Below are 71,148 nucleotides of genomic sequence, written 5' to 3'. Positions count from 1 at the left end.
ATTAATACACAAGTTGTATTTAAAATACCAAAATATGGAACTATAACAAATATCATTATACTGCTTTCTCTGGGGTATAAGCAGAAACAGTTGAGAGAAGCACAACACTCTGAAACAGGCAGATTCTTGAGGTCAGACAGCAAGAACAGAATTGCTAGCTCAACAGTCCATGCTACATAACTCCCCTTGGTGCAACTCATGGATCAGGAGACATAAATTTTAATTTTGGTGCCAATACCTTCCTGCTCAATTTAGTGACAAGAAAGCCCAGGTTATGTGCTATTGTGTTTAACAAGTCTGGCATGTGTGCATAAATATTGCTTGCTCAGATTACATCTGTTTGGTTTTCACAGAATTTTGATTTCTTTGGCAAGGACTAGAAGGTGGAGGGCGAAGAAAGGAAGTATACAAAATTTAGGGGTGAAGAGGAATATCTGTACAAAAGCAGAGGGAAAAGAAATAGTGAAAAGTAGGAAAGCTCAGGATGCAACTACCCCAAATAGATTGACACTTGTTTCTAAACCTTTCAAACCAAGAAGTATTGGCAGCCTTGGGTGTTCTCAGTATTTTTGTAGTCTTTTCCAACATTGCCTGCAGCATCCACAATACACTCCACAAATCATTTTCAGAGTCAGAAACCTACTTGTCTTCGCTGACGAAGGTTTTGGACTCGCCAAGAGCCGCTAGTATAAGTCCCAGCAATAGAACCTTTACTTGTTCTGTTGAAATGTACAATAAATAAAGTAGGGATTATGAATTTTGATAGAATCTTAAACCAAGGCAAGCTTGTGTTTACATCAGAGCTTCTTGCCCATTCTTTCCCCTTTCTTTGCAGCTTATTCCAAAGTTGCTCTTTGTACATTTACAATTCACAGGTGCAGACATCATAACAGAAGTACCATCAAGGCATAGCATGACCACTAGCTGGGATGAATTCAAGGACATCAAGCGAGTGAAAGAAGTCCCAGCCTACCATTTCAAGAAGCAAGTGTGCAAAATTTTTAAAAAAATCCTTAGCAGAGGATTATGAGTAGAGACATATCTTGACCTGGGAGCTTCACACCTCTTTTTTGTACTAGTTTCCAAACTAAATGGAGCTCTAGTTACTAATGCGATTTCCACAGAATCCACATGTGCAGTCTGCTAAATGCAACAATCACAAATCCACTGTCTCTCTACCACCACTACCCGCCTAGAAGAGCATGTTCAATTTGTTTTGTTTTTAAACAGCACCAAGAATAAATGTTTTGTTGATATGCCAGGTGCCTGAAATGTTTTTAAAATATGCACAAAACAGGAGTTAGTGGAAGAGAAGGGGGCAAAGCTCTGTTGAATTCAGAACCAGGCGCAAAGGTCAAGAGAGAAGCGAAGATGGGGAGAAACAGAACTTGTCCTAGAACAGAAAAAACAGAACTGACTCCTTTATGGTGGCATACTTATACACGCAAAGAGTGCATTTGAATCTGACACCCTTCCTTTTACAAATACATAATGCAATCAATCCCTTTCTCCAGTCATGTAGCCAAGAGGCTAAAGAATCTGTTAACCTGAAAGCTGCCATTTTTACACTTCTGAAAAGCTGTCAGGTTCTTTGCTCCTCAACATCAGCTATATACATTTCTAGATCTTATAGGTAATTTTCTAGATTCTACAACTCAGGAACAGGCTACTGCCAGTTCGAAGACTTATAGTGAGTATGCTTTAGTTGGCACACAGAGAACATGTGTGAGAGGGCTTTGAATGCATTTTCTCTACCAGCTTTTGAGAACGCACCAGCGGTGATTCACTATGTTGGCTCTGAAGACAATTCTTTTACCTGCAACTGCTTCTGAATGGCAACGCAGAAGGTACAGCTTCTCCTTCCCAATCAAAAGAAATCAGCTTGTGAATGGAGGCCCGGAGCAGTCAGAGCTTCATTACAGAGCAGGGGTAGTCAACCTGTGGTCCTCCAGATGTTCGTGGACTACAGTTCCCATGAGCCCCTGCCAACATTTGCTGGCAGGGGCTCATGGGAATTGTAGTTCATGAACATCTGGAGGACCATAGGTTGACTACCCCTGTAATATAGCTCAGGGACTAAGCTTCCAGTGATACTTTCTAAACTTCCAGTAGACAGCACTGTGAAACTGAACTTTCCCAGGTCACACTGACCACCACAGACTCCTTAGCCTTTATACCACTTTCTGCTCACCTTCTTAAGTATTTCTAAATATGCCAAAGGAGGGAAAGAAAAAATAAAAGTGTAGTACCAGCAGCAGCAGAAACCTGCCCCAACAGTGTATAGACAGGAATAATGTATGTAGGCCAACTCTTAACACTGCATCTTAGGATATACTTCCATATTCATTAAGCAGAAGTGGCACATTCAATCCCTACTTTTGTTGTTAACAGTGGGCATGATCTTTCAAGAGATCCAGGATCATCAAGGAAGCAAACTCTGGGAACTGGGACACAAATGAATGCAGTACAGTCTGCCAGCTGTCATCAAGCAGTTTTGATAACACCTTAGAAGAGCAGAATGACCTCAGGCTTCAATGACCTGGGAAGCCAATTTAGTGATAAGCAGACCCTTCAGAATGTCCATAGGAAATGCCCAGCAAAATCTCTGCACTCAACCCAGGAAAAGCAAGCACCAAAAAAATGCTCACAGGACACCCACACAGCAAAGTTGGCCATTGGCACCACCACATCACAGCGCCACACAAAACCGCAGAGCACAGACAACACAATGGGAGCACAAAATAAGCAGGTGAGGAGTTCAAGAATAAGTCACTTTTGGTACAATTGCAAAAAGATATCAAACAGGACTAGCCCCCTCATGTTATTTATAAATAAAAGTCTGATAACTCTTTATAAAAACCAGCCTCAGAGCCACAAAAGCTTAGTGAGAAACATTGAAAATTTACTTTTTCTTTTTCCAACTAGCAATGCCTCCAAGAACATGACAATCAAATATTCTCACCATGTCAGGTGAAAAAGGAGACTGTCAAATACAAGTTTTGTCCAATTTTAGGTTTGAAAACTTAAGATGGTTTCATAATTCTTAAAATGAATGTTTCTCTCTTAAATAAAGGGCTATTTAAACCACATAAACTGGTTGTGTAAACCATCACACTAGAGACACTTGATACTCTTCAAACACACAAAACAACTAGTGATTTTGGTCTTGATCAGTGCAACACATTAGGCACAAAACTGGCCTGTAGTCACCATGGTACAGCCTGATAGTCGTTAATACAGTGCTCATTCCTGTCTTCTTTCACTTCTCTGCAGCACAGATACCAGGAAATTGCAGTTTTGTTGCTTCCCTCCCTTTTCAGAAACAGTTCCAAGGAATCCCACCTTTAAACACAAGAGGTGCAACTAGATGTTAATATAAAAATGGTTACACAAACTATCCCCATTACAGTCACTGATACCAAGCAATTTACAAGCAGCAGATTGGACAGTTGACACACAACCCTGGAAGAATAGTATAAATCAGAAGATAACGACAGCAGGTCTTCTAACTTTCTATGACCTCTGCCCTTCCCCGTTTTGGGTTATTCCACCCCAAGAATCTACTCTATGCTGCTGAGAATCCCTTTGACTAGGATATTGAGGTCCTCCAGTTTCTGTTCCCAGAATACCCTGGGAGGAAGGTTCTGCTCACACAGAAGGGTTGCATCACCATCAGTCACATCAACCAGAACAAAGCTAAAAACAAAGGGACTGCAGTGACAAGCAGGCCAGCATGTGCCTGTGTGGCTGGGCCATCTGGGTGAGGGTTGTGCTTTGGGGATTCCGGATGAGCTTTGTGCCTATCTGCCCTGCACACACAAGCCCAGGCGGTGCTCGTTTCACTAAGACCGGGCGTCCGTTTTAGATTTCACTATTGTGATGACGCTGGTGGTTGCAACCTTGCCAGGCACAAGGGGCCCCATGCTTGAAGCAAGTGGTCCCCGTGCAGGGGTGACAGGGCTCCGGGCCACGGTCCGGGCGAAGTTCTGCAGTGCTTCATACTTGGAGCGCAGGGCATCAAGTTCCATTTTCATGCTAGCATTCTCTGAAGCTAGCTTTTCCACCTCCTGCTGAAGTTCCGCCTTCTGCTTCTCTAGCTCCTCTTTCTGTGTTACCCTCTTGACACGGCAACTGGCAGCATAGCCTCTGTTCTTCAGGGTCCGCCGACGTTGCTTGAGCTGGATTATTTCCTCCTTCGACAAGCCTCGCAGATGCTGGTTGAGCTCCCGCACGGACATGGTCACCAGCTCTTCATCTGTCAAGCTGGTCCCATTCTCGCCTGGCTCCCTCTTCACCTGCAAGAACAGTAGGAAGCACACATATCATTGGAGCTCAGTGAATGCACATTTACAACTAAGCCCTGTTTTTGCCATTACCTTCAAGGCTTTGTTTCCTTTGTTCGGGGTCGTCATAACACGCAAGCCTTCGCAGTCAGATTCTGTAAGGAACAGAATGCAATATCAGGAGTTACTGCCAGATTCGAAGTTCTAAAACACTCATTCACAGATACTTACTTATCTGGCCCATCAACATGGCAGAGAAAGCGGGCAGGACTCTGTTGGAACTAGCTCCCATGTGCTCTATCCAACATAAGCCCAACCAAGAGACTTACAAGAGCTCCTGACCACCTCTGTCCTTGTCAGTCCCACAGCTCCCTATAAAACTTAAGAGACAAATAGCATGGGAGGGCAGGAGGGGAGGATTAAGAACCTGGGAGGAGCCACAGCAGGATGAAGCTACATGTAAAAATAGCCTGGCAGCCAGGGTCCTGTACGGCTATGCTGAGCGAGTCATGCTGACTCAGCATACTAGCAAGCCTTGCTAACAGAACACGCCGTGGAGTACAACCCAGAAGGAAAAAAGCAACAGCCTACGTCCCTTTCCATACTGTAGTCCTATTTTACATGGTTTGTCTGAACTACACAGACTTCAGAAACATGTGGGGGTATCTCTCATCCCCCTAAAAGCACCATACAATAGAATCTAGTACATTTACGTTATCCTACCCTGTCTATGCTGTTACTCTGGAAGGTTGAGCAACCAGGGTAGGGAGAAAAAGAGCATATAATGTTGGAGAACACACCAAAACCAAGAGAATTTCTTGGGTTCATACAGTACAAGTTTCTCCACTGAGAAAAGTATGGTAATCTCAATTTCTTTTTCATCGCCTGTCACTATCACATTAACAGGAAACATAAAAATAAGCATAAGCAAATTACCAATAAGAAACAAAAGGTCTGGCTAGATTTCCAATCATTAGAACATTGCTTCTCCCTGTTCAGTTGTTCTAACCTCCTCTTGTTTCAAGCCAACAAAAAAATTGGATTCATAAACCCATCTACCAATTTTTTTAATGTAGTGCTATAAAAGTCAAGTACATTTGTGCAAAGTCACTCCATTAGCTTCCCACTGTATTCATGTCACATTATTCTAAACTTCTAGAACATGTGGCATCACTAGGGAAATCTGAGCCAACTGTAGACTCTTTTTGGTTTAAGGTTCTCAAATATTCTCAGTTATGGTTTCATAAATAAGTGTGGAAATGTAAGTTTATACTTAAGGATCAGGAATCAGAAAACCAATTAAAAACAAATTGGCTATGCTTGCACATTTCATAATTTCAACGTTCATTGTATAAGTCTATGGGGCATAACATTTTGCATTACAACACTACAATTCACAAGGAACAACCTCTCTGGGACAATAAGCACATATGTGAGCAAAAATTTTTCCTGCTGAGAACAAGCTATAATCTTTGTTAATGGACTATCATCTCTAAAACACTGGAACCACTTTTTTCTAGTTTCAAACTAGCAAGGAAGAAGTAGCATCACAAGCATACAAAAAGAAACACATTCACCAGACAAAACACACCAGACAGTATGTTATGTACTGAAACATCAGGCTGTATCTAGAAATAAGCAGTAAACAGGCCTTGTGTTTCCCATGGCTAACTTGAATAACAAAAAACTGCCACTCTTGTCCCACAACCAAAAAAAAAGCAAAATCCATTCCTAAAATCTAAGCCTCAAACTGCCTGCAAGGCTAATAATTTTCTTTTAAAAATCTGGGATTCCAAGCAAGACATGAATTGCATTTTGTGAGCCACACATATTCTAAAATACCCCCCCTTCCACCGCACACACTATAGGCATTAGTAAGTACTCTACCTTCTGCTTCTCCTCTGGAACAACTCAGAAACTGCAGTTATTCCCTAGGCAAGAAGAAAATCTGCTGTTGTGACCTGGGCAGTATTGGGGATAGTGGAGCCTCTATGTGCCTTCAGACAGTGGCTATCTTTACATCCACCTCCCATCCAGCACATCAGCACTTACATGGCATAATAAATGCATCTCCCCCACAGTCCATGTTCTTGTTTGTTAAATGCATAAAACATCAGTTCACATTTATAGCAGAGAATTAAGACAAGCTAGTGTCAGCAAAAGCCAAGAAATGGTCCCCCAGCAGCACCCCCAGAAGGGATGGCTTCAGCGCTTTCCAAGATCACTAATAGGCAAGCAACAACTCAGTTATTCCTAGAGCACTAAAAACTGCTGACAAGCAAAGTGCTTATGCCCAAAGGACATGGCTGTGGTCACTGATTAAAGGCTTACCTTACCGTAACACTACAGGTCTCTACTGTCTTACTAAGGGGAGCCACCAACTTATTTTGGGTCTTTGGAACAGATGAGAACATTCTAACCAATTACTGCTCTTAAAGTGAAACACATTTAGTTCATTGTCGCTCTTCTGTCTGTAATATGGATGGATGGCAGTCTTGGAAGTCACTGTTCTAGAAATGTGTGAATGAAAACTATCATTGTGATACTCTTAGAGGCTAGGGCAACAGCAGCCCTATGATTCTCTCCAAACATTTATTACTTTATTTATTTATTAGAAGATTGTTATACTGCCCCTCAGTAGGTTGAGAGGTCTCCCTCTCATGTTATTTTAAATATTATTAACAATGGTTAAATTAATGCTGGAGTATACATGAATAACAAGACCTTTTGCTTTAATTTCACCTGACCTTTCTCTACCTAAAACACATACACAACCAAGACTGTTTCTGCACTAGGGATAAGCATTGCATTCGTTTCCACACTGAAATTCCCCTTTCCCAATGCAGACCTCATATGCCCCCCGTACTAGCCCTGCAGCAAGAGAATCCTCCGAAATCCAGTTTTCACTTTTTGAACTGCTGGCTAACGGGGTCTAAATCGGGGCTGGCCAGTGTGGAAACACAGACATTGAGGCTTTTCCAGCGGGTCCAAACTTGTCCCATCCCCCCGGTTGCGTCACTTCTCTCGTCATCTCTCCCTTTTAAAGCTGGTTGTGTTACAATGCAAGTCTAGCATAACAAAATTGTGCATGTGTGTTTTATATTGATGTTCCAGCTGGCCAGCAAGGCTTGTCTTTAGAACATCCCACCCTCCAAGGCTCCAGACAGCGAACGTAGTGGGCGTGTTCTAAAGTCATGCCTCCCCATCAGCAAGACAGATCGCCGGGGAGGGTCACCAGCATTGCCTCCTCTTCGCAATTCCGAGCCTTGGCTAGGCTACAAGGAGGTGTGTGGCAGCAGGGAATTATTTTTGTTATATAACTAAATCGTATAATGAAATAGTCCTCCGCCCCACCCGCCACCAGCATGCTGTACAGGAGAGCCTGAGGGGCAGTCTGGAGGCTTCTCTGGATCGCCACAGAGGCTTGACTGCATAATGCCCCCCCTGCCACCATTCAGAGCCTGCAAGCCACGAAGAAGAGGAATGTGGCGGCAGGGGGGAACAATTCCCTTATACTGGAATTGCATTATAAACTGTTTGTGATTGATAAAAAACATACCAGAATGATTTCAGACTTGTAAGGGAACAAAGGCAACAAAATGGCGCTGGCAGATGATTGGGTATTTCCATCACATGATGAAAACGAAGCTCTTCCGCCAGGTCTACGGTTGAGGCTGCCATGGCACATCGACTGCTCTCCCCCGGGCTTCTTCTTGAACATCACTGACCTCCTTCTCGTCCGCCCCCCCTTTTAGCAATGGGGGTAGGAAGGGGATTTTATTATTGCGCCGCGATGTTGTGATGGTTTTTAGTCTTTTAATGGGAGTTTTATTGGGGTTTTAAGACACTGTAACCCGCCACGAGCCATTTGGGAGTGGCGGGAAATAAATAGAAATAATAATAATAATAATAGTATGGACATGTAAAAAAAAGGCTGCTGGATAATTTCCTCTTCCTGTCCCTTTGCTTCAGTGCAGAAACAAATGGGGGCTCAATCTGGGGGCAAAAAGAGGGGGAAAGGGGACAAAGGTCCCAATACAGAACTATAAAACAGTCTGGGAAGGGAGCCTGAAGTTTAAAAACAGGAATCATCCCAACATGACAGCTGGGTGAGTCCTCAGTGCGGAAACGGTCCATGTGCCTACATGGAGCAGAGATGCAAATCAATTATTAACTGCCTTTCCCTCACAGGACAATCAACACATTGAAGTTTTCAGGCCAACTCCTCTTCCTATAGTAGGTTTTCCTGCAACATATTAATCTTGGGCCACTTGCAAGCACTCACACAAGAGAGATCTGAAAGTTTCTGAAAAAAATTAACTATATCACAAAAGGTCAACCTTATCCATGAATCCAGCACACAAAAAACAATCTCTTAAAATTTCACATAGTATATGTGATGTTCCATAGTAATCAGAGGGACCATGCTAACATCAGAAGACAATTACGGTTCCCATCTCCTGGTTGGGAAATACCTGGAGATTTCAGGGGTGGAGCTGGGGTTTTGTGAGGGGAAGGATCTCTGTAGGGTAGCGATCCTCAACCTATGGGATGCGGACCACATGTGACCCGTCAACTAATTGGAGGTGGGCCGTGAAGGACACCTCCCCCCCTGGCCCTTTACTTCATCCCCCCTGGTCCTTTACAACACACTTCGGGTGTTATTGTCTCCAATCACTCCCAGATGGGACTATCTCGTTGCAGAAAAACAAGCTCAGGGTTCCCATTGATTTGTCATTGTCATGAGTTAAAATTTCCATGAAAATAAAATGTTCCTTATGTTCATTGTTGTGGCATGTCTGTATCTTATTTTTAAGGGATGTTTAAACATTACCATAGCGATCAGAGAGCAGTGGTTGAGAGTAGAGGAGTAAACTAACCCCCCCCTGGCCTCAGTAAAATTGTCAAGTGTTGAGTGGTCCCCGGTGATAAAAAGGTTGGGGAACACTGCTGTAGGGTACAATGTCATACAGACCACCCTCCAAAGTAGACATGTTCTCCAAGTTAACAAATGTCCATCATCTGGAGATCATTTGTAATTCCAGATCTTCAAGATCATCTGGAGGTTGCCAACCCGATGGATAATATCTATGTTTCATATCTAGCCTTCTTGACATGGATCTTCACAGGAATCTAACAACAAGGATCCAACACAATCTCAGTTAAAAGCTTAATGTGCACAGTTATTTGTTAACACTGAGAAAGAGAGGACATGGTACAAAAAGCATGCTTCAGTATGTCCTGGAGTATGCTTCAGTGCTCCTTGTCCCTTCTCACCACTTGGGAAATAAACTGGGGATGATTACTAAGGATGAAAGATGAGACAACACTATAAGCTTGATGTCTCAGAGTGTGAAGTTATCTGAACCCTCCCTAATATGCTAAGGGTTAACAATCTTTATTTGCCTTAACAAATATGGAACATTTAATGTACCATGAAAGTACGCTATAAAGATTACATAAAACAACAAAAACAGCAATTCTATGCATGCTTAGTAGGAGAAAGCGTCATTTGTAGTAGCTGTTACTCCAAAGTAAAAATAGAAACTAGGAGAAAACTTAGTAACAAAACTGCACTTTTTGTCCTCAGGATTCATAAACTGGAATAGCACCAGGCCTCTCTACAGTCCTGACTTACTGATCACAGAATCATGGACTTAGTAACAGCCTACAAAGAGGACAACCAGAGAAAACTGGCATTCAGACAGAGACAAACTTGGTCTAACTCCCCAGACTGCTGATTTCTCAGCTTTTTGACAGCTTCCCGAAGAAAGATCACACTGGAAAGTGCCAAGTGCGACGGCTGCAAAGGGAAAAAGTGCAGTCTCAACACATTTTGCTAGGACTCAAAAGTCCTGCACTCAGCACAAGCACCGCCAATTCTTTGCTCACAACAGCACTGACAGCACAGCGCATGATTCAACCCAGGCCCCATTCTCAACATTCTTGATTCACAGAGCTGTGCCATCAAACTAGTGTAAACACGGTGACGTCACTCATTCCAGCATCAAAATCAGTCTTGAGACAGCTCCATCACTGGGAGGCCCAGCTGTAAAGAATGAGAAAGACCCACAGCTTGCAGTGGGAGGTTTTCCAGCAAGTGTAGCACAAAGCAGTTCCAGTCCTCTGTACCTCTCTCCTTACCCATGGTTCTAGAAACTGCCCCTCATTGGTTTACAGACACTCATCTACATTTAGTGTCTCAACAGTCTTTCTATACATAATTGGATTCCTTTGGTAGAGAACTTAACCTGGCCGAGGGATTTGACAAAGGCTGTTTAGCCAGTAAAGGCCCCAGCAACAAGTAGTCACACCAAAGAATTTTACTTCCTCAAAACAATAATGGCTGGCCCCTTGCAGAGATTCCCCAATAAGCTTATATTCAAAGTATGTCTACACTGCTTTTATTATGAATGCACCTTTTACTCAGCAGAACTGAGGAGAGATAGACAAATCAAGATTCTGAACTGACCCAACACATCCTTATAACTATCTTCATATCATGTAAAACTGGCTTCCCATTGTCCACAAGCCTGAACAGTTATTGCAAAAATCAATTCACCTAGTGAAGCATACACTGTTCATGTTGCAGAGTCCAAGACATCTAACTGGGAAGCAAGATAACTGCATCCACTGCCTGGTACTATAAGACCAAGAGGTAACCAATTCCCAGGGCCACACCTCATCTGTGGGTATCACACTGTTTCTCATATCTGAAGGTACCTAGTTGCAAGGGGGGATTTTTTTAAAATGGAAGGAAAAACAAAACAGTACCATTGTAAAAAAAAATAGAGATTAGGATACTATGCATGTGTGTTAGGGTGTGAACTAACATTTCACAGATCAAAGAGGATTTTCTGTTTTTTTAACCAACTAAACTGCTTTAGTATCCCAAGCAAAAGTCCATGCTAGTTTTGGCGTCAAAATATATTAGACCTAAGCAAGTTATCATTACACAGAGACCGTATCAACCTTCATCAAGGCAGGCTTTTGAGCATCTAAGTCTCACTAATTAGATTTCCCATCTCTTAGCAGCTAAACCACTATCAGACTGGTGGAGGGCAAGCCGCCCTCCAGACATTTTACTGTAGATGACAGCATGCTTCTGCTAGCTTTGCTGTGGGCACTTCCTACTAAGGACTCAGCAGAGGACAGCCCGCACTTGTTGCTTATACGTGCTCCGCTGCTCAAATCAACAGAGAGTTTCATAAGGCACATCAAACAGATTTGCATCTCTGTGCCCTTCATTGTGACAGCATGCTAACCTCCTTCACAGAGCCCTTGAGAATGTCAAATGCATAGACATGAACAGAACAAGCAATTTCCATGGAGCTGTTCTACTGAGACAATAAAGAAAACTAAAACAGAAGGCCTGCAGGTACACAGGAGAATATACAGCCAAAGCTCATGCACCCACTGCAAGCAAACAAACTCCACACACACGCCGAAAAAAACTTTGTAAGGCTCTTTCAAAGTTTTGACAAGCATCCCTTCCCCCGAACACTTCTATCCTCTCTTGCTGCTCATAGAGATATGCTTTGTGACGTATGCTTGCAAAACTGCACTTGTCAAAGGATCATAAATGCAGAGAAGAGGAAGAGAAACTCTAATGAATGCTATTCTCTTTTGTCTCCTGCAACCTGCACCCTTCTCACTGTCCAAAGATGAGTCAGCAAATCATCGGCCACAGATCATTTTCTGAACTGGCTGTTTTACCAGATTCCACCAGCCCCTTGGAATACCCCCACTTTACTTTGTGCAGCATATACCTAGTGGTGACCTCATGTTGATGAGTCAGCAGTGTCTAGGTTCTGCACAGCAAACACTGCGTGAAGAGAAGCAATGAGATGCTCAGATCCCAACATCCTGCATTTGCTTCCCCCCCAACCCCAACCCCTACCCCACATACACCCTAGTCCTTCCTCCCTGCCCCAGACACCTGATGAGTCAGCATGGCCAGCCCTTTAACATTCCCAGACATGGCTGCACACCTCAGGAGACACACACAGAGACACGACTGGCCAGGGGCCAACTGCTACCCCTCCAAAGGCAAACGGGGGACACATCTGTTTTAGGACACGCAAAAATAAGTGGGGAGGGACCCACGTACTCTGTCAAACTTATTACTTTAAAGGAGTCCAAAAACCTCAGGGGAGGTGAAGGAAACGCCGCGTGGAACAAGGTCGCCCACCCACAGCAAATACTCGAGAAAAACAGGGAAACCCACCTGCAGACAGGGTGCAATCAAATCCGTGGTCAGAGAGAGAGAGAGAGAGCGCAAGGAAGCGCCGCCAGACGAAAGACGGGAGCCCGCGCACCTCGACCCACCTAGTCCACAACGCGCCCGCCAGAAAATCTTAAGGAGAAAAAGCGCGGGGGGAGGGGGGGCTGGCCACTCTACCAGCAACACACCCCACCCGAGCACCTCGAAGCCAGAGTCGCTTTTCCAAGAATAAATACGGCAGAGGGGGAAACATTCCACTCCATAGTCCCCCACAATGACCGGGGGGATCAGACGCCTCCCTATTCTCCCTCAGACCCCCCCCCCGCCATGCCCCCTCCCAGCATTATTAATTCCTCCTCATCTCGCTTCTTTCTCTGCCGCCTTCCCTCGTAGAGGGGGGGGGGCGCTAGAACCCCTCGGCCACCCCACGCCAAGGGGAGGGGGCAACCTCAGGCGCTCGCGCAATCGCTCACCCTCCGCGCGGTGCCGCCGGGGGGGGCCGGGGCGGGGAGGGGGAAGAGCGCCACGCACGGAGGGACCGAGAGTCCGGGGTCCGCCGCCGCCGCCGCTCACGGAAACGTCACGTGATGTTTGGGTCACGTGCCTCCATTCATGAAGCCGCTCGGTGCAACCGCCCCAAGCCTTAAAGGGGAGCTCTGGCCTCACGGAGGGCTGTTTTTAAAGTCAATAAATGTCGGCGGGGAAATAAGAGGGAGTAGGGGCTGGCGAGGCGAGCGGGCGCGGGAGTTCCAGGGCTAGGCTGGTGCTTGCCACATCGCTGTTGAAATGCCTTTCCTCCGCTTCGGAACCAAGCTGTGGCCGAGCGACAGAAATCAGATAAAGGCGAGAGATCCCTCCAGCCCAAGAGAGACTCATCAGGCGTGGTCGGCAGGGGGGGCAATGAGGTGCTACTAAGGGCTTCAGGTGGTAGGATGTGCTGCACCACTTCAGACTACAGGGACCAGCTGTTTATGTTCCTTACCATAAAACAGACAAACAAGATCTGGAGCTGAGCAGAAAACTAGCACTGCAGGTTCTGCACCCCACCCCGGCATTTCGCTTGCTGTGCTGTTTTGTTCGTTGCTTCGTTTCTAGTATGTGTTTGAAGTGGGGCAGCGTTCAGAAATTAGATTCTCCACTTGCAGCTCCAGCTGGCAGCATCTATTCTGCCTCCATGTTCATTCTCCTGTGATGCAGGATACCTGAGGCAGCGATTTTGCTGACATTATAGAGGTCTAATAATGGTCTCTGCATAGGAGTCCTCCTGGGAACACTAGTTAAGCACACCTTACAAATATAAAATGTATACTAAAATAATATAATATGTGAAGAAACAATACCCATTTCAGGAGCAAGTGAATGCTCCACAGACAAGCAACTCATTCCAAGGCAGAAGTTACTGCTACTGAGTGGCCCAGGGGCAAGAAACCCACATTTCTGGTCTTCCCATTCTAAAACTCCAAAGAGTTCTCAGGGCTCATCTATACCAACTACCAAACCCCTTTGCTTCCCTAGGTTCCCCACATGCCCTCATGCTTGTGGTCACAGCTACCATGCCCTTTCCCAAATAGGGATGCCAGTCCCCAGGAAGGACCTGGAGATCCCTTGGTTTCACAGCTCATCTTCAGGTGACAGAGATCAGTTCCCATGGAGAAAATGTGTTGTTGTTTTTTTGGAGGGTGAACTCTATAGCATTGAACTCCATTGAAGTCCCTCCCTGCCCCAAATCCCACTCTCTCCCAGCTCCACCCCAAAGTCTCCAGGTATTTCCCAATCCTTATTCTCTGGTGCTGCAGTGTTGAGTAGTGTGTGCAGCTGTGAGTGCTGTTGCCATGACCACCATTGCTATGACCATGGCCCTTCCCCTGGCAGCACAGGGTATAGTTGCCAAAATCCAGGTGGGGGCTGCAGACGCCAGATGACAGTTCCTTTGGAGAAAATGGCTGCTTAGAAGGGTGGTACAATGGCATTGTACCCTGATGAAGCCCCTGCCCAGGCTGCACCCCAAAGTCTCCAGGCCTTTCCCTTCCCATACCTGACTACTCTTATATGGGCAGCACGTGCACCTGGGATCATGAGTGATACAGCACCCACAAGCAGACAGGGGAAGGATGTTAATGTGGGCATCAAGAAATGCATGGGGGGGGGGGAATTAGCGTAATTGCCAGAAGCCCTAGGGGCCCTGGTAACTGCCCCACCTCAGAGTATGCTGAGCCCAAGTCTTTTTGTCATTAAGAAATATGCCATACAAACAGTCAGTGCTCAGAATACTTTCTTAAACACCTTTGTAGAATGACTGGCAGTTCTTTCCATGCTAATTAAATACCTTAGGGTAGCGATCCCCAACCTGTGGGCCGCAGACCACATGTGGTCCTTCGACTAATTAGAGGTGGGCCCCGAAGAACGCCTTCTCCCCCCCCCCCGGCCCTTTACTTCATCCCCACCAGCCCTTTACTTCATCCCCACCAGCCCTTTACAACACACTTCATTGTTGTGGCGTGTCTGTATCTTATTTTGAAGGGATGTTTAAACATTACCATAGCGATCAGAGAGCGCTAGGGCAGTGGTTGAGAGTAAAACTACCCCCCCCTCCCCGGGCCTCAGTAAAAGGCGTTGAGTGGTCCCTGGTGAGTGGTCCCCGGTGTTGAGTGGTCCCCGGTGATAAAAAGGTTGGGGACCACTGCCTTAGGGCACAGTACCTATTCAATGACTTCACCACAAGGAGCAAGCCTGAGCCAGCAGTTTCAGAACTGATTTGATATAGCCAGTCAGTCTTGCTTACTAGAAAGCCTTCCAAACCATTCTGCCAATCACTGTTTTCCCCTCCAGCAGCACTGGCCTGAACAGATTATTCACCCAGCAATTGTGCAACTAATCTCTCTTATCAGAACCCTCTAGTTCCAGTCTCCCTCCTACTGCCTAAATCATCATCATCTTGGAGTTGGAAGACAATTTTGTATAAAGGTGCTTACTGCCTTTCAATGCATCCTTAGACTTTCTCGCTCTTTGACCCAGAATCCCGAGGCAGAGACCCAAGTCTCAAAATACTCTCAGACTTGATGGTTTTATAGAAAATTCTGGGCTTTTCTTCCTGGGACGAGTTCTTTTTAAAAATGGAGAACCCCCTGGAGCAACAAATAGGCGGACATACACTGCGGCTATGCCCCTATGAATAAATCTATTTTTTTTTAATTCAATGGTCACCAGAAGTTTATATGTCAATTAGCAATGCTGGGAGGGGATTGGTTGGAGTCAGGGGCAGTCGGGCCAAAGCGAAACAAGACTAAATCAACTTGCTCTCCTTGCGTTTCCAGCAGCGAGTGAGGAGTGCAAGACGTGTAAAAGGAGCCCTGAAACATTAGGAATGGCTTGAGAGTTGTGGAGTGCCAGTGAGTCGCGATTATTTCTCACACTTTGCCATACAGGAGATTTCATGCAATAATGGCCAGTGTGCAGAAAAGCCCTCTGAATTGCCAGGATTAGATTATTACCATTTTTTTCTAGAAGTATGTTGTGCCCTTTATCAACAAGCTCAGAATTAACAGGGGAACTCAGAGAATAGAAGCTCTGATGGCTGTTGGCTTCTTGGTGTTACAACTAGAAATCCATTGTCTGCTGCAGCTATCACTTGGAACCTGCTAGCTATCCAAAGATTGGCACAGGTAATTGTTGGATCACAGGCTAATTAGGCTGCTTACCTCTTACATGGGAGGCTTACAGTGCTTGAGGAGCAGAGGATGATAAGCCTTAAGATTTCTCACCACCTTTTATCTTCCTGAGCAGCCAGACCCATACTTCAGAACATGTTTTTAATGCCCACTATGCAGTCCCCCTTCCCCCTTAGGAATTCTTCCCCTCCGCACACTTGGAGTCTTTGCTGTGTCTACACTTTCTAAAAACTGTGGAAATTGCAGGGAGCAGCGAGGTCTGGGCTGAAAATGCTGATGCAGGGAAGCAGATCTTACAGCTGTTTCTTGCTTAGGTGCTTGGGATAAGAATGCTGCAGCATGCTCCCAGCACAGAGCAGCACTGCAGAAACTACTGTGGCATAGGAGAAACAGGTCCCCCCAGGCCCCCTTTCTTTCTGTGGAATTTCCTGCCTTGGGTGTCACAAACTGGATAAGCCGTAACCAGGCATGAAAACTTGGTTTTAGCAGGGGTCACTGGTGTGAATGTGCTTCACTCCCTTGGAAGTACAGTTACTCCTGAAATTGGAAGCTTGTTTGTGTGAAGAGTCTCCCTGCATAATTCAGCTGATTTTGATAGCCATTTTCAGATAGTAACTTGGCTGATGGCACCAGCAAAGCCCATTTTATTCAGGATTAGTATGGCTGAAAATTATCTGAAACAAATTAAAGCTATTTCAGTGGACAATCATAGAATCATAGAATCATAGAGTTGGAAGGGGCCATACAGGCCATCTAGTCCAACCCCCTGCTCAACGCAGGATTAGTCCTAAGCATCCTAAAGCAGTGGTCCCCAACCTGCGGGCCTATATCGTTGTACTTGAAGTTTAAAACCATTACTGCGTGTCCTCTCCTCTGCAGCCAACAGAAACAGCATCCTGCCCTCCTCCAAGTGACAACCTTTCAAATACTTAAAGAGGGCTATCATGTCCCCTCTCAACCTCCTTTTCTCCAGGCTGAACATTCCCAAGTACCTCAACCTATCTTCATAGGGCTTGGTCCCTTGGCCCCAGATCATCTTCGTCGCTTTCCTCTGTACCCTTTCAATTTTATCGATGTCCTTCTTGAAGTGAGGCCTCCAGAATTGCACACAGTACTCCAGGTGTGGTCTGACCAGTGCCGTATACAATAGGACTATGACATCTTGTGATTTTGATGTGATGCCTCTGTTGATACAGCCCAAAATGGCATTTGCCGTTTTTACCGCTGCATCACACTGCCTGCTCATGTTTAGTTTACAATCCACAAGTACCCCAAGGTCTTGTTCACACACAGTGCTACCTAGAAGCGTATCCCCCATCCAGTAGGCATGCTTTTCATTTTTCTGACCCAGATGCAGAACTTTACACTTATCTTTATTAAATTGCATCTTGTTCTCATTTGCCCATTTTTCCATTGTGTTCAGATCTCGTTGAACTCTGTCTCTATCTTCCGAAGTATTTGCCAGTCCTCCCAATTTGGTGTCATCTGCAAACTTGATGAGTAGTCCCTCCACCCCCTCATCTAGATCATTAATAAATATGTTAAAAAGTACCGGGCCGAGCACCGAACCCTGAGGTACCCCGCTACTCACCTCTCTCCAGTCTGATGAAACACCATTGACAACAACTCTTTGAGTGCGGTTCTCTAACCAATTCCCTATCCACCTAACGATCTGAAAATCCAGATTGCAGTCCTTCAACGTATCCATCAGAACATCATGGGGAACCTTGTCAAAAGCTTTACTAAAATCCAAGTAAATGACATTGAATTTCCCCGATCCAGCAAACCTGTTAGGGAAAGTTGGTCAAAAAAGGAAACTAGGTTGGTCTGGCAGGACCTGTTGGAGACAAATCCATGCTGACTTCCTTGGATCACCAAATTGTCCTCCAGATGTTTGCAGATCGCTCCCTTTAATATCTGCTCCATTATCTTCCCCACAACAGAGGTCAGACTCACTGGGCTGAAGTTTCCCAGGTTATCCTTCCTCCCTTTTTTGAAGATCGGAATAATGTTTGCTCTTTTCCAGTCCTCCGGGACATCTCCAGTCCTTAAAGAGGTTCCGAAGATGATGGACAAGGGCTGTGCAAGTTCTCTGGAAAGTTCTTTGAGTACTCTCGGGTGCATTTCATCTGGACCAGGGGATTTGAACTCATCCAGTGCAGCTAAATGCCTCTTGACAACCTCTCTATCCATGTTAACCTGCCACCCAGACACTATCTTTTGGCTACAGCCATCTCTAGATGTGCCTAAACACTTTGACCTGTGGGGAAAAACAGATGTCAAATAGGCACTAAGCCTTTCTGCTTTCTCTGCATCTTTCGTTAGAGTTTGTCCATCCGCACCCAACAGCGGGCCTATTGCCTCCTTTACTTTACGTTTGCTCCTCACGTAACTGAAAAATCTTTTCTTGTTACAATGGGCTTCCCTGGCCAATCTTAGCTCACTCTCTGCTTTGGCCTTTCTGATGATTGATCTACAGTGCCTAGTAACCTGTAGGTACTCTTCTTTAGAGCTCTGTCCTTCCCTCCATTTCCTGAATGTAAAGAGCCTGATGTAAAGAGCCTGATATGGTTTCTGAAGTGTACCTCTGACTCTGCTTGACAAAGACAGATTGGGAACAATTGCTATGTAGTTCTTCATATAACTGGGCACTAAACCATACATTGCTATGGAAAGGGAAGACTCCCCCCCCCAAGTGTAGCAGAATTTTCATTTTCCTTACTACCATTAGGTTGTATATGGTTATGTTATGGCACAGTGAAGGTGCTTCATTGTAGGATATGTGCTGTACTAAAGTGTAGTGAGCATAGTGAGTGTCTGTAGTTGTGGAGGAGGTTGTGGTACTTGTGTGACAGCATTTGTATTTTGTTGATACATTCACCCTCCCTGAAGTTGCCCTCCCCAGTATTGGAGGGGATGTTTAGGGAAAATCCTTATTTGCAGAGGCTTTGTTCCTGTTCACCGGGTGAAGTTGAATTAATGGAGCATATATTTTTCAACATTCCTTTTATGGGAAGATTCGTATGGAAATTATTAGCTCATGGTCAGATAGATTCCTCAGTCAATCAAATAGAGTTAAAGCTTGAGTACCTTCTGTCTGACAGGAGCTATCAGATGACACAGCAAGTAGCCTGATTTTGTGCCCAGGTCTGCAAGCTTTAGAAATTGTACACAATAGCTGAGGCTGGAAATTTTTAAATTTACACACACACACACACACACAAATACTAAATTGTAAAGGCAAGTCTGATTAACCAGTTTTGTCTTATTCTGTTCCTTTTAAATGTTTTTGTATGCTTTCAATTATGGAATGTTGTATTTATACTGGTTGAGGACCCTAACTATAAACTGACTGACACCCTCCCTGAAGAGTTAAAATATTTATGATCATACCATGATATTAAATAGTCCATCCATTTGGTAACAAGCTTCACAACCACAAAATGGTTTAACATATTACAATACAAATTGCAGATGGTAAGAATAAACAACATGAAATAGCTACCAAGCCCTGCTTGTGTGCTTCCCAAAGTCATTTAACTGGTGACTACTAAATGCAGAATGGTGACCTAAAAGGTTTCATTTGGTCCAAGACAATTCTTGTATTCTTATATATAGGCTCTGAACTGTAATAGAGATTAACAAAAACTCCACACCTGGAGTACTGTGTGCAGTTCTGGAGGCCTCACTTCAAGAAGGACGTAGATAAAATTGAAAGGGTACAGAGGAGAGCGACGAAGATGATCTGGGGCCAAGGGACCAAGCCCTATGAAGATAGGTTGAGGGACTTGGGAATGTTCAGCCTGGAGAAAAAGAGGTTGAGAGGGGACATGATAGCCCTCTTTAAGTATTTGAAAGGTTGTCACTTGGAGAGGGCAGGATGCTGTTTCTGTTGGCTGCAGAGGAGAGGACACACAGTAATGGTTTTAAACTTCAAGTACAACGATATAGGTTAGATATCAGGAAAAAAATTTCAGTCAGAGTAGTTCAGCAGTGGAATAGGCTGCCTAAGGAGGTGGTGAGCTCCCCCTCACTGGCAGTCTTCAAGCAAAGGTTGGATGCACACTTTTCTTGGATGCTTCAGGATGCTTAGTGCTGATCCTGCGTTGAGCAGGGGGTTGGACTAGATGGCCTGTATGGCCCCTTCCAACTCTATGATTCTATGAAAAATCTGCATAGTCCTGTTTTGTGCATGTTTACTTGAAAATAAACTTACCCAGGGCAACTGGTAAACTTACTTAACGTTTTGAACTGTTTCCTCAACTAAAACAGACACTGGAGGCCACCTCTTTTAACTGAGGAGCATCTGGTAATGTTCCTACATGTAATTTTTTCATTGGAAAACAAACCTTTCCAAAAGAGTGCTTGCACTTGAGAGCTCACGCCTTGAATAAATCTTTGTTGGTCTTAAAGGTGCTATTAGACTCTGATTTTGTTGTGCTACTTCAGAGCAACACGGCTACCTGCTTGATTCAACCCTTTCCACAGTTACGTTTCTACACATGGGTGGGGTTACATGGCTCCTCCATGCCTGTTTTTAGCCCCCTGTAGCTGCTTTCTGTTTTGGGGAAGAGTTGGAAGAATCAAAGTCTGATCCCAAATAAACATGTACACAACCATCTGCTTATTAAACCCCGGTCCTTGGCTACTCAAATTGAGTGAAGAGAGGACTAGAAGCCCCCTGCAGGAAATTATAAATCTCTCCCTGTTTACCAGGGAGTTCCCAGGGGAGCTGAAGGAGGCAGTAGTTAGGAACCATAAGCCCCAGCCAACTACCACCCTGTCTTGCGTCTTGTGTTTCTGGGGAAGGTGGGCAACAGAGCTGCTGTTACAGCATACCTAGATGAAACATTCGCCTTGGACCCATTTCAGTCTGGCCTGTGACCTGGCCATGGGGTGGAGATGGTTTTGGTTGCTCTGACAGATAACCTCCAGTGCCAACTCGATCAGGGTGGGGCAGTGTTGCTCATGATGTTAGACCTCACCTCGCTGACATGGATATATCACGCTGCTACCAGTTCTCATGAGGTGTTCCTCAGGGCAGGGTTTTGTCACCCATTCTGTTACACATCTTCATGCACCCTCAATCCCAGTGAATCTGGAGATTTGGGCTTGGGTGTCATCCTAATGGATGGCCATCAAGACTCAGCCCTCAGAAACATTTGCCATTTGCCTGGAAGCAGGAACAATTTGGATCAGGCAGAGCCTTCTGAAACTCAGCACCTCTAAGACAGAAGTCCAGTGGCTAGGAAGGAAAGGATCAGGAGAGGAAGTGCACTTGGCTTGCCTACTGTACAGGTAACGGCTGCACTGACTGCTAGGAACTTAGATGTGATTCTTGATTACTTATCTATGGAGACTCAGGTCACTAAACTAGCTCAGCTGGCGATTTACCATATTTGCCAAGGTAAGCTATAAGTGCCCTACCAGGGTACAGAACACCCAGCCATGCAATGATCACCTCCAGATTAGATTTCTGTAACTCGCTCTATGTGGGCCTATCTATGCCCTTGATACAGAAACTGCAACTGGTCCAGAATGTAGAACACCTTGGAGGGCCCATATTTGGTCTGTTCTTAGGCAACTGCATAGACTCCCAGTAGAATTCTGAATCGTTCAAGGTTTTGGTATTGACTTTCAAGGCCATGCACAGTTTGGGCCTGATGCACATGAGGGACCACCTAACTGACTATACCCACAACTAACTGACTATACCCACCCTGGCCATGGGGTGGAGACTGTGCTGGTCGCCCTGACAGATGATCTCCGGCGCCAGCTGGACCGGGGCGGGTCGGCCATTCTCGTGCTATTAGACCTGTCAGCCGCATTTGATGTGGTTGACCATGAGCTCTTGGTTCACCGCCTCGCTGATACTGGGATTGGAAGGGTGGCTCTTAAATGGCTATCCTCCTTTCTAGAGAACAGATCACAGAGGGTCGCTGTGGGGGAGGAGTTATCCGACTCCTTTGCACTCCCATGTGGGGTGCCACAGGGAGCGGTGCTCTCCCCCACGTTATTTAACATCTATATGCGTCCCCTGGCTCAGCTGGTACGGAGTTATGGGCTTGGGTGTCACCAGTACGCTGATGATACCCAGCTCTATCTCTTGATGGATGGCCGGCCAGATCTCCCCCCAGAAAAATTCACCAGTTGTTTGGAAGCAGTGGCTGGATGGATCAGGAAGAGCCGCCTGAGACTCAACCCCTCTAAGACGGAGGTCCTGTGGCTAGGCCGAAGGGAGCAGGAACAGGAAGCGCGTCTTCCCTGCCTGGACGGGGTACAATTGTCATCTGTGCCCCAAGCCAGGAATTTGGGAGTGATTCTGGATGCCTCACTTTCCATGGAGGCCCAGGTCACTAAGGTAGCCCGGACGGCGTTTCTCCATCTACGCCAAGCTCGGCTACTAGCGCCCTACCTGCCCCCGGAACACCTGGCCACTGTGATCCATGCAACGGTTACTTCTAGATTAGACTTCTGTAATTCGCTCTACGCGGGCCTACCCTTGTCTCTAACCCGGAAGTTACAGCTGGTACAGAATGCAGCTGCACGGGTCCTCACTAAATCATCTTGGAGGTCCCATGTTCAGCCTCTGCTGAAGCAGCTGCACTGGTTGCCAGTTTGTTTCCGGATCAGGTTCAAGGTTTTGGTACTAACCTTTAAGACTATACGCGGCTTGGGTCCTGCATACTTGAGGGACCGCCTATCTCCTTATGCCCCCCGCAGGGCACTTCGCTCTGCGGGTAAGAATCTGCTGATGATCCCAGGACCCCGGGAGGCACGCCTGGCCTCGACAAGGGCCAGGGCCTTTTCGGTCCTGGCCCCTACCTGGTGGAATGAGCTCCCTGAAGAGCTGCGGGCCCTGTCGGAGCTCTCTGAGTTCCGCAGAGCCTGCAAAACGGAGCTCTTCCGCCAGGCGTTTGTCTAAGGCCGGGTGATGGCCCGGGGGTAAGATCGGACCCCTCTCCCCGGAGGGGGGAGGCCAGTACTAAACTGACCTGGTTCCCCAGAGTGTTCCATCCTATGCCCAATTATCCTCCGTTCCCTTCTGCTCATCCAGTGGGCCTGTACGGGAATAGTTTTAATCGCCATCATTGTGACTTAGTCATTGTTTTAATGGGGTTTTAATGGGGAATTTTAATGGTTAATATATTGTATTGTATTAAAATGTTGTGAACCGCCGCGAGCCGGTTTCCGAGAGCGGCGGTCATACAAATCAAATAAATAATAATAATAATAAATAAAAGAGCACTTCTCTGCCAAAATGAATTGGCTGGTGATTCCCAGCCTTAGAGAAGAATGTCTGGCCTCAAGCATTTGGGATCTTTTAATCCTGGCCTGTACATGGTGGAATGAGCTCCAGGAAGAGCTGCAGGCCTTACAGGAACTTCCTCAATTTTGAGGGGCCTGCAAGATGGAGCTCTTCTGCGAGGTTTTTGGTTGTGGCCAGTAAATGACTAAACAATATCATCTGAGTGGGCCCTCACTAAGAATACTCCCCACCCCACCCCCCAATAGGACAGGGAGACACAGAAGCTAAGATTTCTGGCTGATATGTGTTTGGAGTATTTTTTACTTTTTAAGTGTTTTAAGTGTTTTAATTATTTACTATTTTGTTTTAAATTATGTGAACCAACTTGAGCAAGTAATACCGAGAGGGGCAGTATAGAAATTAAATTAGAAATAAATAAACACACATCATACAACTACAATATTTAGGATGTCACTGTTAGTTTCTCAATCAAAAAATGTTGAGCAGAAAAGGTATACTTTTTAATTTTTAAGGCTTTGAATTTACAGTGATAAATTAACAGGGAGAGGAAAAGAAAATATTAAATTGTATTTTCTTCCAACAGTGCTTGTGCTTATTAAAGTATACAATATATTAGGCTTTTCAGTATTTAAAGACATGCACTTAATTTTTATAATAATTCTTGATATTTTAATATGATTAATTAATTGATTAAAAGGTTGACTATCCATCTGCTGGAAATTCTTTAATTGGTGATACATAGGGCATTTCTGCACCCTTTAAATATAATGTAACGCTTACCTTATGAAGTTGTTATATTCCAGCCCTTCCACATGACGCCGCCAACATCCTCGTCTGGGCAGTAACCAGCTGGCTACATCCTCCATTTTAAAGCGCTAGTTGGTGAGTCCCAAAAAGTGGTTTCACCAACATATTTAGCGCTACCTAATGAGCAGCCAGCAGCCCACCAGCCAAAGACACGTATGGAGGCTCAATGCGAGAAAGCCACCTGCCTCGTCCCACCTCTGCTCCCGCCCCCCTCTTCTGGGGATGGGGAGGTCATTTTTAAAATGTCTCTGTGTGCGTGTGTGTGTGCATGCTTGTATGCAGGGGAGGGGAAACAGTGGCAGCAAGCCCTCACTGGGTAGTGTGCGTGCGTACGTGTGTGTTTTGCAGGCAAGGGGGGAGGCAGTGGCAGCAGAAGGGAGTTTTTCCAACTGAACTGCCTGGAGCAACAACTGGTGTTCAGTCGTGGAGGCAAAGGGGAAAAAAAGAATTCCCTAAAGTTGTAGCACAAAGAATGCCTCTCTAAGTCCCCCCCATCCCAATCAGGAATGAGATTTATTTTTAAAAGAAGCAAGCATTGTGATTCCGTAAGCGGTGGCAATAAAGACACACTGTGCATCTATGATTAGATGCACAGGCATATCAACAGAGTAATGCTGATTAAAAACAAATTAATGGGCATTGTGGGGGCCCTTCAAAGCATGGAGAAAGGGGATTGACTGCCTGGCTTGATTGGCAGGTGGAAGAGAGTCGCGTATAAATCGCATTATTCTCTTCCACTATTTCCAGCAGCACTTGTGGAGGGGGAGAAGCATGAAATTGAGGCAGAGCAGAGCGAGACAAAAGGAAAGGTGAGGAGGGGCCAGGAGGCACAATTATATGTAGCTTTACACCACTCAGCTGGTGTAACGCTATTTTTAACTATGTGCAGAAATGCTCATAGCCTTAATTATGTACAGTGATTTGTTAAATGTTTTAGTTATCACAGAATCACAGAATCATAGAGTTGGAAGGGGCCATACAGGCCATCTAGTCCAACCCCCTGCTCAACGCAGGATCAGCCCAAAGCATCCTAAAGCTTCCAAGAAAAGTGTGTATCTAACCTTTGCTTCAAGACTGCCAGTGAGTTCACCACCTCCTTAGGCAGCCTATTCCACAGCTGGACTACTCTGTGAAATTTTGTTCCCTGATATCTAGCTTATATCATTGTACTTGTAGTTTAAACCCATTACTGCGCGTCCTTTCCTCTGCAGGCAATGGGAACAGCATCCTGCCCTCCTCCAAGTGACAACCTTTCAAATACTTAAAGAGGGCTATCATGTCCCCTCTCAACCTCCTTTTCTCCAGGCTGAACATTCCCAAGTCCCTCAACCTATCTTCATAGGGCTTGGTCCCTTAGCCCCATTCCTTGTTGCTCTCCTCTGTATCCTTTCAATTTTATCTACGTCCTTCTTGAAGTGAGGCCTCCAGACCTGCACACAGTACTCCAGGTGTGGTCTGACCAGTGCCGTATACAATGGGACTATGACATCTTGTGATTTTGATGTGATGCCCCTGTTGATACAGCCCAAAATGGCATTTGCCTTTTTGACTGCTGCATAACACTGCCTGCTCATGTTTAGCTTACAATCACACACAGTGTTACCTAGAAGCGTACCCCCATCCAGTAGGCATGCTTTTCATTTTTCTGACCCAGATGCAGAGCTTTACACTTATCTTCATTAAACTGCATCTTGTTCTCATTTGCCCATTTTTCCATTGTATTCAGATCTCATTGAACTCTGTCTCTATCTTCTGGAGTATTTGCCAGTCCTCCCAATTTGGTGTCATCGGCAAACTTGATGAGTAGTCCCTCAACCCCCTCATCTAGATCATTAATAAATATGTTAAAAAGTACCGGACCGAGCACCGAGCCCTGAGGTACCCCGCTACTTACCTCCCTCCAGTCTGATGAAAAACCCTAACATATGAGCCGTAACAATAATATACACAAGGAATTCTATAACCAAATCAACATGGCCAATTTTGATGTAATGTTTCTCTCTCTCTCTCTCTCTCTGGAACCATTTCAACAGTACTCAAAAGCAGACATGGAAGTACCATTTCACGTTGCACATGTGTGAGAAAGTTTTTGAAGTTAAATTATAGGGAATTATTGCAACTGAAGTAAGCAAACATGAAATGTAATACCATTATTTTTGAAGTGGGAAAGTACTCATAGGACACAACATAATGTGGCAACCTTAAGTTTAGTGAATATAGTTTAAAGACAATTTTTTAAAAATTTATTATTGACTTTTTATACCGCCACTCCCAGGCCAGCCGGCTCATGACGGTTCACAATATGATAATAAAACATTAAAATCCCGTAAGACGGCATACTGTACCAGCTTGCCGACATCTACAATATAATACAAAACAAGGGGGAGAAAACCAACATAGATGATGGCAGTAACTACTCTTTATAGACCCTACTTCTCAACTTGCAGATTCCAAGTTGTATATCTAGGAGATGTAAATCAGGGGGCAATGATCAGGCCCCCAGGGGGTCCAGATTTCACAAGGATGAGGAAGGACCTATTCTTATTAACCTGGTATACAGCTTGGCCTCAACCAAAAGCCTGGCAGAAGAGCTCTGTCTTGCAGGCCCTGCAGAACCCAGAGAACTCCAACAGGGCCCTCAGGTCATCTGGGAGCTCATTCCACCAGGTTGGGGCTAGGACCGAAAAGGCCCTGGCCCTGGTTGAGGCTAGGCACACTTCCCGAGGGCCCGGCACCACCAACAAATTCATACCTGCAGAGTGAAGAGCCCTGTGGGGAACATAAGGAGATAAGTGGTCCTGCAGGTAAGTAGGACCAAGGCCACATATAACCTTATAGGTCAAAAACAATACCTTGAACTTGATCCGGAAGCAAACGGGCAGCCAATGCAGTGGCTTCAGCAACAGCTGGACATGGGCTCTTCAGGATAACCTAGTCAGGATCCGTGCAGCCACATTCTGTACCAGTTGCAGTTTCTGGGTCAGATACAAGGGTAGGCCCACATAGAGTGAGTTACATAAGTCTAACCTAGAAGTGATCGTTGCATGGATCAGATAGATAGAAAAATGCAGATAGAAAAATGCTGTTTGGGCTACCTTCGTGACTTGAGCCTCCATAGATAAAGAGGCATCAAGAATCACTCCCAAATACCTGGCCATTGGTGCAGATGTAAGTTGTACCCCATCGAGGCAGGGAAGGCACACTTCCTAATCCGGTCCCCTTCTAACCAGCCACAGGACCTTTGTCTTGGAGGGGTTGAGTTTCAGACAACTCTGCCTGATCCATCCAGCTACAGCTTCCAAATAACCAGCAAATGTATCTGAGGGGAGGTCCAGCTGTCGGTTAATCAGGAGATAGAGCTGGGTGTCATCCACATACTGGTAACACTCCAGACCATAACTCCAGACCAGCTGGGCCGGAGGATGCATGTAGATGTTGAAAAGTATAGGCGAGATATCACCCCCTGTGGTAACCCACAAGGAAGTATTAAAGGGTCCGATAACTCTTCCCCCACTGCAACCCTCTGTGACTGGTTTGTAAGAAAAGAGGTCAGCCAGTCTAAAGCTGTTCTTCCAGTCCCTGTGTCAACAAGGAGGTGTAGCAATAACTAGTGATCAACCACATCAAATGTGACCGATAGATCTTATAAAACGAGAATGGACAACCCACCCTGGTCCAGTAGGTGCCAGAGATCATCCATCAGAGTGACAATCAGAGTAGCCAGCCTGATGTCCCCTGGTGACCTGCCATCCAAATACATGATACAATCATAGAATCATATATTTGGAAGGGACCTCCAGGGTCATGGCCAGGAAGCTAGACTTATTATTATTATTATTTTATTTATACCCCGCCTCCCCCTGAAGGCTCGAGGCGGCTTACATAACCCCGTCCCCTAAAACCATAAAATAACAATAAGATCCAATAAATTTACAATAGTGGCAACAACGATGGCTTAATCTTACGCATTTGGTCTCCGCATCCTCAACTACAGGAGGGGGGGGGGGGTGACACTCTCTACCGCCAGTTTGTGAGGGGGGGGGCTGATCTTCTTACCGCCCGGCCTCAGTTATAAGCCTGGCGGAAGAGCTCCATCTTACAGGGCCTGCGGAATGCTGGTAATTCCCGCAGGGCCCTCAGCTCTTCCGGGAGCTCATTCCACCAGGTTGGGGCCAGGACCTAGAAGGCCCTGGCCTTGGTGGAGGCCAGGCGGGCTTTCTTGGGGCCGGGAATGACCAATAGGTTAGCCCCCGCAGAGCATGAAGCCCTGCGGGGGATATAGGGCGAAAGGCGGTCCCTCATATATGCTGGGCCTAAACCACGGATGGCCTTGAAGGTCAAAACCAAAACCTTCAACCTGATCCAGAAGGCGACTTGTATGGGTCTAGGGCCAAAATTTTCTCCAAGAATGCCAGGAGTTGGTCTGCTGAGGCTCTCTCAACCACATTGCCCAGGAATGCAAGATGCGATACCGGTCAGTAATTGGAGGGGTACCACAGGTCCAGCAATGGTTTCTTCAGTAGAGAGCGGACCACTGCTGCCTTAAGCTCCTGGGGGAATTTCCTGATGAAAGGGTGAGGTTCACAATCTCCCTCAGTGGGCCTCCTATCTGCTGGTTGCTCACCTTGAGCAGTCATGACAGACAAGGATCTAAGAGGCAAGTGGTTGCTCTCACTGTCCCTAGCAGATTGTCCACTTTGGTTACAGAAAGCTCCACAAAGATTGAATCTTAAAACACAGTAAGATGAACAGTAGGAACAGAGAAGCAGTTTTATGTGTATGTGCAAAGAGAAATTAGGGCAACCAAGCCCCTAGGTGTTCTTCTTCCTAGGGGGCAACCATGAAAGCTGTAATGTTGTGTGAAATGAAAATGCATTTCAGACCTCATGCCCATTATGGATAGGTGCAATCACTGTTTTCCAGAGAAAATACCAGTTCAGCAAATCTCCTCTTTAATGAAGAAACTGCTTGAACTAACTGCCTAGTAACAGCTTTCCTTGCAGCATACCATTGAACAGCTCTTCCGAGTAAGAGGACTGGGAAAGCATACATTGTACTTACACCAGGAAAAGAACCTCTGACCTTTGTTCAGGAACTGATAGCCCTATGTTGTACATTGTTGAAAAGGCAGGCTGCAGCAAATAGTGACTCCCTTAATTATGGAGGTAGGTGATTTACTTATTTTTCATGTGTACCTGAGTCATTTGCTCTCATACTATATTCATTCTGTGATCTCATATAAGTCTAGTGCACATACCACTTACACCACAGCCTGAGCCACAAACAAAGAGATTGTAACCACTCAGCTCAGCACTTTATGGATGCACTGAGCAAGTAAGCAACCATGTTGATGGTTCTTCAGCTGGAAAGCTGCTACGTGTGGGATTTTCATTCCTCTTATTTTTATTAAAATTCTATTACACACCATTACTACACTGCAGAATATTCAATGGGACATTTTTCTTTTGCCTTGCAAAGGTAGATGCCACTCCCTTCACAATATTGCTCAATTCTATTCTTATTGCCATTTTCTGTTACTGATTCAGTATTGGCTATATACCACGTTCCTATTCTTTCAGGATCAGGCACGTTTAATAATTTTAATGATTAATAGAATCCTTGAAAATGCCAGGAAATCTGCCTTCCATTGTCTCTAACTATACTACTTAATAGTTGGAAACATCTTCATTTCTCATTTAACATTGCACCCAGAAGTGAAATTCCAGTATGCAGTTACTGATTTCTACAAGATTCTTATAGTCACTATACCCTCCTAAATCCACTGACTCCAACAGACTGGGATTGCAGTTTTTGCCAATTTCGTTGTCAAATAATCTACTATTTTGACCAAATAGCATTGCCTGGCTGATTAACCTGGACTGACCAACTGTTTAGTATTAATTTTTGCTTCATGGCTGAATAGCATATATTGTCTTAATATATGAATTAATAGCAAATGGTTCTGCCTCCTTTGGGGCAAAGGTTTCATAAACTGTATAGATATAATAAAGGATAGATTTGAACACTGTTTAAAAAAGGACACAGGGCTGGTTAAAAAGATGCTTAACGATTCTTTAGGGAAAGCTCTATAACACAGGCCTCATCAAAACATTTGGTGAACAATCTGTCAACTACATTTTATAGAATTGTGACAGGTTACCAGGCCCACACCATCAATAGTTATAACAAAAATCAAGATGGCTTTCTCTATACAGATAACAATTACTCTGGATGCATAAAAGACAGAAAGAGAAGGCTGCAGAAAAGGTCATGAACAGACATTGAGCAAGAACAAGGGTGTCAGTGGACACTCACCCATCCCATTTCATATACCCTTAGCCCAAGCCCCTGAGTTCTCTGCCCTTTTCATACTGTTTTCTCTCATACATCTGTGTCACCCCCCCCCCACACACACACACACTATTAGCTGCAGCACTCAGAGATGCATGAACACACAGTCTCTTTCACCTTACCTCTCCTTTTAGGTGACTGATAATATGTAAAACTTTGTTAACCCCATGGACAAAAGACCCTCAGACTTGAAAATGTCAATATAAAAATACACAATACAAAATGTTACGGGTCTGAAGAAAACTATGTCAGGTTCTCAGGCAGTCCAGAAATAAACTCAATGCAGCATTTTTAAGCTTTGATATATTATCATTCTGTAAAGAACATTTATGTATATTACCAATAATCTGTTCCTCTTAATAAAACAGTAAGGCCACTTATGGGAGTTTGTGGGCCCAGGACCATCACGAACATTGAACATGGAACTTCTACAAACTCCATGATGTTCAAGAACCAGTTGGGTTTGTTGGGTTCGTTTTAGAGGTGGGCACGGATCGCAAATGAACCTCAAAAATGCATGAAATGGGGAATTTTCTTGTTCACAAAGCCGTGTCCCCCAAGAGCACACAAGTTCATATGGGTCTTTTTGGCTTTGGTGGACTCAGCAGTTTGTGAGGGGTGGATTTTCTTTCTTGTGTCCATGTCTCACATGGCAGAAAAGCTGACATGTCATGAGGAGGGTTTGGAGGTGTCCTGTGGTGTCCATATAAACTTCAAGCTCTCCTCACTGTACTTGACAGGCATCCATAGCAACCAATGGGATCCATCCCATTCTTACCTATGGGAACAGTAAGCTATATATGCTTCCAGCATTCACATGCAACCACATTCCATTCTCCATTCTAGCATGGAGTGGGTGGCATGTGGGACAACTGTAGACAACCGAATGCAGGACAAAGCTTTGCTGGACATATAGTGTGTCTGGTGGAGGGGGTGGGGGAGAAAGGACTACCAAGCTTCTTTGCATGGTGGTGTTTGGCTGTTTTTCTTGGAGACTGTCCTCTCTCCAATGAGGCCACTGTTAGGGCATTTTGTTGGGGACAATCAAGGCTTCCTTCTCTCTCTCTTTTTTTTCTTGGTGCAGGAGTTGCTTGCTGAGCTTGGGAAGAAAGTCTACCATGTTCAAGGTTTGTAATGCCCCTCAAACCCCTACAAACAAATTTTTCAGCATCTCCTTTTTGCCCTGGGTGGTGGTCACCCACCTCTCCACACCTTCAGAGAGAGGTATCCATATCGCACCTTTAGAGGCTTCTAGATGGGTATGCTGAGAGACAGATGGGATTAATGGACTTCTGGGTGGGTTTGCTGGGAGACAGATAGGCTTTGTAGGCTTCTGTGCAGGTGCGCTGGGAGAGAGAGATGGGCTTCATAAACTTCAGGATCTGTGTACTGGGAGAGAAATGGGCTTAGTAGGCTTATGGGCGGGCACCCAGGAAGATAGCCATACATAGTGGAGTCCAGGATGGGTTTGCTGTGAGATAGATGGATGTGATAGACTTTTGGGCAGGTGTGCTGGGAGAGTTCTGGGTAGGTATACCAAAAGAGAGATGGGCTTAGTGGACTTCTTGGTAGTGGGAGAGATGGGCTTTGTAGACTTCTGGGTAGGGTATCTAGGAGCAAGACAGGCTTCGTAAAGTTCTGTGTAGACATACTGGGAGGTATGTACAGAATTGATTCCTATTAGACACAAGATTTCAATGCAGGAGCCAGAAACTATGCCCATGCAGAAGATTTTGGATCACCCCCAATATTCAGGACAGAACCCAAGATGGGATGGTGCAATGCGGCAATCCTATCACACTATTGACTGCCAGGGTAGATTGGTTCATATGGCTGGGCAGGTGTCCCATACACCTCATACTACTCATGTACGCCCCTCCAAAAGCTGTGCAACTGGTGGATGAGAATGACCCTTGCAGATAGAAGAACATACTGTTCTTCCATCAAGGGTTGGTTAGATATATGGATAGGTATACTAGGAGATAGATGGACTTGGTGGACTTCTGGGTAGGGACACTTCTTGTACTTTGGGGTCAGTAGGCACTGGAAGACAGACACTCCATTATGTTTCAGATGAGGTTTTGGGGTGAGAGATGGGCACTGATGTATTGTAGGCATGATAGGACTGATTGTTGATGAGTTGACCAACTATGACATTCAACATGTAAGTCAGAATGGAATGATGCCATGTAGCAACCACGTTACAGATTATAGAGATGAGTGCAAAGTGGTGTCTGCTCCAGGGAAGCGTGCTGGAGGTTGGTGGCCCGCAAGCAAGAGGATGATGATGACATTGGTGGTTAAGAAGATTTGGGAGCCAAACAGAAAACCAAAGTTCAAAAATGCTGACTAAACTTTGGACAATGTGCATATTTGTCAGCAGAAGATCCTTGAGAGGAGTCATGGGTGATGAACTGGCCAGTGTGGACTGAATAGGATAGGAGGGCCCACAGCTAGGGACAACTTCAGGGTAGGTATGCAGAAAGATCAATGGGTGCAGTAGACTTCTGGGTAGGTGAGCTGGGAGAGACAGATGGGCTTGGTAGACTGCTGGGTGGGTTTGCTGCGAGAAAGATGAACATGGTAGACTTCTGGATGGGTATACTGGGAGAGAAAGATAGGCTTCGTAGACTTCTTCATAGGGATGTTTGGAGAGTGATAGACATTGTAGACTTATTTGTGGGGAAGCTTGGAGAAGGATAGAAATTTTAGACTGTGGGGACACCTGGGGAAAGGCAGAAATTGTAGATTAATTTGTGGGCACACTTGGAGGGAGAGAAATTGCAGAATCCCTGTTCCAAGAAAAAATAACGAGAAGGAAACCTTGAGTGCCCCCCACAAAACACCCTAACAGTGGTATTTCCTCAAAGCCAAACAAGAAAAAAAAACAGACTATAGTGAAGTTTTATGCAACACCAGGAAAAGAAATTCATTGCTAAAATTGCTGGAGAGAGGGGTGATTGCTCTCTCTGAAAAACAGCCAGACACCACCAGGGAAAGACCTGAAGCTGAAAAGTTGATACCTCAGAAGGTGGTAGTCCTTTCTCCCCCGTCTACTAGACCAGCAAAGCTCTCTCCCTCCTTCATTTGTTCTATAACTCTCCTGCACACAACCCACTCCACGCTAGAACAAAGAGCAGAATGCTTGCTGCCCCCATGGGCAAGAATGGGAGAGATCCTATTGGTTGCAACATGTTCCTATAAATTAAGAAAGGTATGATTGAAGTTTCCATGGCTACAGGAGAACACCCCCAACCCCTCTTCTAGAAAAGTCAGTTTTTCTGGTGTCTGAGAGATACATGCCGAAAAGCTAACTCCATGCCCCCAACAGACCATCGAGTCAGCCAAAGGTGAAAATACCTACATGGACCAATGTGCTCAGGGTGGGCGTGGCTTTGTGAACACTTGCCTGGCCCATTTTCAAGTATTTTTAAAGTTCATTTTCTGGTCCGTGCCCATCTCTACTTCCTACTGACCAGGTTCAATGGAACTTCAGCAGCATGAAGCGAAGCATGTTACTGAGTTCACTAGTAGTTACTAAGCTTGCTTAAAATTGCTGCTTTACAGTGTCTTAAGATAGAACAGCTCTAAATTATGCAAGCCCTCCCTCTGGTGGAATATCCTTTATACTATAGCATGTTAAGAACACAACAGGAAGCAGTTTAGCATTACTAATTATTATTAGTGCACATGTTTATTTCAAGATTGACAATTAATGGGATTTTAACAGCTAGTCTAATAGGTAATTATCGGGTCAGCACTCCTTGTGTTACTCAACTTTACAGCAGTGTTTGACACAGTCGACCATGAGCTCTTAGCTCACTGCCACTGGAATACAGTGGACAGCCTTCCAATGTATGATATCCTTTCTCCAGGGTCATGGACAGAGGTTAGCAATTAGAGACACTCAAGACACTGCCAGCTCATATGTGGAGTGCCACAAGTGGTAGTCCTCTCTCCAATTTTATTCAACATCTTTATATACCCTCTTGCCCTGCTAGTATGGAGACTTGGACCTGGGTGTCATCAATATGCAAATGAGACCCAGCTCTTCCTCCCAATGGATGGCCGCCCATATTCACCCCCCAGAGTCCTTAGGCAGATGTCTGGAAGCAGTGATAGGATGGCTCAAGCAGTCTCATCCCTTTAAAGATGGAGGTCCTGTGGCTGGTCAGAAAGGGTCCTAGTGAGGAAGCATGGATGGGGTGCAACTGTCAGTAGCTCACTCTGACAGGAACCTGGGTGTGATCCTGGACGCAGATCACAAGAGTAGCACAGCTGGTGTTTTTCCACCTTCCCCAAGCTACTAGCAGCCTAGTAGCCCTGGAATGTCTAGCCACGGTGATCCACAGTCACCTTCAGATTGGATTTCTGCAACTCACTCTACATGGGCCTACCTTTATCCCTGTTCTGGAAATTACAACTGCTACAGAATACAGTAGCCAGAGTCCTCATGGGATCACCGTGGAGAGCCCACATCTACACCGTGCTCTAACAACTGCACTGGCTACCATTTGAATCCTGGATCAAGTTTAAGATCTTGGTAATTACCTTTAAGGCTATACACAGTCTGGACCCAGTGTACTTCAGGGACAGCCTCTCTCCCTATGCCCCTCAAAGAGCACTATGCTCAGCTAGCACCAACTGGCCCCAAGGAAGCATGACTGGCCTCAACCAGGGCCAGGTTGTTCTCTGTCCTGACCCCACTTGGGGGAATGAGCTCCCAGAGGAGTTCTGGGCCATTGGAGCTAGCACAGTTATGCAAGGCCTGAAAAAATGGAGCTCTTCCTCCATGGTTTTGGTTGGGGCCAGTGAGCCAACAATATCTTCTGGGCCCTCCAGAACCCCCTCCTATCAGATACACCTACTGGACATGCCATGGAGCATGTCCTGGCCAATCTGCTGTTATGGTCAAAATTTTGATCTGGCCAATCTGCTGTTATGGTCAAAATGTTAAGTGGTTTAAATAGTGAATGATTAAATGTTGACGTTGATGCAGTTACTGAGTTTGTGTTGTATCTGTCATATTGGATTCATGTTCTCTGTGAACTGCCCTGAGCTGCAAGGGAGGGCAGTATAAAAATGTAATAAATAAACAACACACAATTTCTTCTTTATCGTGCTTTCTCTATGCAGGAAGATATGGTTATGATTTTATATAACAGTATTTAGGCCACAATGTGTCAGACAATTACAGAAGCAACAAGAAATTAGATAAAACTAAACAATTTTTATCAAAACCCTCCTGTACAGCAGGAAAACGTCACAGCCAGGCAATATGTATTTTCTGGAGTTCACTTTGCTATGTAAGTTTTCCAGAGCCATTTAGTTTCAGATTTTTCAGACACTGTACAAAAGGGTAGACGAAGATGAGAACAGACCTCAAAACCTACTTTTTGTGGGTAGTATTTAATCCCATCTTCTTAGAAAAGGGAGACTATTAGATGAAATGAGAGGAGCTGAATCTTTTCATTAATGGCTGTTATCATATTGGATAGCTGGTTTTTTTGCCTATAGCAGTGGTCCCCACTATGGTGACTGTGGGTCTCTTGCACCCACTGACACTTTTCTGGCTGTCAAGTGCTTCAGAAAGTGGGCATGGTAGGACATAAGGGACTTTTGCCCAGCTGGCCATTGGAGATCTGATTTCAGTGCAGGTATTTTAAAATTGCTTCAGCAGCTGCTGCCACCGCAGTTTTTACAGTTTGACTGAAGGTAAGCCGTGAAATATATTTTAAATAATATGTTCACTTTAAAAGGCATTTAAAAGAGCTTCTACCTGAAATGTTGAAGAGTACTATTAGTTATGCATGACCTCATATCCTGATAGTGCTTGGCTCCACCTCATGCAACAGCTGAAGATGCCCATGGGCTGAAAAAGGTTGGGGAGCCCTGCCCTATAGAAAAGACAAAACAGGAAGGGGTCTGGTTCTTCCCGCAATGGATCAAAGCGGAGTAGCTGACGATGAAACCAAGGCTGTGACATGCACTGTCTGTGGCATGTCACATGAGGTATTTTTACCTCAGAGTAACTTTAAATACGCATGCACCAAGTGCAAGTTAGTAGTACTCCTTTATTCTGTAAAGGAGGGTGAAGAGTTCTTGGAGAACTCATGGAGCACTTTTTGGAGGGCAATTGGGAGAGGTGGGAAAGGTTTCTCACCAATTAGAGGAGAACCCAATACAACAGATGGAAGAATGTTACCCAGAGGTGTCGGAAAATGTTTTGCCCCTCTGATTCTTAGAAAACGTTTCCAGAATCCCGTGATCAGAAAAACTTAAGGAGATGGAAGTCCAAGAAGGTTGGGAGTTTCTCAAAACTGAAATACTGAAGGCACAAACCTCTTGAGGAGGAAAACTGAGAGGAACCTAAAGAAACCAGGGTGGCTCCATAAACAGCTTTTAAAAGAACTAATTTAAAAAAGACTCATATAGGAAATGGAAGGACCACCTTATAATCAAGGAGGAATATAAACAAATAACCAATGCATGTAGGGAAAATGTTAGAAAAGCTAAAGCTCAGTATGATTTATTTATTGTATTTATATATCACCCTCTCCGAAGGCTCAGGATCTTAGGCTAGCAAGAAATGCTAAAAACAAAAAAGGATTCTTTAGTTATATTCAAAGTATGAAAAAGAATAGGGACATGGTAGGACCATTGCAGGGACATGTGACACTGTAACAGGTGATGAAGAGGGATGAACTGCTCAATTCCTACTCATCAGTTTTCTCTTCTGATGGGAATCATGCTCAACATGGCAAACTTATTTCACGTGATGAGGGATGGGAGTTATTATTTTATTATTATTTATTTGATTGTATGACCGCCGGTCTCGGAAACTGGCTTGCGGCGATTCACAGTATTTCAATACAAATATAGTACATTAAAAACCATTAAAATTCCCCATTAAAACCGCATTAAAACAATGACTCAGTCACAATGATAGCAATTAAGAAAAAACTATTCCCATACAAGCCTACTGGATGAGCAGAAGGGAATGGATGGATAATTGGGCATAGGGTGGAACATTCTGGGGAACCAGACCAGTCTAATACTGGCCTCCCCCTCTGGGGAGAGGGGCCCGATCTTAGCCCCTGGGCTACTACCCAGCCTCAGACAAACGCCTGGCGGAAGAGCTCTGTTTTGCAGGCCTGCCACATTCAAAGAGCTCTGACAGGGCCCGCAGCTCTTCAAGGAGCTCATTCCACTAGGTAGGGGCCAGGAGTGAAAAGGCCCTGGCCCTTGTCGAAGCCAGGTGTGCCTCCCGGGGTCCTGGGATTATCAGCAGATTCTTACCTGCAGAGCGAAGTGCCCTGTGGGGGGCATAAGGAGATAGGCAGTCCCTCAAGTATGCAGGACCCAAGCCGTGTATAGCCTTGAAGGTTAATACCAAAACCTTGAACCTAATCCGGAAACAAACTGGCAACCAGTGCAGCTGCTTCAGCAGCGGCTGAACACGGGACCTCCAAGATGATTTCGTGAGGACCCGTGCAGCTGCATTCTGTACCAGCTGTAACTTCCGGGTTAGGGACAAGGGTAGGCCCGTGTAGATCAAGTTACAGAAGTCTAATCTAGAAGTGACTGTTGCATGGATCACAGTGGCCAGGTGTTCCAGGGGCAGTTGGGGCGCTAGTAGCCGAGCTTGGCGTAGAAGGAAAAACGCTGTCCGGGCTACCTTAGTGACCTGGGCCTCCATGGAAAGTTAGGCATCCAGAATCACTCCCAAATTCCTGGCTTGGGGCACAGATGACAATTGCACCCCGTTCAGGTAGGGAAGATGCCTTTCCTGCTCCCTTCGGCCTAGCCAACGGACCTCCGTCTTGGAGGGGTTGAGTCTCAGGCAGCTCCTCCTGATCCATCCCAGCCACTGCTTCCAAACAGCTGGTGAATCTTTCTGAGGGGAGATCCAGCCTGCCATCCATCAAGAGATAGAGCTGGGTATCATCAGCATACTGAATCCCATAACTCCGTACCAGCTGGGCCAGAGTACGCATATAGATGCTAAAGAACGTGGGGGAGAGCACCACTCCCCGTGGCACCCCACATGGGAGTGCAAAAGAGTCGGATAACTCCTCCCCCACAGCGACCCTCTGTGACCTGTTCTCAAGAAAGGAGGTTAGCCACTTAAGAACCACCCTTCCAATCCCAATATCAGCGAGGCGGTGAACCAAAAGCTCATGGTCAACCACATCAAATGCGGCTGACAGGTCTAATAGCACGAGAATGGCCGACCCACCCCAGTCTAGCTGGCGCCGAGATAATATGTAAGGCAACCAGCACTATCTCCACCCCATGGCTAGGACGGAAGCCAGACTGGTATGGATAAAGGGCCGAAGTTTCCTCCAAAATTGCTAGGAGCTGGTCCACGGTGGCCCTCTCAACTACCTTGCCCAAGAATGCAAGATGTGATACCAGGCGGTAGCTGGCGGGGTCCCGCGGATCCAGCGACATTTTTTTCAGTAGAGGGCGAACCACTGCCTCCTTGAGTCGCTGAGGGAATTCTCCCGATGTAAGGGAGAGGTTTATAATCTCCCTCAGGGGAACACCTATCCCTGGGTTGCTGGTCTTAAGCAAGCACGATGGAGAGGGATCAAGGGGACAAGTGGTCACCCTCACTGACCCTAGCAATTTGTCCACTTCGGATAAAGAGAGCCGCCTGAAGACATCAAACCTAACCCCCCGTAACAGCCACGGTGCTTCTAGTTCACAAACTGTATCAACTGTGGCAATAAGGTCACGGCAGAGCAACAAGATCTTATCCGCAAAATAGCTCGCAAAAGCCTCACAGCCAAGTTCCAACGGACTACTATTTTGATGCCCTCCTTTGAGGGCAGTAAGGGTCCAAACTACCCTGAATAATTGGGCTGGGCGAGAGCTAGCGGACGTGATTTCCGCGGCAAAGTAGTCACACTTTGCCGCTTTCACCGCCATCTCATACGCCCTCATAAGCGTGTGATGAAATGTTCTTGTAGCTTCGTTGTGAGTCTTCCACCAAACCCGCCCTACCCAACTCACCTCCCTCTTCCTCTCGCAGATCTCTGCAGTAAAACACAGGGCCTGCTTGAGGCGAGGGTGGGGAGGGCGCTCAGGATAGCTCAGGAGCTATCTAGTTGTGGCCTAGTGTCACTGTAAGGCTAGTCCATAAGTGCCTTGTTCCTTTAAATCAGTGGTCCCCAACCCGTGGGCCACGGCCCGATGCCGGGCCGCGAAGGCCTTGGCGCCGGGCCGCGGCTCCCTCTCCCTGCCCTGGGAAGCTTCTTACTGCGGGAGGGGGGGAGAGGGAATCAGGGCCGCACATGCGCACATGCGCAATGCGCGGCCGAAGTCATGCGTGCGTTGCACTTTCATGCATGCGCAAAAGTGCAGCGCATGCACTATTTCGGCCACACATGCGCAATGCGCGGGCGCGCGGCATGCGCGGGCGGGCAGTTGCCCTGCCGGTCCCCAGCCTCAAAAAGGTTGGGGACCACTGCTTTAAATGAAACCAAATCATCTGGCCCAGATGAATTGCATCCAAGGGTACTAAAAGAAGTTGCAGATGTAATTTCTGACCTCTATCCATTATTTTGACAATTCTTGGAGAACAGGTGAAGTGCCGGAAGATTGGAGGCGGGCTTTCTCAAGAACAAGTCATGTCAGTCTAGCCTTATCTATTTTTTTGAGAAAGTTACTACCTTGTTAGATCATGGGAATTCTGTGGAAATTGTTTAAATTGCTTTCAGTAGTTTTTGATAAGGTTCCACATGATATTCTTATTGGCAAGTTGGTAAAATGTGGTATGGATCCTATTACCATTAGGTGGATCAAGAACTGGTTGACAGATAACACCCAAAGGGTGTAAAGGTTCGTCATCTTCTTGGAGAGGAATGATGAGTGAAGTGCCTCAGGGATCTGTCCTGCTGCTGTGTTGTTCAATCTGTCCCTCTTAATAAAACAGTAAGGAGGGTTGAGGTGGGCGCAAAGTGCCTTCCAATTGTGCCCTCACCAGGACAGACCAGAGTTCCAGCCAGTCAGGGGGTGCGAAGCCGAAGTTCGGACAGGGCCCGCCCACCCAGGGGCAATCTTGAGACATCGCTGCCAGTCTGCCCCTGACCACCGCAGTGAGAGGTCAGTAAGGATGCCAAGGAGGATGAGAACGGAGGCTTGGACAAGCTGCACCAGCCCTTTTCGTCCCAAGGCTGTCCTAACTGTCATGTCCAACTGTAACTTTGCCTCAGGACCCTGACAGAGCTGGCAGGAGGCTGGTGAATATGCTCCCTTCCCCCCTCCCTTCAGGCCTGCTGTGAAGGAGCCTTTGACAGGCCCTGACTGAGGGAAGGGAGGTATTTCCAAGAGCAACGCAGGGGAGCCTGTGTTCATTTTTGGGCATCACAACTGAAGAAAGATGTAGAGAAGCTGGAGCATGTCCAGTGGAGGGTTACAAAGATGGTGAGTAGTTTGGGTTGAGAGTTTGGTCTCTTTAGCCTAGCAAGAAAATCACTAAGATGTGATATGATAACCATCTTCAAATACTTGAGGAGCTGTCATATAGAAGATGGAGCAGAGTTGTTTTCTGTTGCCCTAGAGGGTCAGACCAGAACCAATGGGTTTAAATTAATTCAAAAGAATTTTTGGCTAAACATCCGGAAGATGTTCCTGACAATTAGAGTGATTCCTCAGTGGAACAAGCTTCCTCAGGAGGTGATGAGTTCTCCTTCTTTGGAAGTTTTTAAAAGCAGAGGCTAGATAGTCATTTCACAGAAAGGTTGATTTTATAAACATAGGCAGATTGTGATTGGGTGGGCAGCAAGGATGTGCCAATGTTTGTCTCTTGTGGCCCTTCCTTGCATACCCAGCGAATTGACGATACCTATTCTGGGATAGTAGGTGAATTTCCTCCAGGCCAGGCTGGATTCTGGAGATTTTTGGTTGTGGGGAGAACACTTGGGTATGAAATTGGGGTCACAGTGTTTGGGTAAGTAGTTGTGAGTTCCTGCATTGTACAGGGAGTTGGACTAGATAACCCAGGAGATCCCTTCCAACTGTATGGTTCTATTATTCTAGGAGATCAGAAGCACCTTAAACAATATTTATTCCAGCATGACTTTTCATGAGCTTAGTGTAGTGGTTAAAAGCTGTGGGGCCTCTATCTGGATAACTGGGTTTGATTCCCCACTTCTCTAAATGCAGATAGCTGAGTCACCTTGGGCCACTCATTTCTCTGAGTGCTCTCTCAGCTTCAGCTACCTCACAGGATGCCTGTTGTGGAGTGAGAAAGGGAAGAAGATTATAAGCCTCTTTGAGACTCCTTTGGGTAGTAAAAAGCAGGGTACAATATATCAGCTCTTTTACGTTCACAAGTCACAGTTCACTTCTTTCAATACAATGTTAAGAAATGTGTGTACACACATACACAGAATTTTCTTCCATTTCGTATGAAACTGTGATCTGATTTACAAGAGTTTATGCTGGAATAAAGAGCCTCTTATGGCGCAGAGTGGTAAGGCAGCAGACATGCAGTCTGAAAGCTCTGCCCATGAGGCTGGGAGTTGGTCCCAGCAGCCGGATCAAGGTTAACTCAGCCTTCCATCCTTCTGAGGTAGGTAAAATTAGTACCCAGATTGCTTTCTGGGGGGGTAAACGGTAATGACTGGGGAAGGCACTGGCAAACCACCCCGTATTGAGTCTGCCATGAAAACGCTAGAGGGCATTACCCCAAGGGTCAGACATGACTTGGTGCTTGCACAGGGGATACCTTTACTTTTACCTTTATGCTGGAATAAATGTTGTTAATATTTAAATTACTGCTAGTCTTCTGTTTTGTTACACTACATTTGACTAACAGTCTATTGATGCATACACTATTTAAAACTATTAACTCAACTATTAAAGATTCCTTGGATCTTTTAAAGTTTTATGAACTAGTTTGACTCCTGGTTCAGGAGAAAGATGAAGTATGAATATTTTAGTAAAGTTTTAAAACTCTTTAAAAACATCTCTGCAATGACAACCAACTTTATATGAATATGAAATACATCAAAAATGATTGCAATGCTATTCAAGGTAAGAAATATTTAAAAACACAGGCCATGATCCAACAGAGTTTTGTATGCTGACCAAATTCTACAGAATCTTGAAGAGCAAATTTATTTGTTTCACAGTTTCCCTAATCAGCCAGAATACAAAAGTGCATTTATTCTATTTAAACGTGCCACTTGACTTAAGGTGGCTTACAACTCATAATTAAAAAATTACAACCTAACCACCAATTTCTGACCATTCAATAAATAAAACCCCAGAAACTTTTCTCTATTAAAAGCTCTGGCATATAAATAGCCTTATGGAGTCTCCTAAAATGTTCCAAGGACAATAGGCCTGTCCCTCCCCACAGATGCCATTCCATAAAGTAGGGAAAATAACAGAAAATCAGAATTAATAGGGATCAGGAAACCTTAACCTTATCCCATACCATAGTAATCTCAATGTGTAAGCAAGAATAATGTCATCATCCAGAATCAAAAAAACCCCAAAACCAACTGCCAATGGCAAGAAATACAAACATAATCAAGTCTTAGACTGTAAAATTTATTCTCCAATGGGGAATATGTCTTGCGCAGACACAGAACAAAACTAGGAAACCCAACAAATGCCCCAGAAACAGCTCTACCGTAAAGTTCAATGTACTAAAGGTTAGATCCAACCAGCTTTTCTGCTTGGGTAAGATAAAGTGAAAAAACTATCTGGATCCAACCCTATGCTGGCAACCCAGAAGTGACCTTATTGGCTTCCATTATTGGCCTCAGGCAACCTGAGTTATGCTCTGAATATATTTGGTGGCCAACATATCTCAAAGTCAAATGTATTCTGGTCAAAGAAGCTGGACCTCTGTCCAGCCTCTCTTTCTTCTGTTATGTAGGCACTCCTCCATCATAGATGACAGGAGCCACCTACATTCCGGGGCCTTACATCACCTCCTCTTTCTGCTACCTCACCCACCAGATTCCCTCCTCTGCAGCTGCCTACAGAGAGGTGGAAGAGGCAGGGTCCAGGTTGAACTTTGGGATTTCTCCTTGGAGAGGAGAAGGAAAGAAAAAAGTTTCACCAGTCAGCCTCCAAGCACCTTGAAATAAATTATAGACTGCCATGGGAATAGTCTAAACTTGAGGTATTCTGCATAAAACTTCCCAGAGCTACAGTATCCATACATGCCTAAAGTGCAGGCACCTTTTTTCTTTCTATTCCGTATAGAAAACATAGTACTTCTGAAAGTAAGGAAAGGGATGAGAAATAGGAAAATGAGCACTGAAGCCAGTAAATGGAAACAACATATTATGCAGGAAATGGACAAGTAGCTCTTATGGAATGTCTTTGTCACCAAGCCCTCCAGCCCCATCTACGGCATCAAAGATTCCAGTTCATTGATAAAACCTAAATTCCCAAAGTGTAAGAGTAGCCCAGGGCCAGTAGTCACCCATAGGCTCAGAAGATTTTGAAGGCAGGAAAGAGATGCAATCTTCCACTCAAGGAGGATGTGAGACACACAGAAGTATGTCTTTGGTAGATTCGATATATGAACCACACCAGTCAGGCAAGGCTCTGACTTTAACAGCAAGGAACCTTTTGCTTGCCCTGTTAAGTACCTTAAGGATTCATTCAAGCCTTCTTTGTGTGAGACATCTGCTCCTGGTTGCTAAGTGCTCAGGAGAAGGCAATCCACACTTGGCCAGACCTATGTGGCACAAAAGGAGCCTAACATTCAGCCATATGGATTCAGTATGTGCTTTAGGCAAACTGAATTAATGAAATGAGAATACTAGAGGAAAACTGAGTGAAATACAACAGGTGAACAACTATTTTTATTTCAGACAAGTTTTGTAGTACTCATCTGTTATTGTTAACAGTTGACCCATTAATTTGCTCCATCACCACTTGTAACTCATTACTGTTCTATTCATTATTTTGACTCTCCCGCAAACCAAACGTAATCAGATCCACAAGTGTGCTGAACACACCCAATAAGGGTTATCCCACCCTTACTGGCATAAACTGGAACAATTTTAAAATGGATCACTCCCTCGCCAGCTCCAGTTGTGTAATCTCATAGGACACTTCTAATACTTCTCTGTCTCACCAGCATGGAGGAGGAGGGAAGCAGAGAGCCACACTGCAAAGTTTTCCTGTACTGTTGTGAGAACAGAAGGTGCTGTTCAGCTGGATTCCAGATATTTTGTGAAGGAATAGCAAAGGTGTAGGAAGTAATAGGAAGTAATAAAGATTACAAACAAGGCTCCAGAATGACCTACAGACTGGCCAGCAGTCGTGCTTTGATGAGAATGAGATGAGCTGGGTTTTTTGTACCCCATTTTCTATAACCCAAAGGAATCTCAAAGCAGCTTACAATCGCCTCCCCTTCCTCTCCACAACACAATTGACACCCTGTGAGGCAGGTGGGCCTGAGAGAGCTCTGAGAGAAGTGTGACTGTCCCAACATCACTCAGCTGGCTGCACCTGAAGGAGTGGGAATCAAACCCAGATCTCCAGATTAAAGTTCGCCTGTCTTAAGCACTACACCATGCTGGCTCTCAGACAATAACAATCAACCAGCCCTTTCAGGTCTCAGCTCACACTCCGGCCCCTTATTCTTTAAATTAAGAATACTAATTTTTGCCCACAGGCCTAATAGAGCATGGTATAAAGGATACGTGTATCAGTCTGGGACTAGGAGGTCTAGATTTACATCCCTATTTAGCTATGAAGTTTTTAAGGTGATTTGTCCTGCCATTGTTTGTCTACCCTCCCTCACAAGTTTGTTGTGAGAACAAATGGGAGACACTTAGAGGCATAATCCACAAGTAGTAGTAGAAGAGTTGGTTCCTATATGCCGCTTTTCTCTACGAGGAGTCTCAAAGCGGTTTACAATCGCCTTCCCTTTCCTCTCCCCACACCCTCCCCCCTGTGAGGGAGGGTGAGGCTGAGAGAGCCCTGATATTGCTGGTCAGAACAGCTTTATCAGTGCTGTGGAGAGGCCAAGGTCACCCAGCCGGCTGCATGTGGAGGAGCGAGGAATCAAACCCAGCTTGCCAGATTAGAAGTCCACACTCCTAACCACTACACGAAGCAGAACAACTCTACAATAACTACTACAAAGTGAAGAACATGGTCACCTCCCCCCGCCATACACACACAGTATGAAGTGAGGTTCCTCCCCTCGTCTGTGAAAATACTGGTCCCTAATAGCCTCCAATAATCTCACCTGGAAGCTAATATCACTTTTCTGCAACCCTGAATCTAGGACAGGGCTCCCCCCAAATGGCTAGAACTACAGATTCCCTAGAAAAACAAAAGAAAGCATGGCCCTGGATAGCCCAGAGTCCTCAGAACTTCTTGGTGCTTGGATTGTTCTTGTTGAACAGGCTGACTTTGTTGCTAGAAGACTCTAGTTTCACTTTATCCATTAAAGTCTTCTTAATGGCAGCTGGCGAGACTTTCTCCTGGTCAGCCATGCATTGCAGTTCCCTGTTGAAGCAAACACTTAGTTAGCAGATAAGAAGACCAGGGTAAGAGTGGGCTACTCCTTATCCCTCCATATATTTGTGTACCTCGTTCTGATGCAAGATGCTTCCACAGCATTGATGAGCAGCGATCGGAAACCGCCACTCTCCAAGAAGTGCAGGGCATATATGGTAGCACCCCCTGGAGAACAGACATTGTCCTTCAATTGTCCAGGATGCTGTTCAGAATCCAAAAGCATCTTGGCAGCTCCCTGCAGTTTTGGAAAGAGGAGTAAAAAAAGCTCATGGGAAACTGCATCAACAGCTTTATCTTGTCTTCAATGCCTTCTGAACTGGTTAACAGCAAGAGTCCTGTAACACCTTAAAGTTGTGGCAGGGTATGAGCTCTTGTGAGTCACTGCTAACTCCTTCAGTGCCTGCCATAGCTTTTGTTAGTCTTTAAAGTGCTAAAGGACTTTTGCTCCTTTCAGTTGCTATAGGCACACTAACACAGCTGCCCATCTTGATTTAACTGGTTAAGTGCATCTTTATGAAAACTGCTCAAGGCAATTCCAGCCACAAAAAGCAAGAATGTTCAATGTGCGAGAGACTTATAGGATTGGAAGACTGCTCTGCGGCATACAGGTCTGAATCGCCACCCACATCCTACTAGCCTTCCCTGCCATACCTCCTTCTACTCTTGACACTGCAGTGAGATCATTTAGAAAACTAATCTGAGTTGCAGGAAAATTTCATAGTATTTTAGATATCTATGCTGGAGAGATATTTTCAGCCAAATACTGCAGACCAAGAGGTAGTATATGAACACGATTGCTGTCTTTGAACAAGAAACAAAAGTACTGACCAGCAAGGCCTGAGCTCCCAGTCGGACAGCTAGCCTGCGAGGAAGACCCATCTTCACCCCTCCATCTGCCAGTGCATCTAGGGCTGTGAATGCCTGTGGAATCAGAAGTAATATCACAGGGAAATAAAGTTGGGACTCTCAAAGTCAGAAGTTCCCTATAAATACAATCTCAGTGATGCAGTGGTAAAGAAGGCAAATGCAGTCTTGGACTGTATCAATAGAAGTATGACATCAAAATCGCAAGATGTCATAGTCCAACTGTACACCACATTGGCCAGATCCCACCTGGAGTATTGTGTGCAGTTCTGGAGGCATAATTTTAAAAAGGACACGAACAAAACTGGAGGGTTCAGAGGAGCCACGAGGATGATCTGAGGCCTGGGGACCAAGCCCTATGAGGAAAGGCTGAGGGTCTTGGGAATGCTCAGCCTGAAGAAGAGGATGTTGAAAGGGGACATGATTGCTGTCTTTAAATATCTGAAAGGTTTTCACTTGGAGGGGGGCAGGGAAAGGTCCCTGTCGGCAGCAGAGAATAGGACCCGCAGTAATGGGTTTAAACTATGTGGAGAATGATATCAGCTAGATATCGGGGGGGGGGATTTCACAGTCAAGAGTAGTTCAACAGTGGAATAGGCTGCCTAAGGAGGCGGTGAACTCCCCCTCACTGACAGCTTTCAGCATCAATTGGACAGATACTTTTCCAGGATGCTTTAGACTGATCCTCCAGGGGGTTGGACTAGAAGACCTGTATGGCCCCTTCCAACTCTATGATTATAACTCATTTAATTAATCGGACAAGCTATTGTTAAGCCAGGATAGGCACCCTGAAGAACAGAAAACTCACCTCCCCCAGCAATAGCTGCGCATATATACCATGCTTACCCTACCAGAAATAAGCAGCTTTATCATACAATATTTCCATCCAAAGGGGAGCCATAACATACTAAAGCAGACCCTCCCAAATACCAGTCAATGAATTCTACCTGTTGACCTGGTATGGATTTCAACAAACCAGCCTGAAAGTGAGTGGCTCTGAGAACATTCTGGAGACCAGAAGGGTCTGCCCCAATGCAGAAATACTGCAGCTTGATGCATCTCCTGTGACAATCTATCCCCTGTTAGTATGGTTTCTGCACTTTTACCAGCAAATCCCCTTACTTAAAGAAAGAGCACATACATAAGCAGGTCCACTGCCACTGAGTCCGGTGACAGCATCAATCAGGTCTTCTTCCACCTCAGTGCAGTAGCCCACGCTGGCCATCAGCTGTTCTAAGAGCTTCCCATCTTCCACTTCAGCATGCGTCCCTGTAGCATAAACAGTGGCACCTTCCCGTACAATCACTGGTGTGTTGGTCATGCATCTGATTACTTTTGGGGTGGGGCAGAAGGCGGAAAGTTTCTTCAGAGGCAAAAAGTGATAAAAGCAAATTAACATTTTACATCTAAAATGAATTTTTTACACAGCAAGCTGCCAAAAGACAGAGAAAATGCAAAGTAAGATAATTCCCCACCACCACAATTATTCAATGTAGAATTCCCATCGAGTCAGACTAGATACATAAAACTATGCCTTTATTTCTTGACTGCAACTATTACACAACCTGTTTGATATTATCATGTGTCCACTATCACCAATTAGGCTTTGTTATCATGATCAAGCAACGGCCAAAGAAAGAGGGGAGCCAACGTGTATCAAGCTTCTCCAACATTCAACATGTGAATGAGACCTGTTGTGTGAACAGACCTTCAGAGAGGACCCAAGACTTAGCAGAACCATTCTCAGATCCATCGCGAAAAGCTCTCCCTCACCAGTGACAGCCTTCTGGGCTGAGCCCTAGAAAATATTACTCTGATTTTTATGAGGAAGCTGGAGATCAAATGCCGGCAGTTCTCTGGGATACCAGCATGAACAAAGGAAGATTTACAGCTAGCCCTGCTCCGGGAATATGTTTTTCCCCTGGACTATGTGGAACAGCCGGAAACCATGAGAATAAAGTTGTAAAGTTAAACAAATGGCTGATGATACTATCAATACCATTGCATGACAAATGAATCCTATTGTCTGTGGCGTGGTATGTGAGAATCTGAACTCAACTGGGAAATATGCCAAAGAATAATCTCATGTCCAGAAACGCTATTTCTGAATACATTCTCTAAATTTGCTCACTTTCTACCTGGGGGGAAAACTGGCATCTATGATATCAAAGGAAGTGCAGAAAGGGCTTGAGGGTGGCTCATTCAAAATGGGGTAGCTAGCCAGCAGCAAGAATAGACTCCACTCACATCAAGATCATAAATGCAAACAACTTCAGACTTTTGGAGAGCTTCTGTAAGGCTAAATTTTGGACTCTGCACTATTTCATTTTCAGGAAACCGTTCCTGGCATGCAAGAATTACTACAAACTTCTTTAGCATTCCAGCTACTTGGCTGGATGAATTAATGTAGTGAAATGAAATTGAGGGGTTATTTTTGAAGGAAGTTGAATGGAAGGGTGAGCAGTATAGAATCCTTCCCTCTGCAGTTCCTCTCCTGAACTAAGCTCCACCAATGAACGCAATTTGGGCCTGGGGAAGAATTCTGTACTCCTCTCCCACATATTCTTTTTGCTTCTACAACTGAACACACAGCCCCCACTTTTATATGGTTAAACATATAGAGCTGCTGCCACCCCATCTCCTTGGGTTGTTTGCCCACTGTTGTTTGCCCACTGTCCACTCTCAGCATAACTTCAATGGATTTGTTGGATCTTATAGATTCTCACCTTCTCAATAGAGCTGATAGTGACACCAGCAGCACATGAGACCACAATGTGCCGATCCTCTATGTCTGAGCCAATTTCATCCAGAATAAATGGAATAATGGGAGGTTTCACAGCCAAAAATAGGACATCGCTGTTTTTAACTGTCTCTTTGTTACTTATGGTGAAATTCACACCCATTTTCTAGGGGAGGAAAACACACACATACAATTGAAAACAACAGATGAAACATTCCTTGAGCTCTGTTTAAATAATACAGGCATGAGGGTTTAGACAGGTGATTTTAGCCAAGAACCAGGTGCAGTACTGTTCACTTGATGTTGCAGAAACCAAGCAAGCTCAACACACAGCATGTCAGTGGCCATCAGGGTCACAGAAATGGGGAAAAAATACTGGAGGCTGACTTGGAAGCTAAATACTCAGACAAGTTCAGCAACTCGACTTTTACTGGATGAAGACCTACTTGCTTCCCAGTGCCTGCCTCAAACTTATGAAAAGCTGCTTTGGGACTGTTGATAAGCCATGGTTTGGGGAAGGGTGTGCATAAACTTGTCCTCCTGCGCACTCCGTCCCCACCATGCTTGCAGAAATCCTCCAGGGATAAGCAGGGAAACAGAAGGTGAAAAAAAAGGATTACAAACTGCCTACCATCCATTTTTTCTACACTATGAATAACCCACTCCCAAAATGTATTTAGCATTACAAGAGCTGCAGCTATAACTTCTGTTTTTCTTCTTTTGTCCATAGGTGATGGATGAATGAATGTGCATGAACAAATAGTCAAAGCTGCCTTATACAGAATAATATTATTGGTCTATGAAAGTTAGTACTGCATTCCCTGACTGGTAGCGGCTCTCCACATTTTCAAGTGGAGATCTTTCCCATCACCTACAACCTCATCCTCTTAAGCAGATATGTCAGGGATTGAACCTTGTTCTTTAGATATGCATAGCAAATGCTATACTAGTAAGCCACAACTCCAACCCATGCCAGTGGCATGTCCCACTTCAGTAGGAATTTCAGCCCCCCCCCCCCAAAAAAAACCCAGAGATTGTGGAAAGACAGCAATGATTGGTGCAAATATAGCAAGACATACATTGGGTAAGACATGGGGATGGATACGAGAAATTTTAGATCATACAGGACCCAGAACCTACCCTCATCCCTGCCACTGTTGGAAGATCAGTATCTGGTGAACTTGCTGTGATTTTATGAGCAGCCAAGATCCCTGGGGAGGGAAAAAAGCAATCTTCAGTTTTGGTTTGGAACTTTCAATAGCCAACTGAACTATTCTAGTATTATCATCTAGTCTTAATTAGTATATATTGTTATCCCTTCTCAGCACATCCTTTATGCAAGACTGCATTGCCCCTCACTTTAAGAAACCCAGCTAACTCAGGGAGGGAGGGTTATATCACTATAAAGGGAGAACATAAATACCTGGAGACCTTGCCATAAAAATTATCTTACAAGATAATTATACTTCTCTGTGAGAAGACTCAAACTGTATTTCGCAATGCTTGTGGGTTTTCTGGGGTTTAACTGTAGTGCTTTATTTCTTGTGAATCTTCCCATGAGAAGATAACCCAAAAGAAAAAAAAGATTGCTACTGCAAGGCAGCCCTGTGAGCCCATTTACGGGCCTTTCCTTCAAGTTCTTGTTGGCAGGTAAAGTTAGTATAACCTACCACTTAAGAATATAAAAGTTAACATAAGCATACACACTGCATAGCTCCTACCTTTGCTTCTCAACAATTAGCATTTTGCCAACAACGCCTATACTTAATTCTGGAACATGTTATTCTGGAGAGGGTGGTGATTTAGCAAGGACACCATTATGGCTGGAATTTCATTACAAACTCACTGAGCACACATATGTACACTTTAAAATCAAGCATAATATTAATTCAAGACTCTCTTCTAGCTCTTACAGAACATTAGCAAAAAAGAGCTTTTTCTCATTCAGGCGGTATGCAGAAGCCTCCAGGTCACACTAGCTGACAGGCAGAAAGACATACACGTGGTAGTAAACTACCAACCTGGATGGGTGCCAATAGTGTTGTACTCAAACCTGGAGAAAGTTTTAATCTTGTTTAGAAAAATATACTTTCCTCTGCAAAAATTCTACTAAAAGTGGGTTTTGCATTTAGTATTCAACATCAAAACTACTTCTGAGCCCCCTGGTACCTGCCTACCTGCTGCCGTAAAGCCCCTAGCCAGGGAGAAGGCAAGCTGTCCAGCACCGATGAATCCCACACTCATGGTTGCCACAACTGGGGACGAAGACGAAAAGAAATGCAAATGTCACTGTTAAGTTTTCATCTCCTCACGCAGTTTTAATGTCACCATCGTTCAGTCACCTATTTCTTTCCACCCCTCTCCCGCCCCAGTTTGCTCCCCACTGTCCTTTCCACGGACGCGAAAGGCCCAAGCCCACCGCTTTTCCTTCAGCAGCTCTTGTCCTCGATGTGATGCCTTTCTTGTCTTGCACTCCCCGTTCGTTTCCACCACCTCCCCTTAGCACCGAGATGCTCTCCTGAGCACAAACCAGATGCCGCCCACGTGGCTTACTCGGCGTAAGAAAAACTTATCCAACGAAGGACTGCCTGGCCGAGAAACAGCGTTAGCGACTCAGCCAATCAGCATACCGGGGGGTGTCGTCACGCTCTCCTCTCGTTCAATCGGCTACTAAGAAGGTGGAGCTCGACCGCGATGCCAGCAAGCAATTGGCGCAACCTTCATTTGTGGTTGCATCATTCGATAGCCAGACGGAGGCCGTGAGGGTTCTGGTCCCTTGTGTCTTTTTTCACCACGTGTCCTCAGCAGGTCATGGCTGCTGTGTAATCCGGGCGATTTCGACAGCATATTACAGAGTATGCGTATGGCGCGGCTCCTTTTCGGGAGTGGTAGTTTTGGGGAAGCGTGTGTGGTCGTTTCTGAAACGTTGGCGGCCGGAGCAGAAATTGCTATAAGGTGCGACGACAAAGGGTGGGTTTTACAATGATAGGTGGTGAGATCGGAGGCGATCTAGTATAGAAACCAAATATAAAATTGAAAAGTTTTATGGCACCTTGCCTTGATTTATTTGGTACATTTTTATCCTGCCCTTCTTCCAACGAACTCAAAATAATGGTGTTTTACTCTATTCTATGCGGGGAGGGGGGAAGACAGATTCTCTAGTTCAGGGGTAGGCATGGACTACAATTCCATGGACTACAATTCCCATGAGCCCCTGCCAGCGAACGCTGGTAGGGGCTCATGGGAATTGTAGTCCATGGACATCTGGAGGGCCGCAGTTTGACTACCCTTGCTCTAGTTTTTAAAGCAGACACACACCCATCTAACATCAGATTACATGTGAAAGCCAGGACAAAAACAGACAGCCATAAAAACACAGATTTATCATTTGGCTGCACATTAATGCAAAATATGGATCTCAGGCATGGAGTGGCATTAATTCATATGATTTCTTGCAATGCCTAACCAGTATTGTATGGGGGCGAATATCTTTGTTAGTAGAAAGCAGCATACAATAACTCACTGCTTTGTGGAACCACCATAGTGTGCAAAAATAAAAAAGGAGGGGGATCTGAAACACAGGTCGACATGGTTCATGATTTTTTTTGCATTAGGTCACCCCAAACATCATATCATGTTCATGGTTACACACCCAACTGAAAAAACAGGGATCCATTATTTTGTGGTGCTGGGATGACAAAAAACATACAAAATGGCTTCACTTATGCTCTTTGCTGAACAGAAATTAAATTCACCGGAGAGAGTCACAGTCTGAGTTTCTGCTGAGACTCAAGAAATGCTTATCAGTACAGTTGAGCACAGCATAGGACAAGAACACTTTCCCATTTGCTTTATGTATTCTGAGTAGCAATTCTTATAGAAGGCCATTGTATTCAGAACAAGTTATGTTAACATAGATTCAAATGTATCTAACTAACCAAAGAACAAAGAAGCACAGTTCTAACAGTGTTTCATGCCAAATGAACTGACCACTGGTAACTGAATAGAAGGCATTTTAATCATTTACATAATAAAAGCAATGACCTCCAGCACCAACTTTACACGCCCACTGCACTCCCACACTAGTACAAGAACCGCACATGACATGACCAGGGGATCCTGATGGGAGACTGGGGGTTGAACTGGATGTTGCCATGTAATTGTACTATATGTAACTGTACTGTAATCAGAAGTATAAATAATTTTTTTAGGGAGCCTGCATGCTCTGCCTTTTTGGATCACCGCTTTTCCTGCAGGGAGCCTATTCCTCCGCTGATGAATAAAAAGACCTTTTGGTTTCTTACCCTTGGTGTTTTCTTTAATTGCAGTGATGAGGACACCAAGTTAACGAACCTGTTTGACTAAAACTTCTATCAAGTGTAGCACCACTATGGTGCAAAAACATGGATCCAGAGCACAGATCTTGATGAATCCCCATGATTTTTAAGTAGGGGCACCAAAAGCTCACCATCAAATTGCATTTCCTGTCCTCAGCACAAACTGAACCACAGAAATGACTCACTCCTTCATGGCATCTCTACGATGGGGGGTGAGGACATTGAACCAAACCACAGATTCTCATAGACTTGCATGACTTCTATGTGGGATCATCCCAAACTCGCCATCAAATCACTAATCAAATCCATAGCTACAGACTACATCACCTCCCCTCCCCCCTGGCAACTCTAAAAAACATGGATCTCTGTGCTTCTTAAGTTGTCACCCCGAATTCCCTATCAAATCCATGGCTACTGACGGCACCATAAAAACCGCAAATTATATTGTATCGTTTTGGGTAACCCATGTAAGGGCGGTATAAAAATCTAAATAAATAAAGTAGTGTACCTGAGGTTTTTGTTCTTGTTTTTCTCCTCCAGTCTGGCCATAGACAGGATTTGTGACAGAAATCATGAGGGTCCATATTTTTGTGCCATGGTGTAACCACAAAGCAGTGGATCTGTAATTTCTGCGGCGGGATCTGTGGCCATGGATGTGATGAGTGATTTAAAGGTGAGTGTGTGGCACCACACTGTAGATGTGTGATTCAGGGCAGACAAAAGAAAATACTAATTTATTCCAAGAATGTTTAAAATGTGGAATTTGCTGCCAGACAATGTAGTGATGGCCACAGGAATAAAACAGCTTTAAAAGGGGACTGGATAGATTAATGAATAAGTCTATAAATTGGTACTAACCATGGTGAGTAAGGAGGACCTTCACATTAAGAGGTGCTAATCTTTGAAATCCCAGTGCCGGGAGGCAACATCCCTATGCCCTTTTCTTGGCCATTCAGAGGAACTGGTTGTCTGCTCCAGGAGACTGGTTACTGGTTACTGGACTAGGTGGACCACTAGTCTGCTCCAGCAGGACTCTTCTTAAAGGAACAGATAGCTTGAGAAGTTTTTGCCACTGTGGAGTATGTCCTCAGAACACATAGGGCACTTTCACACTTGCTAATGCAGTTTCAGTCCAGCAACTATTTACAAGTGGATTTTTCCATTTCACACAGTAAAATCCAGTTACAAAGTATGTTATTTAGTGTGTGTGAAAGTGCCCCTAGATTAAATCATTGCAATACACTCTGTGGGGATGCCCTTGGACACTGTCCAGAAACTATGATTCCAGTCTTGGTTCAGCTACAGTGGCTCCCAGTTTGTTTCTAGGCCTAATTCAAAGTTCTAGTATGGACCTTTAAAGTTCTATATGACATGTGGCTAGCATACCTTTTGAAATGCCTTCACGAGTGTGTTACCTGTCCATTCCAGTCATCTTTGGAGGCCCTGCTTCAGAAGCCTCTGCTATCTGAGGCTAAATGGGTAGCAGTCTGAGAAAGGGGCCTTTTGCAGCACCAAAACTGGAATTCCCTCTTCAAGGAGGTTTATTTATTTATTTATTTATCTATTGTATTTATATACCGCCCTCCCCGAAGGCTCAGGGCGCCTCTGTCTGTCTGTCTGTCTAATCATCCCTATATATTTAGGGGATATAATTTCCCCTAAATAAGATATAATTGTCAGAATCAGCATCTCTCATACATGCATAGAGATCTTTCATGCACAGATTCCCCCCCCCCCCCCGTCTTGGTGGAAACACCTCACAGGGGGCTTCATGGATAACATTTCCATACAGTAAATTTTATATATTATTAATTTGCATCATGTATTTATTTAGAATATATTTATATTTTACCTTTTTGTCCTCACAAGGGCCACAAAACCGCTAATAACACAATAAAACCACATTTTAAACCATTTAAAATCAAAAGCGTTCGACACAGTTGATCATGAGCTTCTAGCTCGCCGCCTCATCGATGCCGGAATACAAGGGACAGCCCTTCAACGGCTGATCTCCCTCCTTCGGGAATGTGGACAGAGGGTTGTAATAGGAGAGACAACATCAGACCACCGGCAACTTACTTGCGGAGTTCCACAAGGAGCGTTCCTCTCTCCTAGCCTATTCAACATCTTCATGCACCCTCTCACAAAACTGGTACGGAATATGCCGATGACACCCAGCTCTTCCTCCTGATGGATGGCCGCCCTGACTCTCCCCCAGAAGCATTAGCCAGCTGGCTGGAAGCAGTGATGAGATGGCTCAAGCAGAGTTGCCTGAAGCTCAGTCCTTCAAAGATTGAGGTCCTGTGGCTGGGTAGGAAGGGCCCATGTGAGGAAACGTGCCTGCCTGCCCTGGATGGTGTGCAGCTCTTTACGGCTCACTCCGCCGGGAACCTAGGCATGATTCTGGACGCTTCCCTTACAATGGAAACCCAGATCACAAAGATAGCGCGGCTGGCATTTTACCACCTCCCCCAAGCCAAGCTACTAGTGACCAACCTGGACACAGTGATCCATGTGACGGTCACCTCTAGACTGGACTTTTGTAACTCGCTCTACGCAGGCCTGCCCTTAGCCTTGACCCGGAAACTACAGCTGGTCCAAAACGCAGCGGCCAGGATCCTCACAGCAACACCGTGGAGGTCCCACATCCGGCCCATTCTCCACCAACTGCAGTGGTTGCCAGTTGAATTCCGGATCAGACTAAAGGTTTTGGTAATTACCTTCAAGGCCATACGCGGTCAGAGCCCAGTGTACCTGAGGGACCGCCTCCCTGCCTATGCCCCCAAAAGAGCTCTGCGCTCCACCGCTACCAACCAGCTAATGATCCCTGGTCCTAAGTCCGCCTGGCCTCAACCAGGGCCAGAGCATTCTCTGTTCTGGCCCCCACCTGGTGTAATGAGCTCCCGGAGGATATCAAGGCCCTGACGGAGCTTAAACAGTTCCGCAGGGCCTGCATAAAGGAGCTCTTCCACCAGGCATTTGGTTGAGACCAGGCACAACCAACAGTGAGTGAAGGGCCCCTGCTCACTCCCCCTCCTTCCCAGAACTCCACCAGAGCGCTCTGGACCTGTTTGTACTGTTGCACTGTTGCATTGTTTATGCTATTATATTGTTATATTGTTATACTGTTACAGCCATTAGTTATTAATATTATTGTACAGTTATTAATATAGATTGTTTCATGTATTGTTTATATGTTCTATGTAAACTGCCCTGAGCCTCCGGGGAGGGCGGTATATAAATATAATAATAAATAAATAAATTTAAAAAATCCCCATACACAAAAACCACTCACTAAAATAATTAAAACAGAGCTAAATACATACAAAGACATAAAAACAACAATTAAAACATTGGTCAGGAAGAAGAGATCACTGCATATCTAGTACTAGGACCAAGTCTAAGAGCACCAAACAAAACAAACGGTATTTATCCTCTGGTGGAAGATGGCAACAGAAGAAACAAACAAAGCCCTCTGGGAAGTGTCCTAGAGCTTTGGTGCCATTACTGAGAAGCCCTATTCTGGGCTGCCACCTGCCTTATCTCAGAAAAGAGGGACACCTGAAGCAGGGCCTCCAAAGACTATCATAATAGGAGTTTATAAGGGAGTAGGCTGCATTTAGATATGTTGGTCCCAAAACATATAGAGCTTTACATTTCCCAGAATCAATTTGGATGGGCCAAGTCTGGAGTGATACATTCCCTATTACCCACTCCAATCAACATTCTGGAGCATTTTGTAGAAGTGGAAGCATTTTGCGGCAATGGAAGTTTCTGACCACTTTTAAAAGGCAACCTGAGGCAGATTGCATTGCAGTTTGCAAATCTAGATAGAATCCAAGCATGCATCACCGTGTCAAGATTTCAATGCAGCTGGCTGATCAGTCAAACCTGGAATTAGGCACTCTTGGCCATGTCTGCCATTTGCATATCTAGTACTAGGACCAAGTCTAAGAGCACCCCAGACTATGGACCTGTTCCTTCGAGGGGAGTGCAAACCCATCCAGAACAGGTGACACCTTAAGTCCCAGAGCAAAATTCTGCCCACCTGCCAAGAATTTTATATATTTCTAAATTCTAAGCTAAAGGTCCATATAATTCTAAATGTAATATTTTACATTTTACATTCATCATTTTAATAGTTCAATTGTTTCAAATTTCAAATATTTGTGAATATTTATTCTTGCTGCAGTTGATGTTGGTGAAATATGAATATGTGAGTTAATAACACATGATTACGAGCATGTCCATTTTCTGTGTATAAATTATAAGTCAGAAATCAACTTGTGCAATGCAAACTTTACCTGCTGCTTTCTGTGGCAAATAGGCACCAGTTTTGTCTGGTATTACATACACATGTGGAAGTCAAAGTCTGTGAACTTTGTTATTTTCTTTAAGATGCCCTGCCAAATGAGTTAACGGTCAAATCCTTCTGCTAAAATAGGGTTCCCTGGAATCCTGGAAGAGAAGCGGGAGAAGCCCAGGAATTCAACAAATGAGGAGATGCTGGGAGTTCAGTTCTCCACGCCTTTCAGGGCACAGCTGCAATCACTTTTTGAGATAAAGATCCATCTGATGTAGCCTTTTCCAGCTGTTGCTTCCTCGCATTCCACACATATTTCTCCTGCCTTTTGTTTCATTTTATTGGTCTTGGCATCTAGAGAAGAATGTGTGTGAAAGTATCAATGAAAGTTTCTAAACTGGGAAGACTGAAGAGGCCCAGCAGGTGTGAAGAAAAGCTACATGCATTACCATTTTAGAGATCTTGCTATCGCCAGAATTATGATCTTTTAACCTTTATGTTAAAGTTACCTAGAAATCCAAATAGCTGCAGATTTGGACTGTTAATAGGACTTGCTTCCTAAATGTACATACAGGGTTTGGATGGGTTTCTGGTACCATCATGACTATGGATGTTTTTTTAAGGGTATTAGACAGATCATGATCCATCAAGGGTACTAGTCATGATACCTAAATAGAATATCCACATGCAGAACCAATGAAACTCGGGAACATAAATACAAGGATGAAACACAAGGGGAAGGCCTAAACCTTTGTGGCCTGTTTGTTGGCCCCCTAAGCAACTGGCTGGCTGCTGAATGAATAAGGATACTGAGGTAGATGAACCACTGTCTGACTTTAGGAAGGGGAGGAAAACATAAACATGTTGCCTCCTTGCTTTTCCATCCCAAAGCAAAATGCCTCATAGTACTTGATCAAAAAAGATACTGCTTACAGAATGCACAAAACGTCCATGGAGATGTCCTTTCAAAATAATCTGAAGACTGACCTCAAGAAGCAAATAAATCCAATTCTTCCAAGTCTGAAATGTTTTTCTCTAAACTGAGGTTTTAAAATTTCCCTTGCACTTTTACTGCTGACTCAGTTTTGCTGTACTCTTCTTGGCAGCATAGTGTTTGCCCTGTGAAATTACTGCAGTTCTCTCTTTATACAAAATCTTCAGGACAAAATGGGCACAACGAAGGGCAGCCGAACACAGAGGCACTGGCTTGTTGAGAGTTGTTATTTCAACACCCAGTGGTAACAGCATTAGCAACCTCTTAGACACCGTGTGCAGCTCCCTCATACTAAGGACTGGACACCTGTCACTGATGGCCTGTTTTATCTAAACTTTAGCCAAGTACTATTATAGCCACTGCAAAGTGAGAGAGACCTTTAAAGAGATACAACTGTTTTCTTGGGCTGTTTGTTTTTATTAAATTCATTATCAGTCATTCTGTGATGGAGCATTTTACATTGCCTTTGTTGTTATTTGGGAATAATTCATCTAGCACATATGGATTACATTCCAGAGCATATTATTTTGGTTTATTTTTTATGAAAATGGCTAATTTTTGGTTTATTTGCTTCTGGCCTGCAGAAAGAAGGGAAAGGCTCAAGGGGGTTATATTTATGTGTTTTAGAAGTTTGGATCCCTATTTTTCTCCCCAATGAGGACTTAAAGTGGCTTATAAGACATTGACCAGCCCATGGTTACCAAGACCATTTCTACACATGAGTAAACCCCTATATTGAATGATGCAAAAAATTCTGCATGAAATTTTGCCTCCTCAGGTATAGATCTTAACTTTGTGTTCCCTCCTCCTGCACTTTCTGAATCCCCCCTTACAGCAACATTTTCCCTTTGAATCTCAGATTCCAAGTGAGCAGTCCTCAAATTGAATTTGTTTTCTCATCACATCGCCATTTTGTGTAATCATTTTGGTATCATTGTCCTGTGTTCACCCTACCTACTGCCCTACTGCCCCTGCCAAAGTGGTCCTCAGACATCAGCTTTTAAGATGTATATTGTTGACTGCGTTAAGACGTAATTTTAACAGTACTATTAATAACAAGTAGCCAGTCTGCCCAACAGATCCTGCCAAGGAGCTGATTCTGCAGAGAGAACTCTCCCCACAGGATTGGCTCCTTGGTACAACCCTAATAGTAAATTATGTTTCCACTTTCTTTTTAGAACAAATCTTTGTAAAAGGCAATTATTTCTTAAGCAGGTTCTAAATCTAGTGTTTCTGCAGTCTCTGACTGAAATAATCTCTAATGCATTACAGCCACTGGATTAGGGTATCTTGAGTCATTTTAACACCTATTTGTCTGTCAGCTGCCCTTTGAACCCCCCTCCCCACATAGTTCTATTGACCTCCTCCCCCCTGTACTTGCCAAACCATTGTAGGATTCCATACAAGTCCAACACTTGATTATGTTGTGGAAGAAAATGCTGGCTTGGAGATTCTTATCTTATGAGCTGCCTCTTTGGGAAGAGAAGGGAGGCTGATTAATTCTACTTATCTGAATATTTAGTCATTGTTATCCTAATGAAAATGCAGTTCCATTGATGGGGGAGTTTGTAAGTCAGACTTTCCCCATTTCAAAGTGATCTTTTTTATTTGCCACTACACGTACATCGTTATGTTGGTGTTTATGTGTGTGTGTGTGTGTGGGGGGAGGAACAAGGGAACCCAATTCAATGGTGGACATGGAGGCAAGCAGCAGTTTCAGAGAGTGCAGGGGTAGTCAACCTGTGGTCCTCCAGATGTCCATGGACTACAATTACCACGAGCCCCTGCCAGTATTTTCTGGCAGGGGCTCATGGGAATTGTAGTCCATGGACATCTGGAGGACCACAGGTTGACTACCCCTGTGTTAGTGGACCCTGAATGGATGCTAGGAAGGAACTACCAGTGGTGGGAATCAAAATGGAAACTCACTAGAGTTCCCTCACCTTATTTTTTGACAGTGCAAGTACATTGTAGTGTTATTGGGCAAGCGCACACACAAAAAGATTCCATTCATGACAATGTGCATGATGGGAGTTGGCACAGATCCCTTTTGAAGAAAAGAAAATGTAGTATGCATTAAGTCCTTGCTTATAAGCTCTGTTGAGGAACAAGTGCTGCAGTCTCGAAGTACCAGATGAAGCTTCAACTCAACATTAAAGGTAAAGGTATCCCCTGTGCAAGCACCGAGTCATGTCTGACCCTTGGGGTGATGCCCTCTAGTGTTTTCATGGCAGACTCAATACGGGGTGGTTTGCCAGTGCCTTCCCCAGTCATTACCGTTTACCCCCCAGCAAGCTGGGTACTCATTTTACCGACCTCGGAAGGATGGAAGGCTGAGTCAACCTTGAGCTGGCTGCTGGGATCGAACTCCCAACCTCATGGGCAGACAGCTTCAAACAGCATTTCTGCTGCCTTACCACTGTGCACCACAAGAGGCTCTCAATGTTAAAATGAGGTAAAATTGTGCTGTGAAAATAGTCCCAGGGAGCTTCCATGGCCAAAAGAGGAGTCAAACCTAGGGTTTCCACTACAGAAACAGACAATAGGTAACCTTAATTATTCTCTTTTTCCCTCCTTTGTGTGTGGTTCCTGCTTGCTATAAAGCCTGTGGATTTTAGTGCCACTTGGAACTTTATTTCTGGTGATAATTATGAAGGCAATATGCTGGCCTTAGGTATTGATTTTGCATTCATTTTCATGCAGGAGGCAACATGTTACCCAGACCTAGCTTTTAGAAGAGAGAGTGGTTCAGATCTAATGCTTTGTCTGCTGTGATCTAGAATCTGGCTTCAAAAGCAGGGGAGATTAAAGAATTTTAAATACTTTGCAGTATCTACTCATTCTCTAGCAATCCTAGAGTGGATTTTGGCATGGGAAATGAGAAAGGCAATGTGCCTCTGATTGTACAATCTCTCATTTCCTTTCACCTCTGAAATACAGCAAATATGTAGTAGAGGGAGGGGAGAAATAAAAATAGGTGTCCCACTAAACTTGGAGAGATACTGTAGTTTGGAGAGAAGATAGCTCTTCTTCGTCATCTCAAAAGTTTGCTCCAAGGTTGCAAAAGGAGGAAGAGTCATTTCCAGTATTTTGTGCCCTTGCCCATACAAGGAGACATTGCCCTGTGTCCACCCCTTCCCTGGACATATGAACAATGGCAGGTGTCAAGTGATAAGGTTGCCAGCATCAAGATAGAACCTGGAGATCTTCTAGGATCACAGTTGATCTCCAGGGTAGAGATATCAGTTTACCTCGAGAAAATGGCTGCTTTAGAAGGTGAACTCTATGCCATCAGATTTTTGCTAATCTTCCCTTCCCAAGCACCACCCTCTGCTCTCCAGAAATTTTCCAGGCCAGATTTGGCTGCTGTAAAATGGGAATCTCACCTGCATCTACAGTGGTATCTATAATTGGAAGTTCTTCTGTGATCTGGCTTCCTTCTCTAGACCCAGCCATGCCTTATGTATGCTAGAATGAAGAAGCTAGAATATTGAATGCAAGGTGATTCACTGGGATTTTAAAAAAATACCTGGCATTTGGGTGGATGGGAAAATAGAAGGAGCCTGGGAGAATAAGAATAGTAGGAGTCATCTCATGAGAGGATGACTAAGGAGCCTCAACTAGGGCCCGGGCTTCTTCAGGCTTGGCCCCAGACTGGTGGAACACTCTACCTGGTGCGTTCATGGTCCTGCAGGACTTTAAGCAGTTCTGCTGGAGTTGTTCCAACATACCTAAGGTCAAGGCTGTAGAGTACATCTGATTTAATCTGGCCTCCCTGCCTGATTGCCATCAAGTCAACCCTATAGGAGTTGACTTTATATATGCCTCCTCCTTCCTCAGAATAGGATACAGAATTGTACAAATTGTGTCATAATCACATATATGTATTTTATGTTAAATTTTGTTATAAGTAATTTAATGTTTAGATTTTATGTGCAACTTTTATGAAAGATTGGATTGGATTTAGGACTGTACTGTTAGTGTGCCAGTAGAACAAAGTAAGTGGGACATATTAATTATTTAACACTGAATTGGAAAGTAGGTCACTAATGGGCATTAAAGTCTTTCTGTTGGGGGAAACTTCCTTTGACTGCCCTGTCATTCTGGTTTCCACAGGAGGCAGAACACTTAATTGCTGCCTGTCCTGCTTCAGTAAGCCAGTTGCAGTATGTGGGGGATTCTGGACACAGGCCCAAACTGGCATTCATAATTCATGTGAAATGTATTGTTGTACAATAGGATTTCATTCTTTGTGCAAAGCTGGCCCAATCAGCTGCATCTTGTCATGACAGGTACATCACAGGGTACCCAAAGGGCTGATCCCTGTCACAGACAATGCTGGGAGCACCTCTCAGAAAGCATGGTGCTTTGGTGGTGCCCTTGGAAATATGGTTGCCTCAATCCATAGCTTGGATCGCTAATGCATGTCAGTTGGATTCTTAGGAGATAAAGAATAACAGCAAAATGGTCAAATTCAGTCCACAGGCAGGAATAAAATGTTTCATAGTGAAATGGATAAATAGATCTGAAATAACAATCAGCCTATAAAAATTATGCATCGTGTATAACCCTCACTCTCATTCCATAGTGAAATACTTCCTCTGAGAACAGTTGAGACCCACTTCTGGAACATAGCCTTTCTGGCTCTTTAGGGCTGACTGTTTCCACACAAAGATGATTTTTGGGGTAGCTATGCAGGACCATTTGCTGTGACACAGAATGTCTACACAGGAGTTTTCCCCTGTGTCTTCCGTTCTTGGTTCTCAGTAATTGCCATTCCCTACCACCAGTACATTTTCCCAGTACATGTAGTCAAATGTACTTAACTGTATTTATATGTAGTCACTGGTAAGGGCTAATCTGTTGCCACAATCTACTGGTTTCCTGCTTTCTTTTGTTAAAGTTACCTTAGTCTTTTTCACTGGAAAGTTATAAAGGAAAAGGTGCAGACTGGGAACAGTTGATTGTCCCAGTAAGTTATTATAACAGGCTTTTCTCAACCAGAGTTTTGTGAGACCCTGGAGTTTTTTTGATGGCCTGGAAAGGGTTTCCGGAATAGTTGGGAGTTAATTAATTTTCAAATATTTTCAAAGTTTGTTAAACATTTATTGGCTGGTATGATCAAACATGGCCATGTTGACCCACCTCCCCTCTCAAAATGGCCAATGATGGGCCTGGGTGGGTGAGAAGGGGAGGGACCCCAGGTGGCGATGTATACGGCTATGCTTCCCAACCATATTCTGCACAATCATACAACTTCTGGGGTTTCTCAAAGCCTGAAGAATGTTTCAGGGGGTTCTCAATGGCAAAAAAGTTGAGACAGTCAGTATTATAATGTTATCATCCAATAGCAAGCTAACAATTCCTTATTTTTAAAGCCCCCCAAAGCCCTCTAGTGTGGTAACTTTAGAGATTGAAGCAAAGCAAAAATGGTGCCTAAGTGGGCAGGACTGGCAAAAATTCACATCTTTTCATCCACATGTTATCCAAATTTATTATGACGTTAATCTTTCCAAAAAGATTTAGCAAACTACAGCAAAGTGAGGGAAAGCATGGAAGGAAGAAGGCTAGAAGAGAAAATCATATAGGTATTCCCTCAAACAGTTCTTATATAAAGAAACAGCCTGTATTATATTGCGGAAACAGCCTGTATTATATTGTTATTTGCATCTAACTTATCACTATAAATTTCTAGACAAAGAGAACTTTTTCCAGTATTTAGACATAATTCATGCTTTCATGTTTTTGAGGAAGACAGACACAGAGGAGGGGAGTGCTGATCCCCAAACTGATTCAGCAAAGAGGACAAATGCAATGATATACAGTCACAGTGGTAGTGGTGGTGGGCAGTGTAATGTAATCACTTTACATGTCGATTCACCTTAGATCTATTTAAGAAAATCTTGAGTATTTCTGTCAATGTGGCATTTTTATTTCTAGATTGGAATCAAACCACTCACACACATGAGCTGTCTGCATAAACACCTTGCTTTGGTTTCTTCTTAGCTTTGAGAACATCTTTGGTCGTGATGACTCAGGATCCATACTGCTGGGCATCACCGGGGCTTTTTGAACCAAGAATCAGCAAATCTGAGGTCAAACAACACGCACTTCTGGATTTGTGGAAATGGTATTCATGTCCTTTTTGCACTGGAAAAGACCAGGAGATTCCAGGCCATGTTCAAATGAGGAATTGATATGCAGGTTGTTCCTTGCCAAACTTGTTCAGAAATTAAACCATAACTGTTGCTAAATTTTGAAGGGAAAAAAGCAAGACTTTTTTCTGTGTAATAGGATCAAAAGGCTAACGTGTAACCACAATTTCTTTGAGTAAAGAGGTGTGCCCAGATGCTTGAAAGAATGTTGAGAAAATCAATCTGGAATTTATTATTATGGGCCTTCTGTGCACAGCAACCTTTCCTGAACCCATTTTCAAATACAGACTTGGTAGTATACTTTGCTTTTCAGTCTCTGTCCAAAACAAATCTTCCTATCACTCACAGCCAAGGACATGCATAAGGAAACAGTTATTCCATCATCTGGAAAGAGGAGGGTCTCATTCTTGAAATATTCATTATTATTGTTGTAATAGTCTCTCCCTCCCTGCAGAATTGTGCAGGTTTACATATAAATATTCATTTTAACTAAGAAACCAGGCCAACAAAGAACACAACAGTTAAACATGATCAAAATGAACACTGACCAGCACATTATACAACTAAAAGAAGTGGTGCAAGATCGAAAAACATGATGACAGCTGATCCATAAGAGAACCAAGAGTCTGACACACCTGAATGGCAAACATCATCATAATAATTTTATGAGGATTTTGCAACCCTGCTATATTCCCCACCTGGATGGAGAGAGAATGAAGACATCCAGGAAAAAAGGCTTTGTTCCTTTGAGGTTATATGTAATCTTTTTTCTTACCTCCTACCAACCATCCAGTTTTCCAATAACTGTCCTTTTCTCATCCACAATCTTTTGATCATATTTTATTCCTTAGCAAGCTTTGAATGTCAGCATTCCAAATCTGGTCCATGAGAGCTTTGTAGCTATCAAGGGTGCAAGACAAAGCGAATACGCTGCGAGTAAGCTAAATCTGCAATGTAAAACACCAGGTTCACATAAGTGAACACTGCAATCACTACCTGAGTGTCCCAGGGGCACTTGCCTTTGGAACACTGATAAGGGCGGTGTGGAGAGCCATACTTCCGGTCAAAGCAGAACACTGGCCAGATCACCGCAGCACTCACATACATCAGGACAGCCACAAATGTATAAATGACCACAAAGCGTTCAAAGGGGCACTTTAGTGTTGCCGTCCTTCCTGTGACATTGAGGCTTATCACCACCACAGTCAGCACAAAGCAGAAGCTGTAAACAGCCACACACCACTGCGTGGCCACATACCTATTGTATTGACTGTCGTTCACCAGTGCTCCAAAAATGATGCAAGCGACAAAGGCCTGGACGATTTTCAAGAGGCCGGAGACTGTGGCCATGTAGCTAGTTACCTGTCCAGGTTTGGCCCTAGTTAGAAATACCTCCGTGGCATATGCAAAAAACAGAAGTCCAGCAAAGACACTAGCTGATATGCGGAAGTCTCTCTTCTCGCACCCGATGGGATGGCAGCTGAACTGGACAAAATTAAGTGGGTAGATGACAGCGGTGGTGATGGACATCAGAGTAGCCAGCATGGCAAAAGCAGCTGTGAAATTTCCCCAGGAGATGTTCAGGCAGCTGTGGAGGCGTGTGAACTCACAAATGATGATGAAGATGGTGACTGAAAAACAGAAACACCAGACAGCCATGCAAAAAGTGCCATAGGCTGCATTGAATCCCCCTTGGTGGGCCACGAGACTGAACGTTGTGCATCCAAACGCTGCCTGAAATAGTCGGGTAATGCCCACCCTAGAGGTCACAGCAGCCGTGTTCAGGTACATTCCTCCTGCATTCTCCATCCTCACGTTCAGGTCCTCCAACACTTCTCTTCAAGTTGTCTGATCTGCCTGTTGTTAAATCCCTGCTTGATGCTGGACAATTATCTTTGAGTGGCAGGGTGCATAAGCTCTACCAGTGTCCTTGTTGGCGGTTATTTATGCTGCTGAGCATGCAGCTCTAGCAGTTCTTTGAGACAGGCTTGGCTCTGCAGTAAGAGTATTGACCTGGTCCTCTTGTGTGCGGCACTTATGATCCATCAGCTCTGCTGTGCTAGCTTCTGCGCACCGTCTACGCCTGATACATCTCTTCCACTCTCTTCTCTCCCTCCAGTGATCACTTTCTCCAAACAGTTAGCAGGACCTTTATTTTAATTCAGCTAGGCAGCTGTAGCTCTACTACATTGCTGCAAGCAACCAGTATATAAATAGGAAGGAATATTAATAGACAGTCTGGAATGGAATGAGCTGTGCAGTCTGTGCAAAGATAATGATCTGGTTTTAGTTTCCCTTATCAGTGCTGCTTCGTACATTACTTTTCAATGTTTTTGTCAAAGGCTCTTAGTGTCTTAAATTGTCTTAAAAGTATTTATATGAATAGGAAGGGGAGAAAACAAAGAATCTGCCTCAATGGGTGGGTTGGTGGGTGTTTATACCTCCAATCTGTTGTCACTTTGAGCAACAAGCACAGATTATTATTATTATTATTATTATTATTATTATTATTATTATTATTATTATTATTATTATTTAATTTATATCCTGCCTCCCCCCGGAGGCTCGAGGCAGGTCACATAAAAACCAATCCCCTAAAACAATAAAAGCACAATAAAACATGATACAATTAATACAAAAGTTAAGACAAGAATGGCGGCAAAATTCAATATAACTAACCCAATTCCACACCCACTAAGAAGGGAAAGGGAGGGGGCAGATGACAGAAGCAACCTCACATTTGTGAGAGCCAGTTTGGTGTAGTGGTTAGGAGTGCGGACTTCTAATCTGGCATGCCAGGTTCGATTCTGCGCTCCCCAACATGCAACCAGCTGGGTGACCTTGGGCTAGTCACAGCACTGATAAAGCTGTTCTGACCGAGTAGTGATATCAGCGCTCTCTCAGTCTCACCCACCCCACAGGGTGTCTGTTGTGGGGAGAGGAATGGGAAGGCAACTGTAAGCCGCTTTGAGCCTCCTTCGGGTAGGGAAAAGTGGCATATAAGAACCAATTCTTCTTCTACTTCTAGATCTTCTTGCTGCCCGGACTCAACTGAAAGCCTGGTGGTCCATCTTGCAGGCCCTGCAGAATGATGACAATTCCCACAGGGCCCACAGCTCTTCCGGGAGCTCATTCCACCAGGTTGGGGCCAGGACCGAAAAGGCCCTGGCCCTGGTCGAAGCCAGGTGAGCTTCCTTGGGACCGGGAATGACCAATAGGTTAGCCCCCACAGAGCGTAAGGCCCTGTGGGGGGGCATAGGGCAATAGGCGGTCCCTCGTATACACTGGGCCCAGACCACGGGTGGCCTTGAAGGTCAAAACCAAAACCTTTGCTGCTGCCTCAGCACTGGCTGGATATGTGCCCTCCAAGGTGTAGCCGTGAGGACCTAGCAGCCGCATTTTGGACCAATTGCAGTTTCCCGATCAAGCCCAAAGGCAGGCCGGTGTAGAGCGAGTTACAGAAATCTAATCTGGAGGTGACCGTTGCATGGATCACTGTGGCCAAGTGTTCAGAGGACAGATAGGGCGCTAGTAGCTGAGCCTGGCAGAGATGGAAAAATGCCTGGCCAGCTACCTGTTTGACCTGTGCCTCGAGTGTTAGTGAGGCATCCATGGTCACCCCCAGGTTTCTGGCCTGAGACGTGATCTTAACTTGAGTCCCGGCCAGAGAGGGCAAGTGGTCTGCTCCCCTACGGCCCAACCACAGGACCTCCGTCTTGGTCATGACATGACAAGATGTTGATTGTGGCCAACAAAGGGTGTGTGGTAGGGTTGCCAGGTCTCCAGGTGGCAACCCCCAACCATTGCTGTTGTTGGGTAGGGCATCTGAAACACCACAAGCTAAGTTTAGCTATTGTATGACCTTATACTCTGTCAAGAGATTTCTTAATAAGCTGTTGGTCCTTAAATATTAAAAAACGTCCCTTGAAAAAGCTGTAGGCAAAATGCATTGGGACTTGTGTGAAATAAGAATAAAAGAATTACTGAAACTGAAGAGAGATGACTCTATATAAGTCCAATTTAGATATTTTTATTGCTATATTGGTTTCCAGTGCATCTGTATTATTCTATATTTGCCTCTTCACTGGGACCCAACCCTCCCAGTTCATTATTTTTGTTGTTGGGTAGGGTGGCAGGTGAAAAAATGAACTGAAAATCTTTGTTAGGTTGTTGGCATTAAATCATTTATGGGGTGGACCCAGAAGTGACATGATTGTGTTGGTATGGCATTTTAGGTTCACCATAAATTCTATGGTAAATTGTGCAGTTTTTAGTGAATCCTAGACTGTTGTGCCGATACAGTGAAGTCACTTCATGTTCACTCCAAAAGTGACTTCACACTATCAATGTGACAGTGCCCTTCCCGTGTCCCAGCTTCCAGTCTCTTCCCAGGTCCCAGCAACTGGCTGGCAATCCTTGTGTGTGTGTTGGGGGAGGGAGGGGGGGAAAGGTTCTTGACAAGAGGCCATTCAAAGAAATCAGTCTGTACCATTGTCATCTTCATGAAAATCTGAGAAATGTCCAGATAGTCTTAGTTCTTTTGAGGCCTTTGGCAAACATCCAGGATAGGGCCTCAGAATCAGTGCCACTTTTCACGGCAGCACCCACTAGTGCCCAAGAATGGTCATTCATATGATCCAAGGGAGAACCCAGGTCCATTCCGCACGACTTAAATATAGCAGAAGTCTTACCTTTGGTAAACGCTACAAAATCAAGGTTCCGCATGACTTCGCACACAATCTGCAACACTCCTGCAACACTCCCGCAAAAATCGCTTCATTGTAGCGCTTTACGGGGAATCCAGAAACCTGGATTCCCCCTGAAAAAATCGCTACACTTCTGAGCACAAGCTGCAACACATCAGCGAAAGACATGTTCGTTCTCAATGTAGCGGTAGAAAGAAAGTCCCTCCCCCGCTCTCACCCCCGCACTTCCGGAGAAGCGATCGCCATTTTTTCCAACGAACGAGCAAGGCTTCTCAGAGGCTTCTCCGGCTAAAGTCCCTCCACAAAAGTGAAGTGAATGTCCGGAGAAGCAAGTGCCCGAGAGTCAGCGCTTATGCCTCAGCAGTAGAAAGACCCGTGGTCAGAACGGCTCTGGCTCAGCTCATGTGGAGCGGCGCTGCCCAGCAGGGGAGGCAACATTCGAGGAGGAGCCCTAGAGCAGGGCTGGGCAGTGGCGGCGGCAGCGGGGTGGTGGTCCCTGAAGACAGCAGCAGCTCCTGAGGAAGAAGACAGGTCCCCCACCCCCTTTGCAGCCCCCCCAACTACTGGAGCGTCAATCGCCCTGCAGCAAGTCCAGAACCCCCCTCGCTTTTCAGCATGCCAGCAGCTCACAGTTTGCAAGGGGATCTTTCCCAGTCAGCGCGCTTGTTGTCACTCTCGTCATTTTTCCCCCCTTAGACCGGTGAAAGCAACGAACGAGCCAGGCTTCTCCGGCTAAAGTCCCTCCACAGAAGTGATTAACACAGTAAAACAAAGCTCCCTACTGCAAGTGTCTTTAAAGTTCCCAAGCACAACACAGCCCCCTGTTCAGCACTGCCTGTAATTTCGGCTACAAATCGCGCCAGTGCGGGGGGGATTTATTTCTACTTGAGGAGCATGTAAATGATTACTCGCCAGCTCCTACGCCAACAAAAAGGT

General features: G+C 44.8%; 3 protein-coding genes and 2 long non-coding RNA genes across 15 annotated transcripts in view; 2 read left to right on the top strand and 3 right to left on the bottom strand.

Moving 5' to 3' along the window:
- The window catches only part of MAFG (MAF bZIP transcription factor G), a 15,128-nt gene extending 2,035 nt beyond the window's left edge, over positions 1–13,093 (bottom strand). Inside the window, exons 1-3 of one of the 6 annotated variants that reach the window (XM_077328067.1) lie at positions 12,981–13,093; positions 4,377–4,438; positions 1–4,295 (exon numbers count right to left, since the gene is read on the bottom strand). The exon at positions 1–4,295 is cut by the window's left edge and continues 2,035 nt beyond it. In XM_077328067.1, coding sequence (XP_077184182.1) covers positions 3,843–4,295; positions 4,377–4,412 — 489 coding nt within the window. In that variant the 5' untranslated portion in view covers positions 4,413–4,438; positions 12,981–13,093 and the 3' untranslated portion in view covers positions 1–3,842. Of the gene's footprint in view, positions 4,296–4,376; positions 4,471–4,514; positions 4,663–6,170; positions 6,195–12,510; positions 12,825–12,980 lie in introns of those variants that run through there. The other 5 variants (XM_077328063.1, XM_077328066.1, XM_077328064.1 and 2 more) reach the window with 5 other exon arrangements.
- Positions 13,094–29,389: 16,296 nt separating this feature from the next.
- On the top strand, positions 29,390–49,637 carry LOC143832918 (uncharacterized). Its single transcript, XR_013229452.1, has 3 exons — positions 29,390–29,417; positions 31,688–31,730; positions 48,581–49,637. It is a non-coding gene; the product is annotated as an uncharacterized LOC143832918 (long non-coding RNA).
- On the bottom strand, positions 42,686–52,295 carry PYCR1 (pyrroline-5-carboxylate reductase 1). Of its 3 annotated transcripts, none has more exons than XM_077328053.1 (8): positions 52,137–52,295; positions 51,895–51,972; positions 50,858–50,928; positions 49,704–49,883; positions 48,119–48,340; positions 46,942–47,034; positions 46,185–46,348; positions 42,686–46,101 (listed from the first exon to the last, which is right to left on the bottom strand). In XM_077328053.1, the coding sequence occupies exons 2-8, from the start codon at positions 51,959–51,961 to the stop codon at positions 45,960–45,962; spliced, it is 939 nt and encodes a 312-aa protein (XP_077184168.1). In that variant the 5' UTR covers positions 51,962–51,972; positions 52,137–52,295; the 3' UTR covers positions 42,686–45,959. The 3 variants fall into 3 exon arrangements, with proteins under 3 accessions (XP_077184168.1, XP_077184170.1, XP_077184169.1); XM_077328055.1 differs by having other exon boundaries at positions 52,271–52,291; XM_077328054.1 differs by having other exon boundaries at positions 51,895–51,974; positions 52,147–52,273.
- Positions 52,296–52,435: 140 nt separating this feature from the next.
- LOC143832917 (uncharacterized) lies at positions 52,436–60,197 on the top strand. Of its 4 annotated transcripts, none has more exons than XR_013229449.1 (4): positions 52,436–52,687; positions 54,046–54,266; positions 54,595–54,727; positions 58,499–60,197. It is a non-coding gene; the product is annotated as an uncharacterized LOC143832917 (long non-coding RNA). The 4 variants fall into 4 exon arrangements; XR_013229448.1 differs by having other exon boundaries at positions 52,437–52,672; positions 58,499–60,196; XR_013229451.1 differs by lacking the exon at positions 54,046–54,266.
- A 4,632-nt stretch (positions 60,198–64,829) lies between these two features.
- MYADML2 (myeloid associated differentiation marker like 2) lies at positions 64,830–67,631 on the bottom strand. Its single transcript, XM_077324353.1, has one exon. It carries the CDS (start codon positions 67,313–67,315, stop codon positions 66,410–66,412), a length of 906 nt encoding a protein of 301 aa, XP_077180468.1. The 5' UTR covers positions 67,316–67,631; the 3' UTR covers positions 64,830–66,409.
- Between the last annotated feature and the right edge of the window lie 3,517 nt (positions 67,632–71,148).

Source organism: Paroedura picta, chromosome 3 (assembly GCF_049243985.1).
Source record: "Paroedura picta isolate Pp20150507F chromosome 3, Ppicta_v3.0, whole genome shotgun sequence".
In the NCBI taxonomy this organism is placed as follows: domain Eukaryota; kingdom Metazoa; phylum Chordata; class Lepidosauria; order Squamata; family Gekkonidae; genus Paroedura; species Paroedura picta.
This window is presented reverse-complemented; position numbering and strand designations above follow the sequence as displayed.

Excerpts from the sequence above, each read along its gene's own strand:
- PYCR1 (XM_077328053.1), bottom strand. The coding sequence starts at position 51,961 with ATGAGTGTGGGATTCATCGGTGCTGGACAGCTTGCCTTCTCCCTGGCT. Across the intron at positions 47,035-48,118 it reads GTGGCAGTGGACCTGCTTAT|GCATTCACAGCCCTAGATGC; the intron begins GTATGTGCTCTT and ends CTGATTCCACAG. Across the intron at positions 46,102-46,184 it reads GCATCTTGCATCAGAACGAG|GGAACTGCAATGCATGGCTG; the intron begins GTACACAAATAT and ends TTGCTTCAACAG.
- MYADML2 (XM_077324353.1), bottom strand. The coding sequence starts at position 67,315 with ATGGAGAATGCAGGAGGAATGTACCTGAACACGGCTGCTGTGACCTCT.